Source organism: Urtica dioica, chromosome 7, assembly GCF_054948205.1.
Source record: "Urtica dioica subsp. dioica isolate 48M chromosome 7, U.dioica_male_clone48M_v1_H2, whole genome shotgun sequence".
In the NCBI taxonomy this organism is placed as follows: Eukaryota; Viridiplantae; Streptophyta; class Magnoliopsida; order Rosales; family Urticaceae; genus Urtica; species Urtica dioica.
In genome coordinates, this window is record NC_142762.1 from 33,036,093 (window position 1) to 33,108,181 (window position 72,089).

Below are 72,089 nucleotides of genomic sequence, written 5' to 3' on the forward strand. Positions count from 1 at the left end.
TGTCTAAAAGTGAAGGTTGCGTGAGATAAATGTAAAAGAGAGTCTTCTTCATACATGCATCAGTGACGAAAGAATTATTGGAAAGAGAAATTCGAATTCCATTCTTAATAAACTTTAAACAATAATCTTGCTCACAAAGACGAGCAACATATATTAAGTTTTTCCCGAAGGAAGGAAAAAAATAAACATTATTTAAATTTAAAGTTCGATCTTCAAAAGATATCGTCACTGATCCCACGGCCTTTGCTGACACCGAGCTCCCATCTGTTAGGAATATTGCCCACTATAAGATGATGATTACTAAATAAGATAAGAAGTTACTTTATTAGCATCATATGATTAGTGAGTTGATGTCCGATAACATTCAGAATCAATAACAACTATCATTAATCATAGTCTCCGTATAAAACTGAATCGCATGCTGGGTATCCGATATCGGACGGTGAACTAAAACTTGGTCGATGACTGATATGCGCCTGGAAAGCCTTATCTAAAGTCATATATGTGGAACATGAGTAAGGGTTGATCACTCAGTGGGAGCATTATACACTTGCAGAAGGTGTACGACCTGGACATGCTTTGGTTTGGATAGATACGTCGTTTAAGGACCGTTACGACACACTAGCCAGGGTCACAAATGATGGTCACAGTGACGCTTGATCTTAATCCTGAAGTGATCATGGACTTCTAGGTCGTGTTACCGGGTTCTTTGATTCATCACGTTAAAGGCCAATGAAGGTTGAATAAATGGATGTTTTGGGAACTCGGGACATGATCGTAGAAGGGAAGTGTTTTACGGATACAGAATCCAGCCTTCCTTAAAGAAGGTTAATGTTCTCTCACCTAAGGGTTGATTCCAGAACCGATTGATTGTGCACACTTCCGAAGTTGGCTTACGTTCGGTTGAATCTTTCGCTGGGGAAGCAACGATGCTTAGGGCTTATATGTAACGAGAAATGTATAACGGAACAAATTGACCTATCTCGATAGGGGCAGAACCTGAAGGGTCATGATCACGTACTGACTAAATCAGTGGACACTCGTTACGATGAGTAAATATAATTCTAGTTTTAAAGGAGAGTGCAGTCTTTGTTGGTGATTATTGCACCTTAAATAACCAATTAAATACGGAAAAGAATAATTATGCTAACAAGAGCTAATTATTAACATAGTTATTAAACAAGATCTAGATTACTTAATTAATTAATCATAAGAAACTTCATCAAGCAACGATATCAGATAAAAGACGAGTTTAAGAAAACTTACAGTTTTTGGCTCACGAACCGAAAGCTTTCACAATCCGTATTCGTCTTGAACGTACAAGCCTCCACACGATCAGATCTGGAACTCCTCCTTCAAGGACTCCATGTGATGACACTAAAGTCTTCCGAAACGTAATGTCCGAGGAAGATAAAACAAAAGAGTGGGCTTCGTTATATCTCACTAGATCTGGAAACAGGGTGTTTCCGATCTTTCTTTCTTATTTCTAAGAATGGAATTGAAGCAATTCCGAGAGGAGGAAGAAGCAAGAAGCTCACGGCCACAAGGAGAGTGTGTGGCAATTTTTAGTTGTTTGGGTAGGTTGTTTTGCTTTACATCAGCCCTATATTTATAACAGTTTAAAATGTATCTTTATAGAATATTCCAGAATATTCTAAAAGATATAATTTCCTTTTATTGTGTTCACACTGGTTGATTAAATCTCAGCCCTTTGATCTCAACAAGTGAATCCTATTTTTCCTCTCATCCATCAGATCAATATCTAGGATTTTATTTTATACAATAGTATAAAATATTTTCTGTTGAGAAAATCTAGGAAATTATGTCCTCTTAATATTTAGCCTAAATATGCTCATAATATTTAGTCTAAATATTAGGAGAGAATATAGGAAAATATATCTCCTATTTATTCTCCTATATTTTAGGAACAGAAAAACAGAAAAAATACTGGTTACCACACCAGTGCAAAAAAACGTCCAACACCGTAGAGGTAGGCAATTTTTTGCTTTTTCAAGGCCCACAAGATTTAAGCCCATTAAACACTTATTTACTTGTCCCACAATAAATAATAAGTTTATTTACTTGATCTAGCAATAAATAAACAGCATTACTATAAATATTTATTTAATTCCCAAAATACCCTTTTTTGGAATTTAATGTTGTCAATCCTTATTACAGCAAGTGAGATTATAATAATAATACATACTATTATATTAACGTTTTTATCCGCCTTTATCGAAGCCGAATTGGGGACTATGGACCTAGTAGTTGAAGCTTAACAAATCCGATTAAAAGATGAAATAGTCGTTTCTCTTTTTCGATCGATTTGTCTAATCTTAGTCAATACTCCACCGTGTAAGCTAAGAGTGCACCCTAACTTCCAAATTCTCAATATTGAAATAAAAATAGCCTTAAATTGAAATTAAATAATAAAATTCATATCTTCCGAGAGATGACTTCATTCCGTGTTCTAATTACAACTCTGAATCCTGGATTCTCTGTTCGAACTGTGATTTTAATGACTATCAACTGTCGATTTTTACCCCTTTGGCTCGTTCTGTGTTCTTAACGATTAAGAGACTGTTATTTATTTTTTAGTTTTTAGATAAATTACATATATGACGCGAACGAATAAAGATAATTGATGTTTAGATATAAATATTATAGTCAACGTCAATGAAAAGTCAATAAAAATTCAATAAAAATAAGATTCGTGGCACTGTTGTCTATTTCAGAGTATAATTTCGTTATTTTAGGTAAACAGATGGTATGAACTCGACATTTTTGAAAACCAAAGGTTAAGCTCGATATTTCACTAAAACAAATGTATAGATGTGTCATTTTCCCTTTTTAAGGACATAAAATCACCGAAGAAATAAAGTACCCATCAAAAGTAGAGTAAGAACAAGGAATAGAATATCAACTCTTTGGCACGTCAGAATGCCAAATATAGAAGAATCTATCTTTCCAATCTTTGTTGCTAGTCGGAAGATCTAAAACTAAGTTAAATTTGCTCGTCGCCGTTAAACAATACCATCCATTACACCCATAATTTAACCTAAGCTTATAAAAATGAGTGAGCGCAGATGGAGATGAATCTCGACCATACACTTGTCTCAACATGATGAACATGCATATCAGAATCCAATAGACATTTGGATTCAACTGAGTCGGAGCAAAACCTAAACCCTCAATACCTTTTCAATAAAAGGGTGAAAAAGGAAGCCCACCGAGGACTTGAATGATGAGCAAGTTCACAATGACCAAACTAGGAGGAGGACAATGGGCATTGGGTCGAGGAAGGAGCGATCAATCCTATATTTCGGTTTACCTCAACTGTCTTCCGAAAGCTTTTTAGATATTTACTAGTGACAGATGCAGAAACTTGCTTCGCCGAACAATCTGTAAGTTTATGCTCCACTACTACAAATGTTGGATTATACAACCCACTTTCTACAACGCTTACCATAAGCGTTGTAGAAACTAGGGATTCTACAACGCTTAACATAAGCGTTGTAGAAACATAGTGTTTCTACAACGCTTATGGCTAAGCGTTGTAGAATCTCGGTGTTTCTACAACGCTTATGGATAAGCGTTGTAGAATCTGGGTGATTCTACAACGCTTTACAAAAGCGTTGTAGAAGAATTTAAATTTCAGATTTCCCACAACGTTAAAACAACCCGTTGTAGAACCTTCGCCGCGGCACCATGTGATTTTCGCCGCGGCGAAACCTTTCTACAACGCAATTTCAAAGCGTTGTAGAAGGATGGACCTCGCCGCAGCACGATTTAAACCTCGCCGCGGCGAAGCATTCTACAACGCTTTTTTTAAAGGGTTGTAGAATAGAGTCGCCGCGGCGATGGTCCTCCCTCGCCGCGGCGAGATTATGTCGCCGCGGCTGGAAATATACTCCGCCGCGGCGAGAAGGATACCGTGGCCTAGTAGTTTTCTATGAAATTGCCTCGCCGCGGCGATGTAGGACTCCCGCCGCGGCGAGATGATCCTACAACGGTTAGAATATCAGTTGTAGGATCTTCTCGCCGCGGCGAAGACATATTCTCGCCGCGGCGAGGTTTTTAGGTTTTTACTATATAAACCAGTTTTCAGTTTTTTTTCTCATTTTCCTCAAAATACAAACGCGAGACAAACTATTTCGGCCGACTCTGTCTTCATTTTCTCTTCCAAATTCCCTCGCCACGTCCTCGCCGCCCCGATTTCTCGCCGTCGCCTTGTCCTCGCCGCCATTCTCGCTCGCCACATCCTCGCCGCCATTCTCGCTCGCCACGTCCTCGCCGCCCAACTCTCTCGCGCCTCTCTCTCTCTCACCGCCTCTCACTCTCTTTTTAAAGGTATGATTTTCTAAGTTTTTAAGGTGGTTATTGATTTAATTTCGTGTTGTTGATATGGATTTCGTGTTTTTGAATATGGATTTCATGTTATTTCCCCGAGTTGCATGTTGTGGTTATTGATTTAACAAAATTAGGGTTATTGATTTAAGGTGGTTATTGGTTTAACAAAATTAGGGTTTGTTATTTTATTATGAATGAATTTGAGTTAGAATTTGTGTTAGAATGAATTTGAGTTAGAATTTTTGTTAGAATGAATTTGTGTTAGAATGAATTTGTGTTAGAATTTGTGTTAGAATGAATTAGAGTTAGAATTTGTGTTAGAATGAATTTGAGTTAGAATTTGTGTTAGAATGGAATTGTTTATGAATTTGATATTGTTATGTTTAAATGAAGTTGGAATTGATATAGAATTTGTGATTGTTGTGACATTGTTAGTATTTAAAATGGTTATGTTGATTGTAGATGTCGAGATTGAATTTTTTATGATTATGCTTTGTGAAGGTGAAAAATGGTTCGAACAAAAAATCCGGCGGGCGCCACGGCTCCGAGCACTTCCAAAGGTCCTAGTAAAAGTAAAAGTAAGCGAGCTCGTCAATCGTCCCCTGAAGCAGATTATAACACGAATATCTTCACCAGCAAGGCCGCGGAGGATCGTTACGACAAAATCTCGTCGCGCAGTGTGATCTCTGAGAGGGGATTCAATGTGAGCTCTAACACCGAGATAGGAGTGTCAATCCGCAACAGTATTCTTGGTCATGAATGGGTGAAGTATTGTGCCGTTCCCGAGTTCGAGACGAACTTAAACTTCGTGTACGAATTCTACGCAAACTTACCGGATCACAATGGAGATGTTGTGACGGTCCGAGGTAAAAAGGTCGATGTGAGCATCGAAGCGATCAACGATTTGCTTGGGACCCCAGATGTGCCTTTCGAGAATGAAGGCTATCGGGAATGGTTGAGAACTTGCAGCCACGAGGAGATGGCGAGGTTGCTGTGCATTCCAGGAGAGGATTGGGTCCTTGAAAAAGGGAAAAGGGTACTCAAGCGTGACCAACTCACCAGGATTGCTAAAGCTTGGATTTACTTTGTTTGCGCTCGCCTCTATCCGATCAAGCACTTCACCACTCTTGACGAGGGCCGTATCCAGGTGTTGTTCTGCATCATAAAAGGTCATTTTATCAACGTCGGTCGATTCATCTACAATTGGATGAAGAGTCTAGACTATACTAATGAACGACACGGTTTGCCATATCCGTCGATCATTACCGGCCTTTGTACAAATGCGGGGGTAGGACGCTCGAAAAGGGATACGATCAAGGGTCCTATGGGGCCTATTACGAATAACATCATCGATCGCTACAAGATTAGGGAGGAACCACAAGAGGAGGAAGCGGAGGATGAGGAGGAGGAAGGGGAAGAGGGACCACCAGTCAACGAGCCTCGATTGTTCTTACCAGCACCTCCGGTAGTCGACCCCGCCACCATCGACTACATAGCTCAATGCTCCAACTATCTCGTCGGCGGGTTCCAACACACGCAACAGTACATGCACCAACAAGCGGAGTATGGCGCCTCTCACATCAACCAACTGAACGATCTCTACTCTCGGTGGGACATCAACCAAGAGAACCAGGTGTTATTTCCTCCATATCCTCAATACTCCGATTATCCGTACCCACCACCACAGTGGCCACCGCATATGGCACCTCCTCAATATCCGGCGCACTCACCACCACCACCACCACCGAATGACGACTAAACCAACAACACCAACTTTAAATTTTAAATTCAAGACTCGTTTGGTTTGTTTAAGCTTCATTTTAAATTTAAATTAAGACTCGCATGGTTTGTTTATGTTTAAGACTCGTGTTTTAGTTAATGTGTGTTTGAGACTTGATTAATATTTAAAAATTGTGAAATCTGAATGTGTGATGGTTTTTTATTTGAATGATAATTTTTCTGTTGAAAACCAAGTTTAAAATGGGAAAGAAAGTAAAAATGTGTAGGGTGAGGTGATTCTATTCTAATCTCGCCGCGGCGACTTAGAAATTTCGCCGCGGCATATAACTCTCGCCGCGGCGTGTTTTCTACCTCGCCACGGCGAGATATTCTACAACGCTTTCCAAAGCGTTGTAGAAAGTCTTCGCCGCGGCGAAACTTACACCTCGCCGCGGCGTGAAACTTACCGAGAGCATGCATTTTTGAAAACATAATCTCGCCGCGGCGGCGTAGTCTTCTCGCTGCGGCGAAAACGTGTCGCCGCGGCGCAAATACAACATAGCCGCGGCGAGAAACTTACCGAGAGCCTTCATATTTGAGAACATATCCTCGCCGCGGCGAGTTGATATTCCCGCCGCGGCGTAATGACCTCGCCGCGGCATGGACTCTACGTCGCCGCGGCGAGGTTTCTACAACGCTTGACGAAGCGTTGTAGAAGGGTCTTCGCCGCGGCAGGATTTGTATTTCGCCGCGGCGAGAGTTTGATTTTTTTATACCGAGAGTCTGTGTATTTTAAGAACTTGTCTCGCCGCGGCTAGGTGATATTCCAGCCGCGGCGTAATGACCTCGCCGCGGCATGGAATATACGTTGCCGCGGCGAGGTTTCTACAACGCTTTTTAAAGCGTTGTAGAAGGGTCCTCGCCGCGGCAGGATTTGTATCTCGCCGCGGCGAGAGTTTGATATTTTTATACCGAGAGTCTGTGTTTTTTAAGAACTTGTCTCGCCGCGGCGTGGTGATATTCCAGCCGCGGCGTAATGACCTCGCCGCGGCATGGAATATACGTTGCCGCGGCGAGGTTTCTACAACGCTTGTTAAAGCGTTGTAGAAGGTCCCTCGCCGCGGCAGGATTTGTATTTCGCCGCGGCGAGATTATCCTGCCACCGCGAGAGATGTACTCAGCCGCGGCGATGTTGGAGAAATGTAAATGACATTGTATAGAGAAATTTTGAATGAAAAATAACGTTGTCTACAGGAGAATAACATAAAATCCAAAATGAAAATACATTATCTAAATGTTCAATATCAAACAAAAATAGGATCTATATCCTTACGAAGTAGATGTGAAACATCGTCATCATTAAAATCATCCACCTCTTGATCAATTGGCGGTAATCCTGATGTGAACGGAGGAATGCTAGACATGTCTTCGTCTTCTTCTCCGTTACCGTTTCTCGCTTTCATATGAACCACTAACGATAACTCAGGATTTGCTGGATCTGAAACATAAAACACTTGACTTGCTTGCGAAGCCAAAATAAATGAATCATTCTCGTAGCCAATCCGTCTAAAGTCGACAATTGTAACTCCTTCATTATCAACTTTAACGTGATTATTGTCTGCCCATTTGCACTTGAATAATGCGACTCGCAACCCGCAATAATCAAGTTCCCAAATATCTTCAATGTATCCGTAATACTTCATAAAAGCATGTTTTGGATTCTTATCTTTTGCCGACGAAACATGTAAAGCTTCAGCAAACAATGTAACACCGCTATTTTGTACGGGATGCTTGTTGTCTCGTTCCCTTGTGTAAAATGTAAAACCATTAACAGACCAAGCAGTGTACCTTGTAACCATTGAGGACGGCCCGCCAGATAGTTTACTCAACGTAGATGAATGTCCTGCCTCTATAAATATGCGTTTTCCAAGCCAGTTTTGAAACAAACGGTTGTGCTCTTCTTGCAACCATTTTTCATTTCTACCCTTCTTTGGATTATTCACTCTCAACTCATTCAAATGAATATCCACAAATGGCTTGACCTCGGAAACGTTGTGTAGCACATGGAGACTTGCTTGCTCCCATTCTTTTCGGTTGACGATCGAATAAGTACCTATATATAATGAAACAAATACTTAAAAATAATGTTCATATATAATTTAAATAAACAAATAAAGTGTTAAAAAAATACCTTTAGATAGAGCTTTTGAATCAAAATTGGTATTCTTGGGTAACCCAATTTCGTCTGTTTTAGCTAAATACTCAGAACAAAACTCAACCGACTCTTCTGCTATGTAATTTTCAACTATGCTCCCTTCCGGCCTATTGTAGTTCTTCACGTAGCTTTTCAATACTTTCATATAACGTTCGATTGGATACATCCACCGTAAAAACACGGGCCCTCCTAATTTCACTTCACGTACCAAGTGGACGGTTAAGTGGATCATTATGTCGAAAAACGAAGGTGGAAAGATCTTCTCGAGCAAGCACAGAGTTTTCACCAATTCTGACTGCATTAAATCCAATCGAGTTGGATCGATGACCTTCGAGCAAATCGAGTTAAAGAATACACATATCTTTGATATTGCAAACCTCACATCTTTTGGCACAATTCCTCGCAAAGCAAGAGGCAACATTTGTTGTAGCAGCACATGACAGTCGTGCGTCTTCATTCCAGTAAGTCTCAAATCTTTCAAACACACGAACCTCTTATAGTTTGACGAATGACCTTCGGGGACTTTAATAGAAGCAAACCAGTTACACAATTTCTTTTTCTCCTTTCGATCTAGAGTGTACTTTGCCGGTGGTAATTTTGTTTTTTTCCCACCCCCCTCCTCGGGATGCAAAATGCTTCTTATATTCATCTCTTTGAGATCCAATCGAGATTGTATTCCGTCTTTCGATTTATTTGGATCATCAAGAAGTGTACCAATAAGCGATTCGCAAACATTTTTCTCGATGTGCATAACATCCAGACAATGCCGGACGTAGTGTGTCTTCCAATAAGGAAGGTCGTAGAAAATCGATTTCTTCTTCCAAGGATTCTCTTTGAACGATTCTTTAGTACTAGCACTCCGCTTTCTTTTCCCAAGCACTTCATTGACGTTTTTAACCATCTCATAGACATCTTCACCAGACAAAATTCTAGGAGGGGGTCGTTCTTCTGAATTTCTATCAAACGCTTGTTTCAATCTTCTATACGAGTGATCTCTTGGTAAGAATCTTCTATGACCCAGAAAAACAGTTTTCTTACCATGCTTCAAACGGATGGAAGATGTGTCTTTCATGCAAATCGGACAACCAATCGAGCATTTCACAGATTATCCTGACAAGTTTCCATAGGCCGGAAAATCGTTAATAGTCCACATTAACATTGCCCTTAAGTTGAACGAATCTCCACGGTAAGCGTCTTTGACTTCCATCCCTTTCTCCCATAACATCTTCAAATCATCGACCAACGGTGCCAAATAGACATCAATATCATTTCCTGGTTGATTCGGTCCTGAAATCAAAAGCGTTAACATCAAGAACTTTCTCTTCATACATAGCTTTGGAGGGAGATTGTAATTCACAAGTATAACCGGCCAAACACTGTATTTACTGCTCATCATGCTGAACGGGTTCATTCCATCAGAAGCTAGACCAAGGCGCAAATTTCGAGTATCAACACTGAAATCCTTATACTCTAAATCGAATGATTTCCACTGTGCAGCATCAGCAGGATGTCTCAACATACCATCATTGATACGCTTTTCGGAGTGCCAAACCATGTTCTTCGCGTGTTTGACACTATTAAACATTCGACGAAAGCGCGGCATTGGAGGAATGTACCATAACGACTGAAATATATTTAACGAAAATCAGTAATAAATAATGAATATGAGCTACATGTATTTCCTAATCAAGTGATGAAAATGTACGTACCTTAACTGGAACTCCTTTAACCCCGTTACATGGAATTTTACCCTTCTTCCACCGTGACTCTTTGCACGTCGGACATTCATCTAGATCTTCATACTCGTGTCTATATAAAACACAATCATTTGGGCACGCATGGAATTTCTCGTACTTCATGCCTAATGTACCCAAAGTCTTCCTTGCTTCATACATACTTAAAGGTACTTTATTGTCTTTCGGAAATGCTTCTTTCAGTGTTTCCAACAATAGAGTAAAACTAGTGTTAGTCCAACCCCCCGACGCCTTCAAATGAAATAATGTAACTAAAAATGACAACTTCGAATAGCTTGTACACCCTTCATATAATGGTGTCTCCGCATCATTCATCATGGACTCAAACAATTCCGGTCGCTCAACAAAATCGTCCTCCAAATCATTCATCATTCCGCACATATCATCAATATCATCTTCAACATCATCCTCATTTGCCGTAGAACGAAAAACCTCACCATGGTAGAACCATCTTTGATACGAGGTCATTATTCCATATGCAAACAAATGGGTCCGAACGACATCAATCGAAAAATGTCTATGATTTCCACATTTAATACAAGGACAACGAATAGATTTCAAATCTACCATGTTCTCTCTAGCAAAATCACAAAACTCATCTACACCTTTTCGATATATCTCATTCAATCTATTCTCCCACATCCACTTTCTCATATTCATAGAAAAACCCTAATTATACAAAAAATTCCCAATTCTAATTAGTAAACTATCAAGAGAAAAACAATTAGAACAAGTTAAAGAAGAACTTACAAGATTTGAATGTGTAGATGAGACTAGTAAACGAGGACGCTCTAGAATGAGGTTACCCTAATTTTTTCGAGTGAGGTTATGAGAGAGTTCAAAGTGAAAAAGACCAGAAATGAGAATTTATATCACCAGTCTCGTGTCACTCGCCGCGGCGAACTTTCTACTTCGCCGCGGCGAGACATTCTACAACGCTTACCATAAGCGTTGTAGAATGTCCTCGCCGCGGCAAAAATATGCGTTCGCCGCGGCGACATATCACGCCGCGGCGAGGTACAAATCCCGCCGCGGCAGGAGTCCTGCGCCGCGGCGGGAACAAGTCGTCGCCGCGGCGAAAAACTTACCGAGAGCACCATGTTCCAGACATATACTCTCGCCGCGGCATCATACAATTCCCGCCGCGGCGAATGTATTCCTCGCCGCGGCGGGAATTAGCCTTCGCCGCGGCGAGGCTTCTACAACGCTTACTTAAGCGTTGTAGAAAGGTCTCGCCGCGGCGGAAATTGTATACTGCCGCGGCGAGGACATCTAGGGTTACCTCGCCGCGGCGATGGCACATTTTCTCCGCGACGAGACGTTTCTGGGTAACGCTCGCCGCAGCGAGAATTTGGTTTCGCCGCGGCGAGGCTCCTACAACGCTTATTCTAAGCGTTGTAGAATCATCTCGCCGCGGCGAGAAATACACTTCGCCGCGGCGAGCTCCTACAACGCTTAGAATAAGCGTTGTAGGAGCGTCTTAAAATCTGAAATTTTCAAATTTTTTTAACTACCCGCGCCCATTCATATCTATACTTAGCGTTTTTTTCCCTCTCATTTCTCATTCTCATTTCTTCTCATCTCCACTACTCACATCTCTCTCGTCCCTCTCTCTCTCCGCCACTCTCTTGCCGCCCCGCCCCTCTCTCCGGCCACCATTCTCTCTCTCTCGGCCCCTCTCTCTCTCTCCGTCCCTCACCTCACTGAGCCACCGCGCCCTCGCCCCGCGCGTTCTCTCCCTCTCTCCGACCCTCACCTCCCTCTCCTCGCCGTGCGCCGCGCCCACGCCGCCCTCTCGCTGAGCCCCCTCCCTCACCTCGCCGTGCGCCCACGCCGCCCTCCCTCGCCGCGCGCCCTCACCTCGCCTCACCACCTTCTCTTCGCCGCCCTTGTGCTCGTCCAACTCCGGGTAATGTTTTTGAACATTTTTACATGGACTTATTTAGTGTGAATTCGATATTGATTTGAAATTAGGAGATATTGTATTGGATTTGAGTTTATTGAATTGAAGTTTGATATTGATTTGATTTGAAAAATATATTTGATAGTAGATTGAATTGGGATTGAAATTGTGTTTTTGTTTAGAATCGGATTGGATTTGAGTTTATATTGTGATTAGAGTTGAGTTTATATATGATTTTTGTTACATTTGAGTTGAAATTGTGATAACATTTGAGTTGAAAATTGAAATTATGATTTGAATTTTGTTTATTAGATTCAATGTCGTCCACTACTACTACTTCTAGCGGTAGTGGTAAAAGAAAAATTAGAAGACAACTAGCGCTTAACTCCGATGAACAAGGAAAACGAAGAAACACTCTTATGGGTCGGGTTAATAAGGCTAAAACACTTGGTAAAAAAATCCCGGTACAATTTGATGATAAAGGGCAACCAATCGGTAAAGAGGGTGATGAGTTGTCGAGTTACTTTGGCGTGTTAGCAAGAGAACACGTTCCACTTTCGATGCGTGATTGGAGATGTAAAGACAACGCCCAAATTAAAGAACGGATTTGGAACGAAATGCAAGAAGGATTTACGATTCCTATCGAACAAAAACACGATTGCCTTATGAGAGTCGGAGAAGCCGCAAGGTTATTTCGTCATGAGATATACAACGATCTACTCAAAGACATAATCAACGAACCAATCGCCTTAAAGAGACCGGCTTGTATTTTGAAATACTATACAAGTATCACCGAAGAAGATTGGATAGCATTATTTGTTGAGTATAGACGAACCGAAATGTTCAAACAAACATCGGAACATGGGAAATCAAATATCGGAAAAAGTGTGTACAAATCTCGAACGGGCCGAAATGGATATCGAAAGCTTGATCAAGAAAATGTTAGATTCATTTTTTTCTTTTAGTTATTTCAAATGTTGCAATTATTTTTTAATTTATTATATAATTACTTCTTACTAGCATGACGAAACGGGGGAATGGCCTACGAAAGAGGAACTTTGGATTGACTCGCGAATGAAAGACGTAGATAACTACAAGGATGAGAAAGACAAATTGATGGGAGAAAAAATCGTAAGTTCTTTACCTTTGTTATAACAATTAACCTTGTAATTTTATTTTCAAATAATTTTATGTGTAGAAAACGTTATCACAACAAGCATCGCAAGGGACATGGTTGCCGGAATCGGGAAAGAGTGTTTTGCAAGAAGCTTTGGGAACGTCGCGAGTTTGCGGTCAATCCAAACACACGTCGCGTTTTAAGTACTTTGTTCCTCCAACGCCCAACGAAGAAGTAATGAAGATGCGTCGGGAAATGAGCGAGTTAAAGTCTTTGGTGATGAAGGCATTCGGTGGAAATGGTAGCATTAATGTCGAGTCGCCTAGTGTCGAGCAAGTGAAAGAGAATCTCAACGCGAAGGTTGTTGATGATAAAGAGATGGCAAATGTTGAAGAACACGTCAATGAAGCGGTCTCTTTAGGTATGTTCAATTTTTTTTTTATCTATTTATTAAAGATAAATGTTTTGGTATTAAGTTATTGATAAAATTCTTGATTCGCTTAGAACACGACGATGTTGATGATCGTCCGAAGATCGATCCTATCATTGTTGATGATCGTCCGAAGATCGATCCTATTGTTGTGGAAAAACCAAATAGTGTTCGTGCTAGTTGCTCTTTGAATCCAACCACGCCGGTGACACCGAGTTCGGATGAAAGCGTCGAGTGTCTTCTTTTCATTGATGACACCGAGTTCGGAGGCAAAATTCATGTTGCAAATGGGCGAGCGTACATGAATGGAGGCGTAGTTCATTTCTCACCTTTGGAGGAAGGAAATTTACGCGTGGCCGTTTTGGGGGTTTTGATTAAAAAAGCAAAATTGCCAATTCCCACCGAAGAAGCTCAAACCGTTGAAGATGCTATAGGCGGGTTTGTCTCGTGGCCGAAGAGACTCATGGAAATGGACTCGGGAATAGAGAGTCGCGGTCCGGTTGTCAAACAACTCTCAAAGCTCGGTTTTGAGAGTGAAGCTAGCATCGATGATGCTAAGAAGATTCCGTACAAGGTGATTAATCCCAAGTATCGATTGCTCGCTCAACATGCCAACAAAGTAATGTTACCGGAAGGGGATGTGATTATGGTCAATGTTAGTCCAAGTCTCGCGGCTATCCCGATTCCGGTGTCATTTGAAGACATTTCCGATTTTTTGCAATACTTGGAAATTGGCGCGGGGAGCATAACGGTTTATATGGAGTAAGAGTTTTCTTTATATGCGTTTTTTAATATCAATATTCAATATTTAGTGTTTTGATCAACTAAATATTTGTTTGTCATAGCTATCTACGATCGAGGCTAGAAAAGGCGAAGAAGACTCGAAATTTTTGTTTTATAAATCCGAGCTTAAGTTCGTATATCGAAAATGACGACGAGGAGGCTTATTTGTCAAAACGAGTCAAGGACGTTGGAAACGTGGTACGACATTGCAAATTTGGTGAACTAGTTTTGATGCCGTATAACAAAGGTGCGCATTGGATGCTCGTTGTCCTCGACCTTTGGAGAAATAACGCTATGTTCTTTGACCCGTTGAGAAATAAAATCCCAACGGATTTAAATCGATTGATAAAAAGGTAATAATTTGATTTCTTAAATAATTTTTATTATAAATCGTTCTAGTGGTTTTATCTCTTATAATCTCCGTGTTATATAGGGTTCTTGTTGATTTCAAGCTCGAGCATCAAAACGCCCATAGTAACGGGCAATCAACGTACATCAAGGCTTGGGACGCTCCGAGACAAACGGGAAACACGGAATGCGGGTATTTTGTCATTTCTTATATGCGTGATATAGTCGTAGGAGGTGTAGGAAAATTAGAAAATAAGAAATCCTATACAAAAGAGGATTTAGAGAGAGTTAGGGAAGAATGGGTAACTTATGTACAAACATTTATTAACTGTGATGATTAGCTAGTTTTTTTTAAGATGTATATATTAGATTTTGAATGTTTTAAAGATGAGGATATTTGAGATGAATGTATATATTAGATATTTTTTGTATTGAAGATTATTTTCAGGTGCTAGTATCGTGTAAAAAACAAATTGTGGATTGAAAATAAATGATTCTCGCCGCGGCGAACTATACTTCTCGCCGCGGCGAGACAAGATACCGAGAGCAAGCAAATTAGAAATCTTAGTCTCGCCGCGGCGAGATTTTTTCTTCGCCGCGGCGATTTTTTTAAAAAAAATTCATCGCCTTCCTACAACGCATTATATCCGTTGTAGAATCATCTCGCCGCGGCTAAGATTTGACGTCGCCGCGGCGAATTTCTCGCCGCGGCGAAGTATATTTTTCGCCGCGGCGACGTGCTTCTACAACGGATTGAAAATCCGTTGTAGAATGTTCTCGCCGCGGCTCGGAACGTACCTCGCCGCGGCGACGTATATTTCTCGCCGCGGCGATGTCCTTCTACAACGGATAATCAATCCGTTGTAGAAGCACGTCGCCGCGGCGAAAAATATACTTCGCCGCGGCGACATGTGTGAAAATATTTAAAAATTACACAATGGATTTAGACCGTTGTAGAAGCTTCTACAACGCTTAAGAATCCGTTGTAGAAGCTTAGTTTCTACAACGGATAATTAAGCGTTGTAGAAAGCTGTTGGATTCTACAACGGATTTTTAAGCGTTGTAGAAGCTTCTACAACGCAGGATTCTACAACGCTTAAGAAGCGTTGTAGAATCATTCTACAACGTTTTTTAAGCGTTGTAGAATCCTATTTTTGTAGTAGTGCTCCTTGGTACTTTTATGATGAAATGATCCCTCCAAACATGCCTTGTTGATCTCTTCCCGATCTGAATTATTTTTCCCTTCTCTGGATTCCGATCAGGATTCGTCAGCACTCGTAACCGTGAGATTCGGCATCTTTACCGGTCTCACTCGAGCTATAACTCATTTTCTCTACAAAACTCGATAAGCGATGTTGGGACTTGGGACGAGCAGACACTTCATGTAGGTCACCTCCCATGTCCTCGGATGCTGATCCCAAAACGAATCTCTTTCGAAAGAAATTTCCCTACAGGTAAGCCGAGGAGCAACGTTATTACCTAAGTCTTCACTAGTATCCACTGGTTCATCATCAGAAACCGACCGACAAATCAAAAGGAACCATTCTCGAAGGACTTGCTATAACATAAGGTTCCCATCCTAACTTGGGAGTACGCACAATGTATTTTGAACGAATAAAATCTACTCTCTTCCCCATGATCGGGCAAAAATCAAAGAGAAGTTTCGGCTCATCACGTATATGAAATCCACTGCCTAGGAAATCTAAGTCAGATTCGGTTTTCTATCGGAACCTAATATCTCACCACCTACATGACCGACTACTCGAAACCAAGTAGTTGAACATTTAAGACAATATACACGAAACGACATACTACCTAAGAAACCCTTTGAGAAGAAGTATTTTAGTCGAACAAAAAAAATATGTAATACTGGAAAAGGAAAAGTAAAATACTTTCGATTACGAAACCTCAGAGAGCGAATGAGGATAGAAAGAACACTCCAAGGAAATCCAAAGCAGAGGCAAGTGAAAGAAAATGAAAGGGAAAACCCAAATGAGCGAAAACACCCATATTTATAGGGGGATAATCAGAATCCAGCGGATAGAAGCCGAATCATCGCCTATTAAAGAAATTTTGAATGAATCATCGCTCATTAATGATGACTTTTGGATAAATCAGCACCAACACGTGTCAAATTAATCGGCAACAAAAAAAACTAATAAATGAAAATTTTACATATGACAAGTTTCTTAGGGAAATGTTGGGATCAAAAGCTGTACCTTCCGAAGACATAACAAGTTTCTCATCATATAAAAGATACTAAGAAACTTGAGGACGTTGTTACGAGAAGAAATTATCATCCAATCAGAACACCGAACATTCACAAAATACCAAACAAGATCATTCGATGCGTAAATAAGAGAGGAACGACTAGGATCATAAGTTAATGTTCGAATACCAACTAACATAACCGAAAGTATTAGAGGAGTACTTGATATAAGATAAGACTACTCAAAATACGCTTACAATGTCACGTAAGCACTGATAACCGCTCTACAGATCAACGAAAAGATCAAAACGGTTACCCCATATACACGATGAAAACAATACACCATTTAGGAAGTGGGAACTGATCAACCCACGCACTGTCATGACCCCTGCCTATACAACGCATATGACCCCAACAAAAAAGGCAACACAATCATTTGCACAAAAATACTTACGTTGCACAACTACTTCATCTTTACTTCAGATTTACTTTGTATTTTTCCTGCATTTTATACTTCTTGTATTGTGTTTTGTTTAGTATAAGAACAATCCGGCCTTTACGATCGCTATATTGACCGAGTCTATTCGACATATACTCGTGATCACCGAGACAATTGTTGTATCTATGTATTGACACTCACTGAACAAATATATTGTGTAAGAAAATATCACTGATCACAAAGTAAAGAAAAATGGACTCGAGAAGAAGAAGAAGAAGAAGAAGAAGAAGAAGAAGAAGAAGAAGAGTACAAGTCTTGCTCTTCTTAGTGTTTTTTAATGGGTTAGGCCCGCATGAACGGTTTTGACACAATTCGTAACTCATTGCGATCATTACACTAAGTCATTATGTGAAATGTTCAATTATTGAACCATCTGTTAGACCGAATATTTCCTAAAGCCCATTAGTGGGCTTTGTATGTGGGAAATAATGTGGCCAAAGTGTATTACCTATTAGGTTTTAATAATAAATAAGACAAATCCTATTGGTTAATAAATAAAGGTAATTTTCCTTTATACCCTGATGGTGAGTCTATATAAAGCTAACCCTAGGGATTGGTCATCTCTCAACCCATTACGCAGTTTTCCTGAGCCATCAAAAGAAAGCTATCAAGATTTAAGGGGTCAAGAGAGAGAAATCAATTCCGGTGATTCCGCCACCGCTGTCGCTCTCGTCATAGATCGAGGTAGGTTTTCTTGATCTCTAATGTTTTGTGAAAATTATCTAGTTCTAAGATCTTGGCTATTTAAGATCATTTAAATTATGCTTACATGTGATATCAGAGCCTTGATTTGATGAATTAGGGGTTTTCCAATTAAGTTTTATTGTTTAATCCGCTGCTGCGTTATGTTTTGCTTTTATTTTATTCAATTGAATCTGGGTTTTATGGAATTATGATTTCTGCACGATTTGATGGTTTATTTCTTTTATGGATCTGAGTTTATTATTATTATTATTATTATTATTATTATTATTATTATTATTATTATTATTATTATTTATGTATCCATTTTTGCGATTTACTGTGATTGAGAGTCATTATGTCCCTGTGCCCACTGATAGATGTAATCGCATCACCACAAAGAAAGTTCCGTTCATGAAAGTAGTTTCTCCTAATGCCATATATATTATATTATATTTTATCCATCATATGTTCTTTGGATATTTCTTTTTCTTTTACCGTATATGTCCCGTCATATGCTATGTCTACTTTCCGGCTTCCAAAAACCTTTTGGCAAGCCATTGAGAAAGACTCTCGGAAATTTTGGTGGACCGGTGACGTGGCTAAGGAAAAAATACATGGCTCTAGTGGCTTGGGATACGTTGTGCAGCCCAAAGAAGAGTGGTGGGCTTGGGTTTAGAAACTTGAATGATTTTAACAAAGCCTATTTGGCTAAATTGGCTTAGTGTATAGCTTACAAACCGGAATTGTTATGGGTAAATATTCTTACAGCCAAATATTGCAATGAAACACACTTTCTCCAAAGTATGCTGAAGACGATGGCCTCTGGTGGGTGGCGTGACATTCATTTAGAGAGAGATCAGATTCTAGAAAACTCTACCAGGCTGATTGGGGATGGAAAAAATACGAGGGTGTTTACTGATTAGTGGCTTGGGAGTGAGAGGATTGAGCGGACGGAGAACAGTGGGATTGCGAAAGTTTCAAGAGTCAGTGATTTTTTCAAGTCTAACTCTCGAGTTTGGGACCGAGAGAAAATCGAGCAGGTCTGTGGCGTGGAATATGTGGGAAGAATCACTAAGATCAAGGTCCGGCCGGCTCCGTTGAGGGATAAGGGGATCTGGACGAGAACTCAGTCTGGAAATTTCAGTGTCAAATCGGCGTACAAGGAAATCAACAAAGCTTGCTTCGATCCTAATGACGGAGTGTGGGCCGAGGTCTAGCGAACCCGGATCCATGAACGCCATAGATTGTTCCTATGGAGATTGGGAAGAAATTGTCTCCCTACGGCGGAGCGCCTGGCGGTGTGTATGCCGGGGTTGGATGTGAGTTGTAGGGTGTGCGGTGAAGAGATAGAGTCGATATGGCATCTTTTCAAAAGTTGCGACACGGCGGCGCGTCTCTGGTTCACGGTGGCGTTTGGTAAGAAATGGGAGAGTGATCCGGCTAGATCAGGTTTGGAAACTCTGAAGCTTTTGATCCAGTGCAACACGATGATGAAGGACAAACTGGGAGATGACGTTTTCATTAACTATGCTGTTGGAATTATGGAGCAACTTTGGAAGAATAGGAACCAGAAATTCTTTCGGGGATCGCAACCGTCTTTCATGGTGTTGGTTAATAGTACTCAGCAGCTTGTTCTTGATATTGGCAAGTTTAAGACGGCGAACAGCTTCTCGGAGGGCCTACATCGGGAGCGGATCGAGAAGCGGTGGCCAAGGCCACCGGATAACGTCACACAAATCAATGTCGACGCTGCATTTTTAGAAGCAGGGGCGGCGGTCGGAATCGTTGCCAGAGATGAACGGGGAAGTGTTCTGTGGATGTGGAGGAGCAAGATGCAAGCGGGTAGTGCCGTGGAAGCTGAAATGATTGGAGTTCTTATTATTGTGTAAGTCCATTAATGTCTTGATTCTATAATGAATCAAATACAATCTCCAAACTATGGACTCTCTCGTTCGGCGAAGAAATTGTCCGGTTGGGCATTGTATCCCTCTGTATGAGCAAATATTATCTCTTAGTGATGGTCTTAGTAGTTGTAACTTTGTGTGGAATCATAGAGATTGTAATCAAGTGGCTCATGGTTTGGCCAAATGGGCTCTATATTCTACTGGTTTTGGTTTTTGTAATTTGGGAAACATCTTGTCCTCTGTGAAATATGTGATTGTAAGGGATACTGTTATGGAATGAATTTGGGGTGCTCTGGTTTGGAGGCCCCTCAGTTTCTTCAAAAAAAAAAAAAAAACTCTTATTGCTTTTGTTCTGATGGTGGTGGATACAAACAAAACCCACCGATTGAAAGCATCCTATGCACATCATTGTATTTTATCTTTAAAAGTTTTATATAAGTAATACATAAAGATACTGATTTGCCTTATGTAATCGGTTATGAATTGGTTTTTACGTATTCATAGTTTGGAGATTGTATTTGATTCATTATAGAATCAAGACATTAATGGACTTACACAATAATAAAATGTGTCTAGCCAATTTCCAATTTTGATGGTCGATATTTATTGAAACAATTTAATTGTAAGATTTTCTTTATTATGCTCCTTATTGTGAACTGAAATGCATGCCTTTTAATTTGGTACGTTTAAAACTTTATGTTTCCAACTCTGTGATGAAAGTATCATATCAATTTATCAAACTATTATTTAATTATTGATATCTATATTATGAAATATTTGCTAGTCACCAAAGTGACCAAATTATAAAGTTCTATAGATATCATATTAAATATAAAATTATTTTATTTCAATATCCATATCATTGATTAATTTGTTAGTCACCAAAGACCCCAAATTATAAAATTTCTTTTGGATATCAAATAAAATAAATTCAATTACTCATGTTTATGTGATGGTTTTAAGTTAAATGACATTAAGATATTTTAAATTTTGGCATGAGTATTGAAGTTCGTGGTTATAAACCGTTCGGGTCGCCCAAAGGTTGATTATTCGTTTTATAATTCATGAACATTATCATGGTAAATTGATATGCTTGGTTAGGTATGTTTAATATATCCAAAGATTGCAAATATATCTAATTGAAGCATGTCAAATGCCTATTATGTGAAAATTTATTTTAGCATCAATTATGTTTACCTTATCGTATGTATTGTTGATCTGCCCAAAGGTGACTTCAATGTATATACCTTATGTTTATATCACGTAATCTGAATCTGTATTATGGATTAGGTTTATTACTCAAAGCATTAATGTGTGAGCATATATTATTTATTTTTGTAGCCTCTTTTCCTGTTTCTCTTCATTCGCAAGCCACGTCTGTTATTAAGTTCAATGGTCTTAATTTCTCTGAATGGTCTGAACAAGTTCAGTTTCACCTCGGTGTTCGGGATCTTAATTTGGGACTCTTAAGTGAGGAATCCGCAGCTCTTACTAATACTAGCAGCGCTGACCAAAGATCTTTCCATAAAAGCTTGGCAAAGATCTAACAGACTGAGCCTAATGTTTATGCAAACGACTGTAGAAGACAACATCAAGTCCACATTTAAGAAAACTGAAAAATGTTAAGGAATTTATGAAGTTTGTGGAAGAAAACTCTCAGTCCGACTCGGCTAATAAGTCACGGGCTGTGGCACTAATGGGTAAGTTAACCACCATGAAGTTTGATGGTTCTCGTATCATGCATGAGCATGTTGTCGCAATGAAGAACATTGCAGCAAGACTGAAGACGATGGGAATATAAGTGAATGAAAATTTCCTAGTAACGTTCATCCTCAATTCCTTACTTCATGAGTATGGCACATTTCACGTGCATTATAACACTCTGAAGGATAAATGAAATGTGCATGAATCACAAAGTATGCTAATTCAAGAGGAAGCGAGGCTTAAGAAATCGAAAAATCATTCTGTCAATCTCGTTGCTCATAAATGAGCTAGAAAGAAGCCATGGAAGACAGAAAAGGGCAAGCAAGGACTATCAAAGCTGAATGAGTCATTTGTCCAAATTCACAAGAAGAAACTAAGCAATGATGCGTGCCGGTTCTGTAAAAAGACTGGACATTGGCAGAAAGATTGCCTGAAACGTAAGGCATGCTTCGAAAGAAAGGTGTAGTAATGGAAGGCACACAAGACACACGCTTAAGAAAGCAGCCACAAGAAGCTCACAGCTCCTTGAAATTATACATATCGACATTTGTTGGCCTTTTGACGTTCCATCATTTGGTGGAGAAAGGTATTTTATCACTTTTATTGACGACTTTTCAAGTTATGGATTTGTCTATTTGTTGCATGAAAAATCTCAATCGGTAGATACCCTAGAGGTGTTTGCCAATGAAGTTGAAAGACAATTAGATAGAAAAGTGAAAATTGTTAGATTCGACAGAAGTGGTGAATACTATGGAAGATATGATATCCATTTGCTAGGTTCCTAGAAAGTCGTGGCATCTGTACTCAATACACCATGCCGGGAACAACACATCAAAATTGTGTAGCAGAAAGACGTAATCGTATTTTAATGGATATGGTTAGGAGTATGTTAAGCAATTCTTCTTTACCCAAATCTTTGTGGATGCATGCTTCAAAGACCGATGTATATTTATTGAACAGGGTTCCCAGTAATGCAGTTCCTAAGACGTCTTTTGAACTATGGACGGGAAGAAAACCTAGTTTAAGGCACCTGCATGTTTTTGGTTGCCCAGCGAAAGTAAGAATTTATAATCCACATAAAAGGAAACTGGACTCAAGAAGAATCAGTGGTTTCTTAATTGGTTATCCAGAAAAATCTAAAGGGTATCGATTCTATTGTCCTAACCATAGTACAAGAATTGTTGAAACTAATAATGCTAGGTTCATCGAAAATGGTGAAGTCAGTGGGAGTTTGGAACCACGTAATGTGGATATCCAAGAAGTTAGAGTGCAAGTACATTTGCCTCTACCTTCTTCTCAAGTTGTTGTTCCTGTTCATATTGACCATGATAATGATTTGCAAGAACAACAAATTAACGACCAAGCACCACTGAATGATGTCGTACCAAATGAACCTATCATAGATGAGCCACAAGAAGTCGCATCAATAAGATCTGTAAGAGAACGAAGATCCGCTATTTCTGATGATTATGTTGTTTATCTACAAGAGTCGGAATACAACTTAGGAATTGCTAATGATCCAGTTTCGTTTTCACAAGCCATAGAAAGTGAGAATTCTATTAAGTGGTTAGACACCATGAAATATGAGCTAAAATCAATTGATCAAAATGAAGTTTGGGACCTTGTTGAATTGTCTGAAGATTGTAATAGAGTCGGGTGCAAGTGGGTCTTCAAGACCAAGCTCGACTCAAACGGCAATATCGAAAGACACAAGGCTTGACTCGTTGCCAAAGATTTTACTCAGAAATATGATGTTGATTACAAAGAGACCTTTTCACCTCTCTCTAAAAAGGACTCACTGAGGATTGTTATGGCTATGGTAGCTCATTATGATTTAGAGCTCCATCAAATGGATGTGAAAACTGCATTTCTGAATGAGAATTTAGATGAAGAAGTGTTCATGGATCAGCCTGAAGGTTTGTAGTTGACGGAAAGGAACATATGATATGTAAATTGAAGAAGTCAATATACGGACTTAAACAAGCTTCTCGACAATGGTATCTCAAGTTCAATGATACCGTCATATCTTTTGGATTTAAAGAAAACATCGTTAACCGGTGTATATATCTGAAGATCAGTGAAAGTAAGTTTATAATTCTAGTTTTGTATGTTGACGACATCTTGCTTGCTACTAATGATCTTGATTTATTACGTCAAACAAAGGAGTTTCTCTCGGAGTATCTTGCTTTTCACGTTTCCCGAGACTCTACACGTCCTGAAGCGTTAACACGTCTTGAAGCGTCGAGCAACTAAAACCCGAAGTTGAAATCTCATTAGTCAATGATTCAGGAGGTGATGACAAGCTTAAGGTTCGTTATCGGGATTCACTGCGAGTCGGTTCAGGGGTTCGAGAATTTACTTCACTTATTTCCCGGCTTTTCGGAATTAAACTTATTCAAGACTCGTGCGAGTTCGTACTAAAGAACGAGTACGTAATAAAATTCAAATCATTAATTAACGAGTCTTAAATAAATTAAATGAATAATCCGAAAAATCATACAAACCGAGAATTCTTAATTTAATTAACCAGAAATTAAATTCTCGAACATCCTTAAATAGATTAATTAATAATCCTTGAATACAAACTCGAATTACTAAAAAAAATAACTCGAGTCTAACGCTATAAATCGATAAACGACTCACGAGTGAGATCGAGCTTTACAATTCTTTTTTCTGAATTTTCTATTTTTCCGGCTTCGACGTGTTAAGTTCCGCCGACTCTCGCTCGATTCTCTCTGATATGTGACTGAGCTGTAAAATTCAGAAAACGAGCATGGCGATCAATTTACAAAATCCAACTCCCGACTCGAACTTATAACCCGAAAACGAACAACTAGCACGATTCTCAACTTGTCACAAAATTCATAACCTTGTCATTAAATCACACAACTTGTCCTAAAATCCAAATTTCAACTTTGAAATCACTAAACCAAATCCAAAACATCCAATCACAAGTTACAAATCACCAACTTCAAACCCAAAAACCCAAACCCGGACGAAATATCAAATCTCAAATCATTAATCATCAATCCCATATCTAAATTCTCAAATCAAACCACCAAATCATATTCCTTCCCGAAATAATTCCAAATCCAAATCATAAAACCAATTCAAACCTAGCACATAACTCACACAAACACGAGCCCAAAACATCCTCATGGCCAAAGTGATTTCCACGACCAAAATGAAGAAACCAAAACCCAAAACAATGCATCACAAACCGAGAATCAACTCAGCTACAGAAAATTCACAATTCAACAGCTTAGTGGCTCAGAGTTGCATCACAAGGCAATCAAAATAAATCAACCAAACAAAATTAGGCTCACGGCCAAAATCACACCACCAATCCAAGCTCACGGCCAAGTAACACACGGCTAAATGGTACGCGGCAAAACCATTTTCAAACCAATTCTCCTCAACTCTCAACGTTCTTCATAGCCTCAGAATGTCATGCACACTCAACCAGAATTTTCTAACCAGAACACACTAAACCACACGGCCATATTCACATAAATTCAAGAAATCCGTCTAACAAAATCAACCATAATCAATTCATGACTTTAACTCCTTACCCAAACATTTAACAATCACAGAAATGTCTTATAATCATCAAACAACTCCAGAAATTCAAGAGCCCCAAAAATTCAAATCTCCAAACCCTGATCCATGAAATTCGGCCAAAAATCCAAACCAAATCCAAGATATTCGAGTTCAATACTCCAATTCAAATTATCAACATCACTAACCAAGCTCAAACGACCACTATACACGATCAATTTCACAAATTCCATCCCGAAATTGAAAAACCCCCAAAATCACATACGAGCCCTAACTCAAACTTTCAGGATTCAATTCAAGTCAAATCTCACCTTGCTCGTGAATTCCGGCCTCCTCAACGAGCTCTCTCTCTCTCTCTCCCGGCGCTCCTTTCCCGGTCGGTGTCCACGGCGGCTAGCGGCGGTCGCTCTTCTCCTCGGTGGGACGCGCGCGCGGTGCTCAATTGGTGGTGCTGCTGGCCGAGTGCAAGCGAGGGAGAAGAAGAAGAGAAGGTGATGGAGAGGTGATGAAGTGTCAATGGTGGTCGGACCGGTTGGAATCCTTAGTTGCAGAATTTTTTTTTTCTTTGTTATCCTTTGCAGGTGGCTCGCGCGGGTGAAGAAGGAGAAGAGAAAAAAAAGTAACGTGAAGAAGATTGAAGAAGAATGAGGAAGATAGAGAAAAAGGAAATTTATTCATTAACTCCTTTATTTCCTCATAACTCTAAGCCGGCCCCCATTCCAAAACTTCTTACAAATGGGTCCTGAAATCATAACAATTATACCCGTTGTGACTTAGTTATTTAATTAAATCCGTGACCGATCGGATTTTAATTAAATAATTAAACCAAGAATTTTCTCGTTCTTTCTCGATTAATTTAAATATATATTCAAGGTTTCTCGGAAATAATTCTCGTCCTTGAGGATTTATTTTCATAAATTAAATTCCGGAATATTTTCTCGGAAAATAATTTATTATTCGAGACGAACTCGATAAATCCTTTATTTATTCCAATATTTTCCATTACCTTAAAATAATTTAAATTAACTCGATAAACTTCAACGTCCATAATTCATTCAAGAACTTACTTGCGACACACGAAAGCTCATTTATTAACCGTAAATTTACAAACGGCGAGATTCAAAAGTTATCATTTACAATCCCTACCCCCTGAAAAGAGTTTCGTCCTCGAAACTTAAAACAGAGCAGGATATTTCTTTTGCATCTCATTCTCGAGCTCCCATGTAGCTTCCTCTGCAGCATGCCTCTTCCACAAAACCTTGACTAAAGGAATGGTCTTGTTTCTCAAAACTTTGTCTTTGCGATAAAAAATCTCAACAGCTGGTTCTTCATATCTGACCTCATGAGAGATCTCAACCTCTTGCTCTTGCAGGACATGCGAAGGGTCTGACACGTACTTCCGTAGCAAGGACACGTGGAATACATCGTGGAGGTTGGACATAGACGGCGGAAACGCCAAGCGATAAGCTGTTTTGCCTACCCGCTCAAAGATCTCAAAAGGTCCAACATACATTGGACTGAGCTTCCCTTTTTTCCCAAACCTCATCACTCCTCGCATAGGTGAGATCTTCAGAAAACCTATCTCTCCCGCTTCGAATTCCAGAGGCCTCCTAAGCCTGTCAGCGTAGTTTTTCTGACGACTTTGTGACGTCTTCATTCGAGCTTAGGTCTTCTTAACCGCTTCTATGGTTTGCTCAAGCATCTCCGATCCAATGAACTTGCTCTCAGCAGCTTCATCCCAATGAATTGGAGAGCGACACTTCCGTCCATACAAGGCTTCATACGACGCCATACTAATCATCGCCTGGTAGGTGTTGTTGTACGAGAATTCGGCTAAGGGAAGGTAACGACTCCACGAGCCTTGGAAGTCCAAAATACAAGCTCGAAGCATGTCCTCCAACACTTGGATCGTTCGTTCGCTTTGACCATCGGTTTGGGGGTGAAAAACAGTACTAAACTTCAAGCGAGTTCCCAGGTTCTCTTGTAATCTCTTCCAGAACCTGAATGTGAAGCGAGCGTCACGGTCATAAACAATCTAGCTAGGAACCCCATGGAGACGTACAATCTCTTTTATGTAGAGTTCAGCGAGCTTATCCACGGTGTGACTGGTCTTGATGGGCATAAAATGAGCTGACTTGGTCAATCTATCAACAATGACCCAGACTGAGTCGTGTCCAGCTGTGGTTTTTGGCAACAGTTGAGGTAGATGCTTCCTCACCCAACTTTTCTTCAAGCACAATTTTGCTTCTAGATTTTACATCTTTCATAAAGTCCTCCTCAGGGAAACGAGCGTTCGTGCTAGCGAAAGTCTTGTCGTCCTCGGGATTATAGAATGTGAAACCTTTGGTTTCCTTTCGATATCCCACAAAAAGGCACAATTCTGACCTAGTAGCCAACTTGTTAGTCTTTTTCCTTAGCACATGTGCAGGGCAACCCCGAATTCGGATGTGGCCCAGATTTACTTTACGGCCAGTCCGTCGTTCATAAGAAGTACCAGGAACCAGTTTAGACGGAACTTGGTTCAGAATGTAAGCTGCTTTTTCGAGGGCATATCCCCAAAAGGAAAGAGAGAGTGATGAGTAACTAATCACTGATCTAACCATCTCCATTAGAGTTCGGTTCCTTCTCTCTGACACTCCGTTTTGTTGAGGTGTGCCAGGAGCTGTAAGCTGAGAAGCGATACCTTCTTCTTTAATAAAGTCATCAAACTTTTCAAACATATACTCACCACTTCGATCCGATCGAAGGGTTTTGATCTGTTTGCCAGTTTGTTTTTCCACTAATGCCCGAAAGACCTTAAATACATTAAAGGTCTCGGATTTGTGTTTGAGCAAATAGACAAAATAACCATCGCTGAAGGTAACGAAGTATTCGTATCCTCCCCGTCGTGCCTGTGTACTGAGCGGATCACATACATCAGAATGTACAAGTTCCAGAAACTCAGTGGCTCTTCGACGCTCAGCTGAGAAAGGTCGCTTAGTCATTTTTCCTTCTATACAAGATTCACAAGTAGGTAGTGAACCTATTACAGAGGCTTGGAGTGGACCGTCCCTAACAAGTCTCTTAATCCTGTCTATATTGATATGACCAAGTCTTAAGTGCCAGAGATACGTTGATTTTATTAGATCGGAGGAATCAAAAAGTTTGATCCTCTTTGGCTCCCTAACTAGATCTTTATCTATTTCAGTGTCTAAAAGAGAAGGTTGTGTGAGATAAATGTAAAAGAGAGCATTCTTCATTCATGCATCAGTGACAAAAGAATTTGAAAAAGAAATACGAATTCCATTCATTATAAACTTTAAACAATAATCTTGGTCAAAAAGGCGAGCAAGAGATATTAAGTTTTTCCCAAAGGAAGGAACATAATAAACAACATTCAAATTTAAAGTGTGGTCTTCAAAAGACAGCGTCACGGATCCCATAGCCTTCGCAGACACTAAGCTCCTATCACCCCACTTGAAGCAGAATTCACCTTCCTCTAAGCTTTTGCTTTTCCTAAAACCAATCAAGGAACAACAAATATGGCTAGTAGCAGCGGAATCATGAATCCATGTTGATACATTATCAGCCACTAAGCATGCTTCGGTAATAAGTACAATACCTTTTTCCTTAGTCTTGAGGTAGGCAGGACTCCTACCCCAGTGACCAGGTTCATTGCAATGGTGACAGTTGTCTTTTGACTTGTCCACCTTAGGAAACCTTGGCATCTTCTTCTTCTTTTGAACCTTAGGTTGGTTCTTCTTGTCGGCCTTGCGAGGTCTCTTCTTAGATCCAGAGGTGGAGGCAGTAGCATGTACCTCTCCTTGAGTCCTCTTTTTCTTAGTGAGACCCTCAGCGATGTGAAGCTCCTTCATAAGCTCGGTAATAGTGTACTCTAGCTTGTTCATGGAGTAGTTCAGCTTGAAGGTATCAAAAGACTCGGGGAGAGTTTCCAAGATCATATCTATTTTGGTCCCCCCATCAATCTCAGATCCTAGGATTTCCATCTCATTCAGGTAACTAATGATCAACATCATATGGTCCCTGACAGGAGTCCCAGCCTTCATGCGACAGTTCATAAACTGTCTGATTGCTTGTTGTCTGGCCTGACGCCCTCGCCCGCCAAACATCTCATGGAGATTGTAGAGCATGTCGGCGGCTGTCTCAATGTCACGATGTTGCTGCTGGAGCACACTGTTCATAGATGCTACGATATAGCACCTCTCAATCTCATCGGAACGATACCAGGCCGCCAAGGCGTCTTTGTCCTCTTGACTCGAATCATCATTCGTTTGAGGAGGACACGGGGTGGTGAGTACCCATTTGTGCTTGTTAATGGTAAGGATGATGTCGAGGTTACGTTTCCAAACAACGTAGTTTTCGGTTTCTGGTTTGTTTGAGGAAAAGATGACTGAGAGAGGGTTGAGAGGCATTTTGCTGAAGTTGAAACAATTTTATGATTAGTCTTTTGGTTTAGGATTTAAGTTTGTTTAAGTATTTAGGATGAACAAGAAAGAAAAAATTCAAAGGTGTTATGAACGAAATGACACTTTACTCCTTCGAGGGAAGGCCGCAACGAGTCTCCTTTCATAAGTAAATGACTCATCATTAATGCATAGCCAAGATGTCAATACATCATATATGACTATCCACCTTATAAAAAAATTCGATCACTCACATCATTTCGCAGGGCCTCGAGGGAGGATTACTAGGGATGGAGTCTAAGTGTGTAACCAACCACTTAGTCCAAAAGATCGACTTTGAAAAAAGAATCCACCGATGGGAGGCCTTGTCTCATTGTCTCTCTTTCGGACGTAGCTCATTGAGCAATGATTAGAGCAAAGCGCCGTTGAGTACTCTCATTTAAGAGAGGGCCACGAAGGTGAGTCTTAGTCTGGCGACAATTGCACTTTTCATTAGTGTTGGGGATCGTGAGTTGAAAACAACAAGTATAACCCTCCCACTTAATTTTTAGAGTTGGCACATCGTCTCTTATAAGTTCGAAAACGCATTTCCTAGTTATAGAGCAATAGAGTGGAATTCTAGAAAAGAATCTTAGATCTTCATGTTTAAGGAAGAGCAGTGTTACTGCATAAAGGCACAAGGTACATACTCGGACATTTTCCTATTTTCTATTCGGGAAAGTGCATGAGGGAAGTGTGAACTTCCACTCACTTGAACACTTGAAAGTTTGAGATTACACATCCTTATTTTTTCGGCTCGTCTTCGAGGAGACCTCTCACTCAAATTTTCAAGAGCATATAGAATTTGAACATATGTGATATAGATATATTTTTTAAAACATTTTGAAAAACATATATGATTTGGATGACAAAACATTTTCAAGTTTTGAAAGTCAAAACGATTTTCAACAGTCAAAATAGTTTTTAAAGAAATTCAATTCAAGTAAATTTTTCAAAAATCAAAACATTTTCATCTTTCACATTATGTTTTTTATCTTATGAAAAATAATTTTTCTCAAGAAAATTTTCTCATTAGAGTTCTATAACTCATGGTGTGGGGTCCGAAATCCGGAATTAAAAAATTCTAAAAAACTGGACTTTCGGAGCAGCTGCGCACCTCTGAGTAAAATCGCCATAACAGGCGGCTCCGACATCTTTTTGATCTAAAACCAACGGCATTGGAAAGAGGACAAACAAACCTTTAATTTGATTCAAGAATAGTTAAATTTCGGATTCTGAGACGCTTGACGAGCTCGCTTACTTTTACCTTTACTAGGACCTTTGGAAGAGCTCGGAGCCGTGGCGCGCGCCGGAGTTTTTGTTCGAACCATTTTTCACCTTCACAAAGCATAATCATAGAAAATTCAATCTCAACATCTATAATCAACATAACCATTTTAAATACTAATTATGTCACAACAATCACAAATTGTATATCAATTCCAACTTAATTTAAACATAACAATCTCAAATTCACAAACAATTCCAACAATCACAAATTCATAAACAATTCCAACAATCACAAATTCATAAATAATTACAACAATCACAAATTCATAAACAATTCAATATCAACATTAATCAACATAACCATTTTAAACACTAACGTATGTCACAATATGTCAAAACACAATCCGGATATTTCAATTTAACTCAAATTCATTCAAATTCATTCTAACTCAAATTTATTCATAATATGTCAAACAAAATCCTAATTTCGTGTTCTAAACAAAGAAAATCAAACAAAATCTTAAATTTGTGAATTAAGAAAATCAAACAACATGCAACTCGGGAAAACAACACGAAATCCATATCAACAACACGAAATTAAATCAATAACCACCTTAAAAAACTTAGAAAATCATTCCTTAATATTTTTAAAAGAGAGAGAGAGAGAGAGGCGGCGAGAGAGAGAGAGAGGCGCGAAGGAGAGGGGCGGCGAGGACGTGGCAAGGGATTTTGGAAGAAAAAATCTGGACAAAATCGGCCGAAAATGGTTGTCTCGCGTTTGTGTTTTAAAAAAAAATGAGAAAAAAAAAAACTAAAAACGGCCTTTTATAGTGAAAACCTAAAACGCCTCGCCGCGGTGAGAATATGTCATCGCCGCGGCGAGATGCTCCTACAACGGTTATAATATCTGTTGCAGGAGCATCTCGCCGCGGTGAGATTCCTTCATCGCCGCGGCGAGGCAGTTTCTTAAAAAACTGCTTGGCCACGGTATCCTCCTTGCCGCGATGGAGAATATTTCTAGCCGCGGCGAGATTTTATCGCCGCGGCGAAAAGTGAACGTCGCCCCGGTGGATGGCTTCTACATCGCTTATATTAAGCGTTGTAGAAGGTCTCGCCTCGGCGAGGTAGAAATTGCGCCGCGGCGAGGTCCATCCTTATACCACGCTTGGGCTATGCGTTGTAGAAATTTCTCGCCGCTGCGTAAAACACGTGGTGCCGCGGCAAGGATTCTACAACGGATAGTCTAAGCGTTGTGGGAAATCTGAAATATATTTAATTCTACAACGCTTAACCATAAGCGTTGTAGAAACACCCAGATTCTACAACGCTTAGCCATAAGCGTTGTAGAAACACCAAGTTTCTACAACGCTTATGTTAAGTGTTGTAGGATCCCTAGTTTCTACAACACTTATTTTAAGCATTGTAGAAAGTGGGTTGTATAATCCAACATTTGTAGTAGTGAATTATATTCACTCTCTAAAAGTGTCAAAGAACTTGAGAAACCGATTATCATGTTCTTCACTTTATAAGAGGAATATTCCATCACACGCTTCATATTTTCTCTTTTCTTAGGAAACCACGGCGACGAACTCACTCCCAACGTGTAGTTGAGACTCACTTTCGGCGTGAAGTTGAGTGAAGAGCTATTTCTACCACACTCATAATCCCACTGAGGCTAAACACGTGACCAAGTTCGCTTACGCAACGTGTCTACAAATGTTAAATCCAAAAAACGACTTAAGAATGATTATCTTAATAAAATTTCTAAAAATGTGATTACATTTTATTACACTACTATAAAACCGAGATCCTACAACGCTTAAAAACAGTTGTAGAATGATTCTACATCGCTTATTAAGCGTTGTAGAATCCAGCGTTGTAGAAGCTTCTACAACGCTTAGATAACCGTTGTAGAAGCTCGGATTCTACAACACTTACATATCCGTTGTAGAAGCTTCTACAACGGTATGGTTCCATTGTACAATTTTCACATATTCCAAACTTTCTCGCCGCGGCATTGTATATTTTGAGTCGTGGCGAGATATTCTACAACGGATATTTTATCAGTTGTAGAAGTTTCTCGCTGCGGCGAAAACTATACATCGCCGCGGCAAATTTTTTCTTTTTTATGAATAAATCCTCGCCGCGGACGTGGCGAGAGAGGATGACGGCGATATTCAGCAGCGGCGAGCACTTGGCGACGAGTTTTGGGCGGCGAGATCTTCGCAGACTCGGTCGAAAAGGACTCTCTCGGCTTTGGGTCGAAGAAAAAACTGAAAAACTGAATTTAGCATTTGATAGTGGAACCCTAAATATTCACGAAACCTTGTCGCGGCGAAAATCCTTCTTCACCGCGGCAAGATCTTCCTACAACGGTTACTTTAACTGTTATAGGAGCTTCTCACCGCGGCGAGAATCTCTCCTGCAAAAGGGGTTGGTTTCGGTATCCTTCTCGCCGCGGCGGGTTGAACATGCCGCGGCGAGAACACGTCAACCCGCCGCGGCGAGAAAACAACTTCGCCGCTGGAGAGATTATCCTACGACGGATGTAATAAGCGTTGTAGAAAGGCTCGCCGCGGCGAAGAAGGAATTTCGCCGGCGAAGTTCATTAACTGTCATAATTCCACAACGCTTACTCTATCCGTTGTAGAAGGATTTTGCCGCGGCGGAAAACACACATCGCCGTGGCGAGGATTCTACAACGGATAGTCTAAGCGCTGTGGGAAATCTAAAATATGTGAAATTTTACAACACTTATAGTAAGCGTTGTAAAAACATCAAGTTTCTACAACACTTAAAATAAGCATTGTAGAAACACTCAGTTTCTACGACGCTTAACCATAAGCTTTGTAAAAACACTCAATTTCTACAATGTTTAGCCATAAGCGTTGTAAAAACATTCAGTTTGTACAACACTTATTTTAAGTGTTGTATAATCTCCAATTTCTACAATACTTATTTTAAGTGTTGTAAAATCTCCAATTTCTACAATACTTAGCCATAAACATTGTAAAAAATAGATTGTAGAATCCAACCTTTGTAATAGTGTAACCTCAAACTAAACACACACCGCGCGAAGCTCATCATCTAATTGATTAGCACGACTTTAAAGCTATATTATATTAAACCCTGGTTTTGATCGGATCAGTTACACTGTTATTTATTTTTCCCTATTAATTCATTATGTTAGTTTCTCGATTTCAGTTATTTTATTATATTCTATGCTATATGTAAATTATTTACGTTACTTGGCAGCATGGATCTTTTTTATTATCTTGTCCACCATTGATTTATAATTTTTGACATCGGGATATACAATGTTGTGTATGGTTATTCTACCTATCACTCGCTGTCTAGCTGGTTACCATATTATATTATGTTTCGTTTGACACATTGTTTTGTTGCACATGTAAACGATGACTAGCTCACGTGATATATAGGCCGTGGTTTCGTCAAGATTGTTCTCTCTCTCTCGCTCTCTCTCTCTCTCTTACACACGCAACTCACTTACCTTCAGAAATTGGTGAGAGTTCGGATTACCATTAATATACTTTCTCAGTCAAGTGAGATCATGTGATTTACGATTCTTATTCTTATATTTATTCTTTTAGGATTTAAAGGGCTGTGTTATTTTTCTTACATTCATGAGTCTCGAAACACTTAGATATGCCGAGCATAGATTTCATTTTGTTTTTTTTTGTTTTTTTTTTGTTTAAAAGCCATAACTCGGTGAATTATTACTTTTCAGCCGTAGCCATCTAATCAAGCGTTCACAAGTTGGTAAAGAGAAAAGAAGACAAGATGAGTAATATGTCAGAAACAACCGTGCGACCAATGAATAGTGGCAGCAACCTTCACAGTTACGCGAAAAACTCTACGGTTCAGGTAATTTTTAGTACAAACCTCTCAGATTATTCATAAATGAAACCTAAATTTCAAATAAATTAAAACCTTTTTTAGGTGTGGTTCCTGAAAATTTTAGATTGTGACACATTAGTTTTTTTTTTCTTCACTAAGATCTTCTTTACTTCGTACACCTGTCTTGTTTTATATATATTGGATACTTTTGAGTTCTTTAATTAAATTTCAAACTACAATACAAAATAAGACAAGTGAGAAAATTAAAATAGAATATATTAATACGATCAAATGAGTGAGAAAGGAGAGAGAGAGAGAGAGAGAGAGAGAGAGAGAGAGAGAGAGAGAGAGAGAGAGAGAGAGAGAGATTGAGAGAGATTGTTCTCTGATCAACGAAACTAACATAATGAATCATGAATGAATATAGCTGAGAAAAGAAAGTGGGAGTGAGCTATGTGGTAACTAATTTCCAGATGCACATTATTTACTACATGTAAAAGACACAAATTTAAACCGATTAAGTGTATATAAAGGTTATGATTGCTTATTTCATTGCTAATTGATTTTTAGATGAAACTCCAATGAAATTACTAAACGTATTTTAAGATAGTTGTTCAATTAGTGGGTGGTACAACTTGTTGAACAACTTATTGTTTTTAGTACGATTAATTAAATCAACAATCAAACAAGCAAACAATTAAAAAACAACAAATGACAAAGATATGGTAACTCTGTTCGATGATAAAACACTTGCAGACTCCGTCCCGAACACCTACTTCTTTGATCTCTCCAATGGATGAAAATTCAATCTCCTCTTAGATAAGAGACTCCCTCTCTTTTTCACGCAATCTTCTCCCATAGATTGACACATCACGTCAATGTAAAACACTCACTCGCAAACTCTGTATAAATAAAGTACATCAGTAGCAAGTATCTAAAACCAATTGTTGATGAAGATCTCAAAAGCAGAGAGACTTTTTCAAAGCTAAGGTCGGCGTGAATTTACAAAACAGAAAAATGTAAATAACCTAATTAGACTCACAAGGAGGAGCTTTACTAGGTTAACACTAAATCTCTCGCGAATTTGTTATTCTCGAAAATCAAATATTGGAGAATATCTCACCATAAAATACTCTTTTTTTTTGCAACAAAAAAGACAAGCAAAGGGAACACTAATGTCACGACCCGCGAGCCTTAGCTCGCCCGTGAGCCGCGGCATAGATCTTCATATCTTACTTACTATAAATAAAATTCATAAAAACCTTGGTGGAAGCGCTTCCAGAAAACATTATCTAGAAAAACTTTTAAAATATTTACATAAGCGTCTCAATAATATGGGCGAATTTTTCGTTTTTCTTAAAACATACTATTTAAAACTTTACAAACAAAAAGACTCGTCTTTTAAAAACAAAACAGACTAATTCACCCTTGACTTAGCCACAGGTCGGCAGCCGTACATACACACGCCTACTTACTTACCAGTTTTTTGTTGATGCTCTACTCAGTCTTCTTTAGCCTTGCCTTTATCTACAATATCAAGATAATAGCTGTGAGTCAAAAGACTCAGTAAGCGGATATCTACATAACTAATGCACCATGCACATAACACATAAGCAATGCATAACATAAAGTTCATATCTCATCATAACTTGCGGAAGTATCGGCTTAGGTCCCGATAAGTCCACCTTTCATAAGAATCAATCGGCTTAGGTCCCGACAGATTCATCTTACTTAGGAATCACTCGGCTTAGGTGCCGATAGATTCCTCTTACTTAAGAATTCACCAGCTTAGGTCCCGGTGATTCACATCATAACATACTTGCTATTATGATAACTATGGAATTACCAGCTTAGGTCCCGGTAACTCCTACTTACTTGAGAATATGCCAGCTTAGGTCCCGGCAACTCCCATCATACAATACATTTCCTGCTCGGGATCCCTTAATGATATCCGCACGACACATGTCTTATTGGCACCAGTCAGGAGGGTGCACAATCTCCTGCCTAATCCCCGTCTACGGGGTATATGTCGGAGGCGGTACCATTCTATGTCTTCTCTTTAATTAACTTAACATGAGAGACTGCTTAGTTCGGGTTCAATCCCGATCTTAACGTATATTCTTTTCGCTTATTAACTCGTGACTTATAAGATCTCAGGATGTGACTCCCAAAGATCCTATCATACTATCCTCGCTTTTGAATACGAGTCTTAACTTCAGTCTCTCATAATCCAGTTTACTAGGACTGGATCTCTGGAGGGTGGCTAACTAAACACGTAACAAAGGCTTGGGTCCCTAATATCTCTAACCAATTTCGTTAGCCGGACTAATTCCGTTTTCCAGTTCGTTAGTGGCTTAAAGCCCTTGATCTTGGTTGATTTATCTTCTGGCTTGTCTTACTCTTGCTTACTAAAAACACATAAAGAATGCACGTACAACATATGTATATATAAATATATATAGATATATATAATATTTCTTGATATTGTAGGTACCTATAATCCACTTACCCGGATATGATTCTTTCGAATCCTGAGATCTTCTCTTCCAGATAAAAGGGTTCTTCTTAACTTCACGTATAACCCAATCCTCGTAAGCTCCTCCTGCTAATCCTTATAGCAATATGGATTTATCTATGGAAGAGAAAGATCGAACATCGAGCATACTCAGTATCTCGTCCATCGATACACTAACGTACATGATTCTACTAAAAGAGAGCTCATATGAAACGTATTCAAAACGTTCTCCTAGACACGTTACTCAGAGCGTCTAAAAAAACGAGTATCAGAGAATACATGACAGAATAGAGATACGGAAAGAATCGACGCCTAAAAATAAGGCCTTAACATCGCTTTTTCTAATCTAAGCTAAGAAACGTCCCAAACTATTTGACCATCTATTCTTTTGACTGGGCCAATCCCATTGCTCAGAATAGATCCTCGAAGGTCGAAACTAAAAAGAAAGAACGTATAAAGAAGTTATTACTAACAATCTATAGCATACAGAAGGTATATGAAATTAAATAACTCAACCGACACTTCTCGATTATGTTCTAGAATATATTTTTGACTTGTCTCTTTTTATTGACAAGTTATAAGTATTTGAGAACGTAAATAAATAACGTAAAAAAAAAACTTTTCATTTAAAATAAACTAGGTCGTTTATTTTAAACGTTCAATCGTATATAAATAACTATTTGATTCGATCTAGAAAATATTCACGAAGTAATAGAATCTTCGGTTCGTATTCGAACCTTTCTTTTATTTTTATTTCCGTACGTAAATAGAACGTTTCTCGTGGATATTCTTTTTGATTTAAAAGAGTCGAGCTTATAGTCGAACTTGATTTTTAATACATAATTAAGATAAGTATACTAAATAATTAATTGAATAATCAATGAGTTTAGTAACGATACATATTAATTTATTTTTCTTAACGACTTATATCAAACGAGCTTGATTAGAAAACATACTAATAATAACGTATTAATTTTTAGCAAGTCATAACGGAACTACTCGCAAATACGATACTTAATCACTTATTAACTCAATCCGGAAAATGAAATAAACCATAATAACACAATAATTAAAAGTTTGTAACTAGCACGAGTCGAGACTTGGGACAAACCCCCAACTCGTCCTATTCACTTGGAGACATCTTAAGTCGCCGAGCCGAGGCCCGAACCTTCTAAGTTCGCGCCGCCTCGTTGCCCAGCTCCGCCTCGTCTTCGCTCGAGAAGCAGCCCCGCCATTCCTCGGACAGCACCCTCGCCGTCCCAAGCCGCTGCCCCGAGCCCCATGACCCCCACCTAAACCGAGCCTAAGAACTCAACAAAAACTCACGCACAAAACAAGACTTAAACGCCATACCAACAAATCCATAAAAAATATCAAAACAGCCTTACACACACACTGCCAAAACAGACCTACACGCAACCAAATCAAACCAAAATCTCTCAGATTCACATTCAAACCGAGCATAGCCAAACTCAATTTCATCATCACTTCAAACAACTAGAGAAGCACGAAAGCACAATTCATCAGGACAGATTCTAGACCGTCAATACAAATTCATCAAACACACGGCCAGCACCATTATTACACGGCTAGACTCAAACCAAAACCAACCTTGTCAAAATCAAGCACAACCATTCCAATCACCTAAAATCATCATCGAGAACGTCTCTTGAACCATAAAATCTAACAATCCCAATATCAAAATCACATAATCAAAACTAGTTCATATCAAATTCAAACACACGGTCGGGACAGAAATTAAAAAACCCAGAACATATCACAAAACTCGAAATTAAGCGATAACTCCTCAATCAACCCTCAATGAGCAACCCTCGGACATAAAATGAGAGATTCAAGCCAATATCCACAAAATCCCCAAATTCTAAACACTAGAAATCGGATTTCAATTTCAGGGAAAAACCATATCTCACCTCAATTTCGTGGAATCTCTTCTCTCTGGTACTCTCTGCCTCGTTTCCCGGCGTCGCCTCTCGGTCCGGCATCCTCGGCGTGCTCGCGGTGGCGCTCGCTCCTTCTCAGCCCGCGCGCGCGTCCAATGGCTTCGGGTCTCGGTCTCGGTGGCTGTCGGCCGAGCTCTTCCTCCGCGAGCTCACTCCCTCGCTCTCTTTCTCCATCTCGCTCTCTCGGCCCATCTCTCTCTCGTCTCTCTCTCTCTCTCTCTCTCTCTCTCTCTCTCTCTCTCCCGCTCAGCCCTCTTCTTCTTCTTTTCTCTTTTTCTTTCTTCCTCTTTCTCTTTCTTTCGTTCTGTCTTTCCTTCTTTTGTTTTTTTTCTTCTTTCCTTTCTTTCTTTCCTTTCCTTTCTTTCTTTCTTCCTTTCTTTCTTTCTTTCTTTCTTTTCTTTTCTTTTCCTTTTTTTCCCGTGTCCTTTGTTTCTCTCCCGGAAAAGTGATACCAATCACTTGAAGATGTTTCTAGCCACTAATGACGTGGAGAAGATAGGAACAAGCGTGAGAAATTTCCAAAATTCTCACTTGGCCTTCTTTTCCCACTTTTTATTTCAAATTGGTCCGAAAACATTACAATTTAGTCCTTATCATATAATTATTTAATTAAATCCATAACTGAGCGGATTATAATTATATGATTCGAACCGAGAATTTTCTCGTTCGTTCTCGATTAATTAAAATATATTTAAGGTTTCTCAGAATTAATTCTCATTCTTGACAGTTTATTTCTTAAATTAATTTCCGGAATATTTTCTCGGAATTAATTTATTAATCGAGATAAACTCGATAATTCCTTTATTTATTCCGAGATTTCCCATAACCTTATCATATTTAAAATTAATTCGATAAATCCATTGGAGCATAATTCACTCAAGAATTTAGTTGTAACAATTGAAACTCGTTATTATTTCCAAATCTCCAAAAACGAGTGACGCAGGAACTTGTCCTTACAACTAATGTCTAGGTTGAGAGTAAAAAAAGCTTAACATACTAAATATAAATAAAAGAAGAAAGAAAAAAATTACATCATTCTTCACGCAGCGGGGTCTTTTGCTTCATCTTTAGCTTGGACTTCTTTGACCAAGTACTTGATGTTACGTAGGAGCATGGATAGATGCATTATAGAGGTGGTGATCTTCTTGATCTTAGCAGTCGTCTCTTTGATCTCAGCTTCTAGTTGTCAAGATGATCCTCTCTTTCATGGCAGCAAAGAAGGAATGAGAAGTACTAGCATTTGAAGAAGATGGTAGAACATCTTCTTGAACACCCGAAGCACTCTACTCCCCCTCAATATCGTTAGCATGTTTCCCAGTGAAAACTTGGATCAGCGTTGGAACGAAGAGGCTCTCCAGACAATACATTAGAATCAACCTTCAGACTGGGACATTGCTTAATCACTAGTTCATAGATCTGAGAAGGGAAATCAATTGGATGGTTGACCTTCCTTGAAGCTCTATAAGCAGCAATTTGATCAAAGATGACTTTATCAATGTCCATATTTCCCTTGTTGACAATAACATACATAATCTAACCCATAAATTTTCTCATAGAATTCCTATGAAGATTGAGGAACCAGTTCTTAATGGCAATGCCATATAATAGTGATGACTTGGTAGACATTTCTGTAGAAGGCAAATTCTTATCACCCCAACATGGTCTTTCCTTCTTGGTGAGAGAACGAGCAGTCTTGTCAAAGTCAAGCTCCCCCTGAAAATCATCCAGAGAGTTTGTGCCATAGAAGATGTTGATGGCACTTGGAGTTATAGACAGCTCCTTGCCTTTGATCCTGAATGAGCTAAAGTCTGGGCTTGTAGCATCCCCAAACTTCTCAAGAAGGTTTGCAATAACCTCTCTCACAAGATGAACATAACACTTATTGGAGGAAGTAACAGTTGAGAATATATTTACCTCCTTTAACAATGACACAATCTATGGAACTGTGTAATTCTCATCTGCTAGAAGTTTCTCATAAATGACAGACCTCTTTAGCACAACATCCCACCTGATCTCAGCATACGTCTGTGATGCAAACCGGACTTCTCTCTTATGAAAATAACGTGCTGATGATGATGTACCCTTCTTATTCTTCAAAGGACTTCTCATCTTCTGAGCATGAGCATCAACTTGTTCAGACATAGGAGCATGAACTTGTTCAGCTTTCTTCTTATTCTTCTTTGAAGCAACTGCCTTCTACATCCTACTAGGATAATATTTCTTCCTTCTGTTGGGCTCATCATCACTCTATGTAGCTTCTTCATCTTATAAGATTATAACAGTCTCGTCATTTTTTGAATCTCCATCTTTAGTAGATTTCCTCTTTGCAAGAGTCTTCTTCTTTGTAGGCTTAATAATTTTCAGAATCTCTGTACACGTGTAACCTCTGTTGGGATCAACAGCATACCAGGGTCTAGAGGGGGCCTCCTCTGGTATATGCTCTCACTGAGCACCATCACCAACATTAGGCTGAGCCACAAGGACTGGCTCAGACGCACGCTCAAGAGCATCATCTCCAACAGAGGGCTGAGCCACATTGATTGGCTCAAACTCAAGAACAACATCTTCTTCAAGGGGCCTCTTCTTCTACAAAAGAAACTTGAACTGCTTCAGCTTCTTGTTCAACCACATTCTTGGTATATGACTTCTTCTTGGTGGTCTTCTTCTTCTTCTTCTTCTTCTTCTTCTTCTTATTCTTCTTCTTCTTCTTCTTCTTCTTCTTCTTCTTCGTCTTCTTCTTCTTCTTCTTCTTCTTCGTTTGATAAGTCTTCAAAGGGGGTTCAAATGCTTCAACAGGGTTACGATTCTTCTTCTTCGTTTGATAAGTCTTCAAAGGGGGTTCAAATGCTTCAACAGGGTTACGATTCTGAGAAAGATCCTATCCTTGAGTTGCATGTGCCTGATCTGGCATATCCTCAACAATCTTTGAACCCATTATAGGTTCAGAGATAACATCACTAGTATCGTCCGGAGAAACACCAAGATTAGTGCTAACCTGGTCCATATTCGCCGTAACATCCTCTTTGATGGAAAAAGGATTATGTAGAGTCTTCTTTATATTCTCCATGGTGACGACATCAACAATGATGCTTAGAGGAGTAACAAGGGTCACTGAGGAGGGAAGAGGCTCGATCTGAACACGACCACGAACATTAACAAGCTTTGATGCACGTATAGCCACCATTTTTACAGGAATCGGAGATAAGGACAGAGAAATCGCTGCGAATTGCAAAGAAAAAACAAAGGTTTCCGATCGACCTTTCTTGAACAAGAGAGAGAAATTGTCGAACAAGGAAAAGAGAAAAGGGTAATATTATCAAGTAGCGGGAGCGGTTCAATGCCATTTTCCCACTATAGCTACGAGAAAGCTGAGCCTCAATCAAATCATATTAAAACCCACTTTCTCAGCCAAAATCATCAATTTTCTCTTCAATTATCTTTAAATTAAGCATTGTGTCACTCTCCCTTAATTCTATGTCAACCATAAGAAATAAATCTTGTATTATCACATGATTGAAGGACAAGCAATGAGAAAATCAATACTCAATAACACAAAGACCCAATGAGGATCCGAGCATCTCAAATTGCACGTTTTCAAGAGGTTTTGTGAAGATGTCAGCCAATTGCTTCTATGTGGACACATGTTTCAGCTCAATTATCTTTTTCTTCACAAATTTCTTGATGAAATGATGCCTGATGTCGATGTGTTTAGTCTTGGTGTGTTGCTCAGGATTCTTTGAATAATTTATTGCACTCATGTTATCGTAGTAGAGAGGGATATACCTCTTTGTCAATCTTTTGGAAGAATGAGCCTCCCGAAGCAGTGCTGACAAGGGTGCATGAGGAAGGAGTGAGACCACCGTAGAAGATTTGTACTATCATCCACCCTTGGAACGAGTAGAGCTAAGCTTTGTGCACAAGTCCACCCATGAGGTGATGGAACCTCGCGGGAACGAGTAGAGCTAAGCTTTGGCGTGGTCCCGTAGAGAGAACGGGAAAATGGGGAGACAGATGGCTTCGTCGGAGACGTTTTGAAGATTGAACGTGTTCTTTTTCTCCACGAAGTTTGCAAGATGGTCTTGGGGGTCTTCGGTGAGCAGCCCCGCGATTTGGGCTTGTTGAACCATATGGTTCACCCCCGTCTTGATCTAAAAGTTTTGGTTCCCCCTAATGACCAGGAGCACAATGGCCGTTTGCGTCGTGTCGGTCGGCGGCAAGCCATACTCGAAAAGAGTCTACGGCACTTATGGGTCTCCCATCACTTCTATTTTGGCTACTTTCCGGTTCTTCTTGCAAGTCTTTTCTATCTCGAGATCTAGTTGAATAAGCGTCGATGGGTTGTCCTTTCGCATGCACCTTCAAAAGAGAGAGAGTGACATGAACATTAGAAAACAAAAATAAAATAAATCAAATTGCAAGGACAAGCTATTTCCTTCGCTAAAATAAAACTAGTCCTCTGCAACGGTGTCAAAAATTGTTGGGAAAATTTCACACACACAAGCGCACATGTCTCCCAGGTAATATAAATTTGTAAGTAAGGATATCGAATCCACAAAGAGTAGCAAAAATTAACGATTTAATGTAACTTGAATGCAAATTGATTCCAAAGTATTGATGAGCGATTATTACAAATAAACTTAAAATTAAACAAACACAGACACAATAAATCAAACAAGTTTAATTAAGAACAAAAAGCAGAGCCACGATTTCACTACGAACCGACTATGTTGACTATCCCTATTTTGTGTATTGTTGCTTCATTCATATGTTATCAATCTCATTCTTTCTAACATATTCTCTATCCTCTCTCGAGTGCTCTGGATAACCTATGCAATTGATGGATTATTATCCTCTCGCTTTATAATCCTATTAAAACAATCACATGTATAAAGAACAAGAATTCAAACGATTGCACTATTGCCTAGAGTTTTCTACTAACCTAGATCGATAATGATGATTATAGCAAAAACACGATAATTTACTCTCTTTCTCTCCAAAAGCAAACAATCCTAGATAATAATTCAAATGTAGCTAATCAATGAAATAACATTATGCACAGATAATAATCAAACAAACATAAACTAGAACGAGCAATAGAAAAATATTAATGAATCATCAACGTGTTAGCATTGGCTCGGGCGCCTACGTCGCAGCCCCATGAAAATCTAGGCTCTAAAAAAATTCATAATCAAACCTAAGCATAAAATAATAATCTAAAGCAAAAGAACCAAAAATAAAACAAAAGAAGAATTCATATTAAATAAATAAAAAAACAAGGTTCAACAATAATCTAAAGCAACAAAGTAAATAAAAGAGAAAAGGAAGAAAAACGAGAGAAGTCGAGGTCGAGAGACTCGTCAGGTTGTCAATTCCGGCGAGGAACACTTTTTCTCTTCTCCAAATTAAAGCTCTCCAAGTAGCCAAACACAAAAATAAAGACTAAAAGAAAGGAAAATATGTGTTTTAGAGGTTACAAAAGTGTATTTATAGACTAAGCGTTATTTTTCGGAGTAATTTGGACCTTTAAATGAGATCAACGGCCCAGATCAGCTTAAAAATAGAACTTTCCACGTCAAGACCAGGGAGCACATCGGCGCGCTGGATGGTCATGCACCACGCCGCAGTGCTTTGGTGTTGATTAATGGGCTGAAGTTTTTGGAGACCGCGGCGCGGTCTAACATTGACCAGCACAAAATGTTGTTGACTTTGCTAAAAAATTGTTGTTTTACTTCATTTTGGCCTCCGGAGCCAACACAGCTCCAATGATGTCCTGGCACTTGATATTCACCCATTACCTACAATTTACCCTAAAAAAACTCATAATAATCATCAAATACACTTAAAACAAGCTATATTCAATCATGAAAAGTGACGATTCGTATGTATAAAACGCATTCATTACTTAGCCTGCTTCCCAATTTTGCATTCTCCACACACATTATTGAGGTCTCCCTTGATTCCAGGGATACCTCTAACAAGACCCCCATCAGTAACTTGTCGGTGATTATAGCACCTTGATAATCATATTAGTTGCGGAATTAATTAATTACACTAACAAGAGCTAATTAATATTATGGTTATCTAACAAGATCTAGATTTACTTATTAATTATTCATGAAAGCGATGTCAAGCAACCAATAAGAGTAAGGTTTAAAGATTTAGAGAGAGACTCACATGATTTGGATCAGCTACAGTATCTTCAAGCTTTCACTCCTCCGTCTTCAGTCTTATAAAGACTATCTTCAAGCTTTAGCTCCTCGACGATCTAGACTCGACAATGATGACACCGTAGTCTTCCGAGACATAATCTCCGAGGCGAATAAGAAAGATGAGTGGGCACAATCTTTATCTCACTAGGATCTAGAATGGGGTATTTAGATCGCACCGTGTTTATGAGATTGGAATCATGGAGTTCCAAGAGGGGGAGAGAGAGGTCGGCCAAGAGAGAGGGAGAGAGCTCTTGGTCGAATTTTTCTAATGCAAATCACTTGTTTTTTTGCCTTCTCATGAACCCCTATTTATAGTAGTGGAAGTGATATATTCTTGGTAGTTTCCAATTTATATTATTTCCTTTTATTGTGTTCACACTAGTGAATCAAAGCTTAGCCCTTGGATCTCATCTCATGAATCATACTTTCTCTCTTAGCAATCAGATCAATATCTATGAGATTTTATTTTCTGTTTAAACAGAGAATATTTAATTATGAGAGGATAAATGAAATATCTTATTTCCTTTTAAATATTATTCTCTCCTAATATTAATGAGAGAGAATAAATGACAATATCTTATTACCTTTTAAATATTATTCTCTCCTAATATTCATGAGAGAGAATAAAAGACAATATCTTATTTCCTTTTAAATATTTTTCTCTCTTCTTTATTTAAAGGGTTATATATATGTATATAGCCACGCGGCAATAGAGGTTTTGGTTTTAGCCAACATTTTGTTAATTTTCTGTTAATAGCCACATCAATCTATTTACAGCATGTTAAAAGACGTGATTGACCTCAAATAATCTCAGCCAAATTCCCGCCCATTATTTTCAGCCTATTAATTTAAATGGAAAACAAATATTCAGTCATAACTACTCGCACAAATTGAGGGAGGATTTAAAACTCAATAAATACACATAAATGGCCCTTTTTTATTTTTGGTTTATAACTACTCACACAAATATTCTGTATATATATGCTAATAGGAAATGACTCTTTTATATTTTTGGTCAATTTCATCCAGTATTGTAAATACGACATTGATTTACAGTTAATACCAATTGTTTCATCGTAAATGCATTGTAAATACAAAGCATATTTACATTATATTCGTGTAAATAAACTGAAAAAAATTCCGAAAATATTTTGGATGTTCTAAAATTATGAAAGCAAATAATATCAATAAATGAAGAATATATTTACAGATTTTAACCATAATGAATTGCCACGAAAATAAAAACTAATTAGCTATAGTCAACGCTGAAAATTTCTAAATACACGTTAACAATCTTTCCAAATCGGTTAGAATCAAAATTTAAAAAAAACTGCCTAATTCAATTAGCGGGCGTAATAAAATAAGGGCAGAGGTGTAAAACTAATTCAATTAATAAGATGCCACGTAAGCAAGATGACTATTTACGGGAAATTAACGAAAGGTTCGCTAAAACCAAATTGCTAGTGTTTAAGATGGCTACGTAACCAATTATTTGTTATTTAAACAACTAAAGAGACAATATTGGAAAGTACCAATATTATGATGGATGAATTTGATACACACGACCAAGAAGGATGAAGCAAATCCTTGTGCTCAAATCCCAAAAAAATTCATCCACCTCATTTCGTGCAAGGCCCAATTGCTTAAAACCCAATTAATTATTTATTTAATTGGTCCAACGAGAAACAAATAATTAATTGATTAATTATTTCCTTGATCAAACAATAAATAATTAATACTAACATAAATAATTATGTAATTATGCAAATACCCATATTTCAGAATTGATGCTGTCAATCACAATTACAGTTTGTGAGATTATAATAATGAAACATTATTATTCGAAAGTTCTTATCCGCCTTTATGAGAGCCGAATCGGGGACTATGGACCTAGTATTAGAAGCTTAACAAATCCGATGAAAAGACGAAAAAGTCCTTTATCTTTTCCACATCGATTTGTCTAATCTTGGTCAGACTTCACCTTGCAAGCCAAGACTAAATCCTCTTTGGTACTAGAATTATATTTACTTATCGTGACAAGTGTCCACTGATATAGTCAGTTCATGATCAAGATCCTATAAGCCCTAAGCATTGTTGCTTCCCCAGTGAAAGATTCTTCCGAACGTACAAATTTCGGAAGTGCGCGCAATCTATCGGTTCTTGAATCAACCCGTAGGTGAGAGAACATTTACTTTATTTCAGGAAGGCAGGATTCCATATCTGTATATCACTTCCCACTCGAACCATGTTCCGAAACTCCCAAGACATAAGCTGTGATTAGTATGATAGTGGCCTTTTAGCGAATGAGTCAAAGAGTGCGGTAACATGATCCAGTGTCCATGATCACTTCAGGATTTAGATCAAGTCTCACTATGACCATCATTACCGACCTCGGTTAGTGTGTCGTAACGGTCCTTAAACGACACATCTACAACCAAGACCTGTCCGGGTCGTACACATATCACAAGCGTAGAATGCTCCCACTAAGTGATCAACTTTCACTTGTGTTTCACATATATGATTTCAGACTCAGCTACGCAGGCTTGAATCAATCATCGACCAGTTTTAGTTCATCGCCCAAGCTCAGATGCCGTGCATGTGACTCAGTTCGATACGGAGACAATGAGTTGATTAATGTTTGATAAATCTTAATACATAAGAAATAACGCTTTCGATTTGAATAAATTATAAATGACAAACTTCATTTTTCTTAATAATTCAGCGAGAATTTACAAAAGCATCTTCTCGTGGGCAAGAATTCCTAACATAACTTTCTTCATGGTCTTGAAATTCAGATGCCCTATTCTCTTGTGCCAGAGATTCATCTCATCAGATTTGCTTATCAGACAAGTTGTTTGAGCAGTTGCTTGACCAACTCCTAGCAAGTAACAACTGTTAGACTATATGTTCCCTTGGATAAAACACTGATCGCTCTTGTCAAACACTCGACAAGCCCTTTGAGTAAACTTAACATGATGATCTCCATCTCACAGCTGACTACTACTGATCAAGTTTGCTTTTAGTCCATCAATGAAAAGAACACTTTCAAGTTGTAGTAATCCTTTCACTTGTAAAGATCATTTCCAATGACTTTGTCTTTTTCACCATCTCCAAAAGTCACAGTCTGATTCTACCAGGCTCTCAAATTAGTGAGACAACTATTATCACTTATCATGTGCCCTAAGCAAGCACTGTCAAAACACGAGCTTTCCTCATGCATGCTCTTTGCATAATTGTACGCCACAAAACAAATCTTCTGCTTGACTCTGCATTCTTTTATGATAAGGGCCAGTTTCTTCACCTTATTTAATCTAAGATCAGCCAAATACTTGAAACAGAAAGACTTGATGTGACCAGCTTTGTCACGGTAATGACAGATCCACATCTTCTTCTATTTCCTAGCAATGTGAATGAACTGAGAATGAGGTTGTCTCACCATCTTCTTAGGAGTAGAGTTCTTCATACTTTCTTCAGTCTTCACGAACTTAGTTTCAAGCTGAGATGATTTCCCATGAAAGCCAATACCTCTACCATTGCCACTTCTTCTCTGGGAGGCAAGAATAAAGTCAAGATTGCTAGAACCAGAGTTGAGCATCTTTACATTCTTATTCAATTGGCTCAACTCATAGTGAGCTTTCATCTTCGCTTTCACCTGTTCCTTCATATCAGACACGGATTCCATCAACTCATTCCTCTTAGTAATTAGATCAGATACCTTATCCTCAAGATTACTTTTCTCGAAGCTGGCAATATTCTGACTCAGCTTCTTGTTGTTGTCAATAACAGTAAGCCACTTCTCATGCAACAAAGAATAATTCTTGATGATACATTCCTCAGTAACATCAACTTCATCATTGCTCCACCGATCAGGAAGATGTCCAACCAACTTCTGGTTTGAACTAGAGGCAAATTTCTCTTTTGCTTTCGTATATGTGACAACATTAAAAGAAAGATAGTTAATTTTTTTCCTCATCAGGTTTGCTGGAGTCAGAATCATCATCACTCCAGTTAACAATATAAGACTTGTTGTTCTTCTTTAAGGTATTTGCACACTCTACCTGAATGTGCCAAAATTCTTCGAATTTATTGCATTGGATTCCCTAGACCTTTCTCCTCTTCATGGATCTTTGAAAGGTCTTGGCAAGAAGAGCAATTTGATCTGACATGTCATCTTCATCTTTAGCCTCTAAGAATACTTCAGCTTTGACCGACACCTTTGTTCGTCTTCTCTGGTTCCTTCAACTTCAAATTCAACTCAAAGGTCCTGAGAGACCCCCATCAGATCATCAAGTCTCGTATTCATCACATCATGAGTTCCATCCACAACAATCACCTTCATGTCAAACTTTTTTGGAAGAGATCTCAGCACTATGCTCACGAGCCTGGAATCTTTGATAGGTTCTCCCAATACAAAAGTCTCACTAGAAATATCCTAAATTCTATCAGTTAATTCAACAATAGTTTCATCCTCCTTCGTGTTAAGATTCTCAAACCTGGTAGTAAGCATACGGAGGCGAGATGATCTCACTTTATCTGTACCCTCATTAGCAACCTAAAGGATATCCCAAGCTTCTTTGGCAACTTCACAGTTACAGATCAGCTTGAATAAGTTCTCATCAACTACATAAAATAAAGCATTAATAGCTTTCAAGTTTCCCATATCTTCTCTTTGGTGATCTTCAGGCCACTTATCTTGAGTGAGTGTGACCGTCTTTCCCTTATCATCTGTAAATGTGGGAACAGTCCAAGCCTTCTAAACTGCATTCCAAGCCTTATCATCTATAGTTTGAGGAAAGCTTTCATCATAGCGTTCCAGTAGCCATAGTTGTGTCCTTCCAACAGTGGAGGTCGACCAATACTCTATCTTTCCTTCATATTCATCTTAAACAAACGTTAGTAGACAAAACAAATCACACTTTGTGAATTGAGTGACCCGCTCTGATTCCAATTGAAATTACTTAACATGATTAAGATGGTTGTTCAACTAGTGGGTAACATAACTGATTGTTGTTAGCCAGATTAAATTAAACAACAATCAAACAAGCTATCAAAGGAAAAGCAATAAAGGACACGAGAGATTCGGTAACCCTATTCGGTGATAAAGCACCTACTCAGGGAGACTAATACGTCCGGTGGTGAAAAGCAATCCATTATCTCAATAGTCAGAGGTACATGAATATTAAGTTTGACTACTCCCTCTGCAAATACCTCGCGTCTTTGACTTATCCAATGGATCTTCAATCTAAGTTCCCCTTAGATCTGAGACTCCCTCCCATTTTCACCCAATCCTTTGCCGAAGACTTATAAACACATCAATGCAAAAATATGCGCTTGCAAACTCTACACAAATAAAGCTACAACAGTTACAAGCACTAAGATAAAGTTGTCGACGAAGATCGACAAGGCAGAGAGAGTGGTTCAAAGTTTAAGGCGGCGTGAATTTACCTAACATAAAAATGAATAATCTAGTTCGACTCTGAAAGTATTTTATTAGGTTACCAAAAAAATCTCTCGTGAATCTGTCACCAAATAATATCAAAACAAGAAACATGATATTTCCTGTTTTATTCGCTCGGGAAGAAAGTGATGTAAGTAATCCGAGTCTTGAACAACTTCTTGCAGCTTATCTTGAACAACTTAAACAAAATTGTTTTGCCAAACTGAATTGATGGACCATCATGGAACAGATCTTGTTGTTGTGGCACAAAAGTCTCCGGGAGGACTAATAATGAAATGACTAATAAAATAAGTACTACTTTAATTTTAATAATTATTCTAAGAAAACTATTAAAATATATGAAATAGACCAAGTGCTCTACACATTTCTATACGGTACAATTAAAAATATCCATTGTCCAGTTTTTCGTTGATTAATAAAAGATATATATATATATATATATATATATATATATATATATATATATATCACTCTTATATTTCTCAACTCTTTTCGTGCAGAGACAAATCATTGAAGCCACAAACGAATTCATCGCCAAGGCAGTCGAGAATCTTGACATCAAGACTCTCTTGCCGTCCAAAACGGTTAGGATTGCAGATTTTGGGTGCTCTACGGGACCTAATACATTCTTAGCCGTTGAAACTATAATAGAATCCTTGGAGAACAAGTTTTGCAAACAAAAAGATATAACCCTTGACTTCCAAGTGTTTTTCAACGATCTGGCCTCAAACGATTTCAACCAGCTTTTCTTATCTCTCCCCGCAAACAAGAGATACTTTGCAGCCGGTGTTCCTGGTTCGTTCCACGGCCCGTTGTTCCCAAAAGATTCTCTACATTTTGTATATTCCTCGTACGGAGTGCATTGGCTGTCTAGGATTCCCGAGGAGGTGTCTGACAAGAGCTCTCCGGCTTGGAATAAAGGAAAAATCTACTATTCGAACTCCACCGATGAAGTAGCAAGGGCTTATGAAGCACAGTTTGGGAAGGACATGGACTCGTTTCTGAAATTTCGAGCACAAGAGATTGTTGATGGAGGATTGATGGCCTTTGTCATAGGTGGGCGATCTAACGGAACACCTCACTCCGGAGCCAAAATTAACAAGGGCTATGAACTCGTGGGATATGCACTTGCTGAGATGGCCAAAGAGGTAAGAATTCGAATATTACATTTTTATGTAGTTTTTGAAAAAAAAGAAGAAAAACAGGATAGAGGAATAAAATTAACAATTGATATGTCTTAAACTGCTTTATAATTATAAATTCTAGTATAAATAACATAAAATTATGTTAGTCTTCTAATTGATATCTTATAACTGATTTAGTTTTACCTTATAATATTAGTTTTGACATTTGGATTGGTCCAATATATTTTATCTCTTGCTCCACCTCAAGGGGATCGATAAAATATATGTATATGATTCCCTTTGAGATCACGATTTCCTCTCAAATTAAGCTTTTGAAAGAAATGTTGCGCTAGTGGATTATGCTAGGGAACAGAATGAAATTGTTTTAAATTTTAGTAACACCTTAGAAAATATTAGAATTTTGATTCAAGTGCACCTGTGGCTAAAGACGTTCGTTTAAAGTGGCCTGAGTAGTGAGATTGTGTGTGTGTGTGTTTTTTTTTTTTTTTTTTTTTTTTTTTTTTTTTTTTTTTTAATAATGGAAAAGTATTAAGTGGAACAATCTTGTAGGTTGAACTGTTTACAGTCTCTATCAGTCTATTTTTAAAATGTACAAAATTCTCATATTTTAAGAAATTTTTACTACATATGCGTTTCTGAGTAAAAGTATCGCTACACTCAATTTCATTTCGACTTAAACTTCCCTAAATACATTAATTCCATGTATTTTAGACAAACTTCAAACAATGATATAGAAAACTAAACCTAGATAAAAGAAAAAAAATATTCCCATTTGCGAAGCCTTAATTCTTGATAATGTGATGTGAGTAATACCTGTTTATATTTTTGAGTTTTACAGGGAAAGATCAGTGATGAAAAATTAGATTCATTTAATGTACCATTGTATCATGCCTCGCCCGAAGAAATAGAATCAGCTGTGAAGCGCGGTGGATTCTTCAACATAGAAACAATGGACAGCATTAATGTAAGCATTGCAGTGCCAAACCCAAATTTTGCAGTAGCCGCTCTTAGGGCTATCTTGGAAGGAATTATTGAAGACCATTTCGGAAAGAAAATTTCAGACGAACTCTTTGGGACGTTCCTAGGCAAGAAGATCCTGGAATTCTCTCCCTCCACTGAATCATCCGAATTGATCAACATTTTAGTTGTGCTCAAACGCGTGAATAATAATGAGTAGTATAGTACCTGGATTATGTTAGACGGATACGTGCATCATGTTCTTTTGTCAGTTCAAGCATGAATTTCAATTATTGTCACTTCTTTTGCGGCTTCAGAAGCAAATATTTCCATTTTGATTGTTTGTGCCATATCAAATCGCTGTTTAATGTAACTTTCTAAATTATTTCTCGGAAAAAATGCAAAATAAAGAGAATTTATTTTCTAGTTATTGGCTGATTTATGGCAATTATTGAGTGGAGTCTACTCATCAAAATGGACGATTTTCATTGCATTATTATTGCTCGTTGTGATAATAAAATCGGTTATTGATTTGCTAAAATCGGCGTTAAATTAAATGAGAACATTGTATATTCTTAGAATGACATCGACTACTTTCCTCTGAACAATCTAATAAATAGTCTTTATATACAATGTTTATATCCCCAAACCCTCTTCAAATGAGGTTTGAGATTCCTTGGACCAAAAGTTAAAATCGAGGATGCGGGCTCATAAAAGTACATTGTGGGTCGCTTCCTCTAGTTTTAAATGGTGAACTCAAAGACCATGGTAAGTCAAGTGCAAGAATTTCAACTTATCATCCATGAGATTCATACGAAAGGGATGACTATAAATGATCGTGCCAAGTTGTTTCGGTCATTGAGAATGCCTTTGAGGTGGAATGGCTTTTAAAAACTACTTTAATCACAAGTGAAAGGTGATGAAGTTTGAAGACTAGTTGTCCATCTCCAAACCAAGGAGGACAATTATGGCTCGAACAAGAGGTTCAAGAGCACTTTGGAGCGAGCACCTGCCACATTTGCTTTGAAGTTCGGGAGAAGTACATATTAGCAACAATGCACCTCTTAAGTCAAAGGGATGGGCTCTATCAAATGACATGGAAAACGATATGAAGCTCATAAATGTTCTTTATGTGCCTAAATTATGGATAATCTCATTTATGAGACTTTGCTTTGTAACCATGAGTATAGAATGATTTATGAATCACAAAAAGTTATACTCTCATAAATGGGATGTGTTGTCGCTGAAATTTGATCAACGATTGAACTCTTCGGGCGGTTTGACCCAAGGCTGGACCAAGTGGTCGCACCCGAGCCGAATATGCGAAACTCGAAAGCCCAAGTGTCTCCTCTAGCTCAAGAACGTTCTTCGTTCGTCGCGAATATATGAGAATAAGAAGAAGAAGAAAATAAGTTAGAAGGGCACAGAGGCGGCGTAACAGGCGCGTTATTCGACGCTCAACAGTAGTCTGGTTGGTATGTTTGAAGTGAGGACACTAATATTCGAAGAAAATATTTTAAGGGATTTGTGGCTCGATCAGAGAAAACCGTGTGCGGGGAGTCCTTGGCATTGTTCTCAAACTTTTGAATCGAGTAATTTGTTTTTAGAAAAGTTCACCTTGATCTCTCCATTGGAGATGTTTTTTTTAGAAGAATGAGGGCTAGAGAAGCCCTCAAAATTTATGGCCTGGGAAAAGCTTGATGCGGGCGAAAGGTAGGACGCGATCACACACACACGGCCATCAGCGGGCTGGTGCAGCGCGCTGAAGTGGGGCGCGACGCGCATGTCGAGCAACACGTGGCCGCGCACGAAGAGCATGTCGCGCCTCTGGGGCATGGCGCGCGGAAGTGTGGCGCAGTGCGCACGAGCATGGGCTTAGGCCTTGCTCATTTCGCACGGGCCTTTAAACTTATGGGCCCGAGTTGGGATTTTCTTTGGGCTTGGCCCATTAAGCTTTTGACATGGAGTTCCTCACAAGTTGCGAAGAATTTAATATTTCTGGTTTTATGAAAAGACCAACAACATTAACCTCCAAAGTTTGTTGCTTAGAAGACTCTGAGCAGTGAACTTCATAATATTCCCGGTTGTTCGTGAGAAATCGGTTCTTTCCAAGTCTTTGTTTTTTTCTTTTTAGCGAGCATGTCACAGTGCGTTATGTAGTGATGGACGATTTTGATGCACCTCTTGGGTAGCTTAGAGCATCAGACTGTTATCTTAGGTGCTTTGTGTTGGTGTCTGAAGTACATCTTGTAGACCGGCTTGATGCGCTGCGTAGACGTCTTTTGTTGCATTGGATAGAGTAACGCAAAAGCATATAAGCTAGCGAATAGGATCGCTTAGGCCCGGAGGACCAAGAAGCACAATCACTTAATCACTCAAGGTCAACGCGGGGTAGAGTAACGTTAAAGCATACAAGCTAACAGATGGGATCACTTAGACCTGGATGACCGATAGTGCAATCGCTTAGGCACTATGGGCCAAGAAGCATCATCGCGGGGTAGAGTGGCGTCAAAGTGTACAAGCTATCGAGCTTGATGGCCTAGGCTTAGAGGACCAAGAAGCAAAATCGCTTAGGCACTGTGTGCCAAGAAGCGTCATCGCGGGGCAGAGTAGTGTCAAAGCGTATAAGCTGCCAAATGGGATCGCTTAGACCTGAAGGACCAAGAAGCGCAATTGCTTAGGCACTATGGTCCAAAAAGCATCATCGCGGGATAGAGTAGCGTCATAGCGTACAAGTTACCGAACGGGATTGCTTAAGCCCGGAGGACCAATAAGTGCAATCGCTTAGGTATTGTGGGCTAAGAGCATCATCACGGGGCAGAGCAGCGTCAAAGCGTAAAATATCGAACGAGATCGCTTAGGCCCGGAAGACAAAGAAGCGCAACCGCTTAGACATTGTGGGCCAAGAAGCGTCATCATGGGGTAGTGTAGCATCAAAGCGTACAAGCTACCGAACGAGATTGCTTAGGTTCGAAGGACCAAAAAGCTCAATCGCTTAGGCACTGTGGGCCAAGAAGCGCAATCGATTATGCACTATGGGCCAAGAATTGTCCCCGCGAGGCGGAGTAGCGTCAAAGCATACAAGCTACCGAACGGGCTCTCATTGACCTTTATTTGAAAAAAAAAAGAGAATTTGATCTTTATTTATCTGTGTAGATCTCAGCCTAGCTTCCATGGAGGAATAACAATGAACTTGTCCCAGGCCATGGATGTATTGAAAGCAAAAAAAAAAATAAATAAAAAATAAAGCCCTAGATCTTTAGGTGACAATGTTGAGGGGCGGCGCGTGGTCGCCGTTATTTTCTTGGCGAACCGCGGTGGCCTGTCAGCCTATATGGGGGACGGCGTTGTCGATCATTTTGAGGACAAACTTTTTCTGATCTTCTGCTCGAATGAGGTCCTAAATTTTTCCTGCTTAGGTGTTTGCAGTCAGATGTCAAGTTACCGTGGTCCTTATGGATTGCACAACACTTTGTCAGATCGCGATGCGTGTAATTTCTCAAAGGCATAGGGTCGCGAAATTTTTTGTGCCTTAGAGTAAGGATCATTTCAGGCTGTGTGTTTAGTGGTGTGAAGTTCGCATAGCTTCGAAACTTATCCTGTATCTGAGGCTTTTATCCCACGGGTGGGCGCGAGCTGTCTTCAGGCCATGCTCTCTTTCTTTGCAAGTCATGGTTGTCAGGTTTGTTATCTTCCCTACGACAATTGTTGTGGGACATTCTGCTTTGGATGAAGTCATCCAGGGACATGTACTTCTTTTCCAGAGTTGAGAGCTTGGCCATCGTTCGCGGCTCTCGCTTGACAAGGGAGCTGAGGAAGTCCCATATTTGGAGCCCTTCGAGGATAGCTTCAATGACATCTCTGTCTTCAAACTAGTATACTTTGTTAGTCTCTTTTGTAAATCTAACCTAGCATCTACATAGAGATTGTCCTTTCCTTTGCTTGAGCGATCCCAATTGAGCTTTCTCCAGGATTCTCTCACGGGAGCCACTTAAGCGAGTGAGGAAGGATCGATGCGATACTATTGGATGTGATGAATATGTCTGATTTTCTTTCATAGCGCAGAAGATCTGGCAGACAGAAGTTGGTTGGAAATTCCCCTGCAAGAATGTTAGCCGTACTTTGGGAAGCTATATGTTATATCATTCCTCGGACATCTTGGGTCATGGTTGAATGGTCACGAGATTGCCAACCCTGTTTCTGAAGTCGTGGAGCATGCTAGCCACATCTGCATGCATTGCAAGGGTACAAGCCGAGGAGAGTGGGGAACATTACCTTCTTTTGTTGGAGGCCTGATCAATAGGGGCCGTCTGAGGTGGAGTGATGTAGTTTGGGTCGAGTCCGGCTGTAGTCCACACGACTCCATTCTCAAGGGGATGCTGGTTTTTCGAGCTTCTTCGTCGGGCATTGAGGTTCTGCCTCAAGTCCCTTGTGTAGCGATAGGATAGTTCTCGATTGCCGTTTCGCTGTTGTGAATTACCCATTCGCGTTACGCCATTGCTAGTTATGGCGCCGGTGTGCCCCGTGCGACCACGGGTCGCCGTCTAGGCCCAGTTCATCTATGTCTCCGAACGGGAGAGATGTTTGTGATGAAGCCACAGCGCTTCAGGATTCACGCCAAATAGGGTGCATGTCGGCGCCTTCGCCAACGTTGGGGATATCGTGGTCGAGACCCCGCATGTTGGGGTCGGGTGTGCCATCGCTCTCGTCTGTGCGAGAGTTGGTGTCATCACCGTCGTCATCGTTCATGCGAACGTAGGTACGTTCATCCTCGGAGCCCAATTAGTGGGTGAAACTACAAGTCTGTCTTGCTGGGCCGAGATGGCTCTCGATGGTGACCATATCGTTTACGTGTCTCGGGAGGTGGCTTGTCAGTCGATGGATGCTTTCCTTGAGTTCAATGATGCCGAAGTCTTGAGAGTCTTGCTATGGAATCGTGCCTACGATTTTGTTCAGAGGTAAATCTTGATTCCTCTGCGCCAGTCGGTGCATGTTATATTTGACGCTTTTCGCGTGGGAGTTTGCGCCTCTCTTAGACGTGTTGGGAATCTGAGTTCCAGACATTACGACCAAATGGTTACGCTGATTTTGTTTATCTTTCAAGTCGAAAAAATTTTCCGTGTGAGCTCGCGAATGTTTCTCGAGCGCCCTCCTTCTAATACGGACATTTCCCATCCAGGTGACACTCGAGTGTGTAAACTACACAAATCTCTTTACGATCTCGTTAGTGGTTCTCCAAACTATCATCCACCCTTATCTCTTGAGGCTTCCATCAGTCTACCTTTAACCATAGTCTCTTTACATATATCTGTTGTGTAATCTATGTCTTTAACCTTGTATACGTTGACGACATAATCGTCACAAGGACCAGCGACATCTTCATCAACAAAACAAAATTCATTCTCGTTCGTTTTGTTTCAATCAAATACCTCGGTCATCTCTATTACTTCCTCGATATTGAAGTCTCTCTTTCCAAGAAGGGAATATTTATGTCTCAACGAAAATATACCCTTGATATTCTCATTGACTCTGGCTTGCTTGGATCTTGTCCTTCTCCATTTCCAATGGAACAAAATCTCAAATTCTATCCTAGTGATGGGACTTTCCTCTCGAACCCATCTATTTTTCCTTGTCACATCGGTCGTCTTCTATACCTAATTGTCACTCGTCTGGACATTTAGTTCGTTGTTAATATGCTAAGCCAGTTTATGCAAAACATGCCCTCTGTACACCTCGACGATGCACACCGTGTACTTTGGTTTCTGAAAGGTACAATTGGCAAATGCATCTTCCTTCCTACCTCCGGCTCACTCTCACTTGTCGGGTTTCCCGACTCTGATTGCGCATGCTGCCCCACTACTCACCGCTCTACCATCGGTTATCTAACAATGCTCGGTTCCAGTCCAATCTCCTGAAAGACAAAGAAACAACCAGCAGTTTCACGAACTCAAGTGGCTCCACTCTCTCCTCATTGAACTTGGTTTTCTACAAAACCACCTAATCACAGACCACTGCGACAACAAAGCTGCACTTCACATTGCCGAGAACCCCATTTTTCATGAACAAACAAAACACATCGAGATTTTCATTTTGTTAGTGAGAAAATTTTATCCGGACTCATCTCTCTGTCGTACCTATGTTCTTCCGACCAACTCGCCGATATATATTTACCAAGTCTCTTGGTGCCGACACCCTTCATAACTTTTCACATAAGTTGGGTGTCTTCGATATTTCTCCTTCGGCTCCAACTTGAGGTGTTGAATGATATACACGCCGACTTTCAGCAACTATATATTTCCATATATTATGCAACTATATATTTCCATATATTATATATTATGCTAATAATTAATTCTTGATATTATGCTAACAATCAATTCCCTTTATTCCATTTGTTATTATGTTACATTGCTTATTATAGAGTGATATTTGTTGTATTCTTTGCTTATATATACAAGGCTCAATCAGGTAAATCAAATCATCAGTTTCCCACTTGATAGCTCCGCTGCAGCAAATCGGATTCTTGCCGCAACAAGATACACAGATTTTGTAGGACAATCATGAATCTATTGTACAAGTCAAAACTACAAATTTTTACGACATATTGTAAAAAAGTTGCACAACATGCGTCTTACTGCGACAGGAGTAATACCCACCATGCGTGAACGCTTGGACGACAGCTTGGACAACAACTTTGAGCAATTGTTGTCCAAGCTTTGTGGTTTAAGCAATTGACAACAGTTTTAGTAGTTATTGTAATTAAGATAAACAAAATTTGGGTGAGTGTTTGAGTGGGAGCCGGAGTTTGAAATCAAAAGTAGTCATAGAAAATTAAGTAGCTCTAAATATGTGATCATTCATATAGGATATACCGTTAATTGGTTATGGCTTAGTGAATTTACTTTTGATTGGGCTATAGGTTTACAAATGTATGTAGATGATATTACCCCCCGAACCAGGTAAACAATTCCTTGAGATTTTACTTTTCCTTGTTTGATTCTTCATCTACCACATCAGTCCATCTTCCCAGACTCATTGTTACATCATTGTGTGTGATCTTTTCTCTGAGTAGACATAATTTTAAAAAATGAGAGAGAGAGAGAGAGAGAGGGAGAGAGAGATTTTCTTTGACTGAGATTGATGCTCAAACTATTCTAAGGTTATCAAAAATCCCCTTTTACAATTTAGGCTCGGGCTAAAACTTCAAGTGGGGCAAAGCTCTAATCACCCAAACTTTCCAACACCACACATTTGAAGTTTGGTAGACTTCAATCGGATTGAAGCTAGATATGTTTCGTTTCGGTTCGGTTTTGGCCATTTTTTATGTTCGAATCCGAATTTTCGGTTTTAAAAAATTTGGTCAAATAACCGGTCCAATTTAGGCCAAAAATCAAAATTTGGTTCTTTGAATATTTGGTTATCCAACTTTATTACTTGATTTTCCAAATTCGTTTATCCGGTTCTTTAAAATCTGGATCCAATTTAAAGTGATTATGGATTTTAAGAGTTGGAAAATAAACCGGTTTAAAATCTGGATCCAATTTTAAACCGGTTTATTTTCCAACTCTTAAAATCCATAATCACTTTAAAACTACTTTTTAAATCCATCCATACCCGGTTCTAAAACTATTACAATGATCAAAATTCGAGTAAAAAAGAGTCATACAATCCTAGCATGATTAATTTATTATTATTATTATTATTTTTTAATAAAAGTAATCGATAAATATCCGATAATATATTTTTCCAAATTAAGAACCGATATCTGATCTAATTTTTGAAGTTGAATCGATTATCCGAATTCGAATTACGATTATTATCAATTTTATCTATTTTTTTTATTTTTATTTTGAATCAGTTCGATTATCAATTTGGGCCTGCCAGTTGGGTTTCAAAAAAACCCAATAATCTGATCTACGACATTAGCGTGTCTTCCTCCTCCACACCGTCTAGAAGGACCTATTTTGACTATTACCTTTGTAACGTCGAGGCTGATTATTTTAAATACCAGGGTTTTTTTATATTTTATTTTTAATTTTATTTTTAAGCAAACTACCGCTTTGTTCTCAGATAAAAATATCTCAGAAGTCAACAGATCATTTATAAAGCTAATCACATTATGCAAATAAAAAAAAAACGTTCAATCAGGTCACATATTATTTGTTAGTCGGTTGATTCCTCACTAATTAATTTTATACGGTGTATATTTCAATATAAACAGGATGTGCGGTGCAATATTATATTATGAACAACTACTCATGAATTCTTTACTACTAAAAAACTGATTTAGTTCAAGTTCAAGGGCGTTTTGACAGCCAAATTATAGTTGGATAGTCCTATATTTATTTATTGAATTGCTGTAATTATCTGTTAGACTAGTGCGTTTCCTACGTGTCATTACTGTGGGCTCCTCTTTCGTTTCCCTTTTACTGTGTTCTGCTTATGTGTAATAGAGTATAAATACTCTCTCTGTATTCATTCTTCATCAGTTCAATCATATATCAAAGCTCTTCTCTATTCTAGTTCATACGCTCTCGTTGAGCTTCTCATGGTATCAGAGCTAGGGCTTTGATTTTTTTTTCGGCAACGCGGAAATCATGACGACTTCACCGTCGCTGACGATTCCTGGAACTAGTGATGCTTCGATGTTTCAATCGGCGCCTAATTTCACTCCGCATCTGAATCCGTTGTCGATTCGCCTGGATCGCCATAATTTCGTTCTTTGGCGATCTCAAGTGTTGCCGACTGTCAGAGCTCATGGATTCGAAGGAATCCTCACCGGATCCACACCGACTCCACCGGCGTTCATAGAAACTCCGAGTTCCGATGCTACACAGTTGTTGACGCGCCGACCTAATCCTGAGTTCCAAAATTGGTTGCGATACGATCAGTTCCTGATGAGCTGGTTGTTTGCTTCAATGTCGGAATCAATGCTAGGTCATGTCACTCGCTGTATCAGCTCCTCTGATGTGTGGTTCACTGTTGCGAGATTGAACTCCACTGCTTCAAAAGCAAGATCTCTGCAACTTCGTTTTCTTCTCCAGACCACTAAAAAGTGCTCACTCTCAATTGAGGAGTACATTCTGAAAATGAAGAGTCTCGCAGATAATTACAATACCTCTGGCCAAACGATCAGTGATGATGAGCTGATTCTATACATCCTTGGAGGACTTGGATCTGAGTATGAGTCTGTCGTCATCAATTTGACTTCACGCCAAGGAGATCTGGATCTGCAGGAGGTGCAGTTCATGCTTCAATCTCAGGAAATGAGACTTGAAGCAGCTCTCTCAACTGATACACATGGCTTAATGTCTGCAAACACTGCCTATTCGTCTCCAAACACGCGTGGTGGTTACAGAGGTCGCAACAACAACGCTCGTGGAGGAAGAGGAAACTCAGGCTACAGAGGACGTGGTCGTGGAGGCCAGGGTCGAGGAGGAAGGCCACAATGTCAATTGTGTGGCCGCTCTGGTCATGTTGCAAGCAAGTGCTTTCATCGATTTGACGTTCACTATCCAGGAGTTGATTCGAACCAGCAACAGTCTCAAGAACAGCAGGCAAATCAAGTGCAACTGAAACAAGAGTTTCAGGAGCAAGCTCAGTTTGAAGAACAGTTTTGTGCTCAAGGAGATCAAGCTGCTCAGACGACTGATGAAACTGCTTTTGCTCAAGTGAACGCTGCACAGCATATAGCCTCAACGCCTTACTACTATCCAAGAGCTCCGGCAGCGCATTGGTACCTTGACAGTGGTGCAACCAATCATGTCACAGCTCAGTTGGAGAATCTCTCGGTGCAGAGTCAATACAAAGGCAAAGGCAAGCTTGCTGTAGGTAATGGTACACTCCTTTCCATTTCTCATATTGGTGAATCATCTGTGCATATTGCTGATGCTAAAACTGCGCTCAAACTTGCCAATATTCTTCATGTTCCTCATATAACCAAAAATCTTCTCAGTGTTTCTCAAATTACTGGTGACAATAGTGTATTCATTGAGTTTCACTCTGATTTTTGTGTTATTAAGGATGAGCGTACTGGCAAAGTGCTCATGCGTGGTTTCATCAAAGACGGTCTCTACACTATCTCCCTGTCCAATCCTCCTCAAGTTTCAAGTCCATCAAAATCTTCTCCAAGTGTGTCTCTTGTGTCAAATGTTCCTGTATGTCCTCATGTTGATTGCACTCTTTGTAAACCAATTCAGTCTGTCTCTTCTAATCCTGAGAGTTGTAAAGTCAGTAAAAATGATATTTCGGTTTGGCATAATAGACTTGGTCATCCGTGTTCTAGTGTTCTCAGTCGTGTAATTCCAGTATCAATTCATGAAATAAAGCAGTCACTCCTATGTGCTTCTTGTATACTGGGAAAAATGCATCAAAAACCGTTTCCATTGTCTCTATCCAAGTCATCTGCTGTTTTTGACCTTGTTCATTCTGACCTGTGGGGACCTGCATCTGTGACATCTAGAGAGGGGTATAGATACTATATAATCTTTGTGGATGATTTTAGTCGCTTTACATGGATTTTTCCACTTAAACTAAAATCAGATACTCTTTCCACATTTCTCAAATTCAATGCCTTTGTAGAGAGACATTTCTCAGCCAAGATTAAAACTCTTCACACTGATTGGGGGGGTGAGTATAGGTCGTTAGTACCTCATCTTGACAATCTTGGTATTCGTCATATTCATTCATGTCCTCATATTAATCAACAAAACGGGATTGCTGAGCGTAAACATCAACATGTTATTGAAACTGCTCTCACTATGCTTGCTGAGGCAAATTTGCCACAACAGTTTTGGTGGGATGCTTGTTTCACTTTAGTTTCACTCATAAACGTCTTACCAACTCCTGTTTTGAAAAATCAGTCACCATCTCTTACTCTCTTCAACAAACAGCCAAACCTCACCAGTGTCAAAGTTTTTGGTTGTGCTTGTTTTCCATTCTTAAGACCTTACAATTCAAACAAACTGCAATACAGGTCTTCCAAATGTGTCTATTTAGGCCCCACTGGTCACCACAAAGGATACAAGTGTCTTCATTCCTCTGGTCGTGTGTATATTACTCGTGATGTTGTCTTTTTCGAGTCTGAATTTCCTTACAAATCACTTTTCTCAGAGTCTAAACCTACATCTCACACACCTTTACAGTGTCATGCTCCTTTTGTTGTACCTAATCCTGGTGTCTCCTCTACAGACTCTGCTCTTTCACTAGGTCAACATCAGGTTTCTGAGTCATCACCTGCATCCTCATCTTCTCAGGCAACTCTCTCTAGGACTCCAGTTGCTATCTATGATAATCCTCTTCCAGCTATTCCTACATCAGATAGCACTGTTCAGCAAAACAGCAGCTCCTCTTTCTCTCATCCCATTCAACAGCCAGAGCCTTTTTATGATCCTTTTCCAGACACCATTCCAGTCACAAACATCCACAACATGCAAACTCGTGCCAAGAGTGGCATATTCAAACCAAAAGCCTTCACTGTAGCTCACTTTCTAGATGCTATCCCTGTAGAACCAACCTCTGTTCAGGATGCCCTTTCTAGTCCAGATTGGCAAGCCGCTATGCACAGGGAATATGATGCACTTATGAGTAATGGAACTTGGATTCTTGTACCATTAACCAATGACATGCATGTTATCAGCAATAAATGGGTGTTCAGGACTAAGCTAAAGTCTGATGGGTCACTGGACAAGCTCAAGGCTAGGCTGGTTGCTCGTGGTTTTCAACAGACGGCTGGGATTGACTATTTTGACACATTTAGTCCAGTTGCAAAGCACTCCACTATCAGAATCCTGTTCACCGTTGCTACTACATATGGCTGGCCAATTAAGCAGGTTGATGTTAATAATGCATTTTTAAATGGCATTTTGCATGAGACTGTGTTTATGTCTCAGCCTGTTGGCTTTGAGGATGTGTCTAAGCCAGGTCATGTTTGTCTTTTGAAAAAGGCTATCTATGGATTGAAACAAGCTCCAAGGGCTTGGTTTGATCAATTGAAACAAGCCCTTGTTGGTCTTGGTTTCAAGTGCAGTTCTGCAGATAATAGCCTGTTTTTCAAGGGAAGTGGTGATCAGTTGGTGCTGCTACTGGTCTATGTTGATGATATCTTAATTACAGGAGCTGATCATCATGTGTTACAGTCTGTGGTGACTAGTCTGAATAGTCATTTTGCCTTGAAAGACTTGGAGGCTGTGAATTTTTTTCTTGGATTTGAGGCGCTCAAGACCAATTCAGGCTATCATCTAACTCGACGCAAGTACACCATGGACCTGCTTCTGAAGACAGGCTTAACTACTGCAAATCCTGCTCCATCACCTATGGTTCAGGGTAAAAAGTTTGATGATGCAGTTGATGATCTGTTTGAAGATCCCACGCTCTATAGGAGCATCATTGGCGCTCTGCAGTATCTGACTCTCACTCGTCCGGACATAGCCTTTGCTGTCAATAAACTAAGTCAGTTTCTCAAGGCCCCATCTAATGACCACTGGTGTGCGTGTAAGCGCATCCTTCGCTACCTGAATGGTACCTTGGACAGAGGCTTACTGTTTGTTCAGCAACCTTCAGATGCACGCTTCTCTATCACGTGTTTTTCTGATGCTGACTGGGGTGGTGAGTCTGGGGACAGGCGTTCTACCACTGGCTATTGTGTTCTTCTTGGTTCCAGTCTAGTCAACTGGTGCTCTCGCAAGCAGAAGGTAGTCTCCCGGTCAAGCTGTGAGTCTGAGTATCGTGCTGCTGCTGATGCCACTGCTGAGGTCTTGTGGATTCAGAATCTTCTCAATGAACTTGGTCTCAACTCTGATCCTCCAGCTGTGCTATGGTGTGACAACATTGGAGCTATTTCTTTAGCTTCAAATCCAGTGTTTCATGCTCGCACGAAGCACATTGAACTGGACGTGCACTTTGTGCGAGACAAGGTGCTTGACAAGTCCATTGATGTTCGCTACGTCCCTACTGAAGAGAATCTCGCTGATATGTTCACCAAAGCACTCTCGACTCCTCGTTTTCGTGATCTCAGTGACAAGCTAACCTCCCTGGTTCGTGCGCCCATGGATGCTTAGCTTGAGGGGGGATGTTAGACTAGTGCGTTTCCTACGTGTCATTACTGTGGGCTCCTCTTTCGTTTCCCTTTTACTGTGTTCTGCTTATGTGTAATAGAGTATAAATACTCTCTCTGTATTCATTCTTCATCAGTTCAATCATATATCAAAGCTCTTCTCTATTCTAGTTCATACGCTCTCGCTGAGCTTCTCATTATCAATGAAGGTTATATATTCGGAGAGATATTTATCCTTATGTTAAAAAAAAAAAAAAACCAGTACTGTTGCTAAAATACAAATTCAAATGAAAGAATGAAAAAAAAAAAAAAAATCAAAGGTGTTGAGAGGCACGCATAAATTAGAGTCCCCCAATGCATATATGTAAACCTTATAAAATTACACAGCAATAGTGCCCATACTACATTAAGAATCATTATTACAATACATTAGTATCTGTAAATATAGATTAGAACTTGCACACATGGGTTTATGAGATAGTCCTACAACAAAAATAACAATCACTACCAGAAATTTGGCCTCTAACTACTGCCGAACGCTGTAGTCATTTTAAATCCACTACAGTTTACTGACTGTCATCTATTGCACTGGAGTCTTTATCTCTTTGATTATGACTCCAGTGTTTGGCTGTAGTGTATCTGTTTTATAAGACTGTAGTTAAAATATATAACTACATTGTTTAGATGTAGTCTTACTAGTGGCATCTATAAATACTACATCGTTATGCTGTAGTTATATAAAACTCAATTACATAAGATAAAAAAACTACAGTTTTAACAAGTAGTCTTAATTGAGTCAATTAGACAGACTACGGCGTTTTTGTGGCATCTATTGCACTGGAGTCTTATCTCTTTGCCTATGACTCCAGTCTTTTTTGTTGAAGACTACATTGTTTAGCTGTAGTATATATTTATGAAATTATATTTTTACAATATAGACTACATCTTATTTCTGTAGAGAATTTTTTTTAATAAAAATATATATTTAAATACATTTATAATATATAAATATCCAAAAAACACATAATAATAATATCCAAAAATCTCATATTTCATTCAATCAATAATAAATATCATTTACATAAATATGGCATTACATAAATATCAATAATCAATAATAATATCCAAGACCTTTGTATGTTCTCTGCGAGACATAATCAAACTCAGATCAAAATCCCTGAATCAATCCCAGGAAAAAAAAAACGGTATCAAAAGACTTGTAACAATTTCAGAATTCAGCAAAATACTCACTCAACTTTGCCCATTGTTGATAGTGTTTAGCTAGTGAGTCTCGGTTGTTGTCGTGGATGAAGTCCTTTGAGGAGTAGACCTCCAGATCGCCGGACCTCATGATTGAACAAGTCGATTATATGTGTTCTGCCATTGTCATTGTTGAAAATATGAAGCCAACAAATACCACTCAAATAAAACAAAAAATTCACAACCGTTAGTTGCTTCAATCAACTTCAAGTGCTAATGTATCTGCCTTGAACCTTGGCTTGTCTTGAACCTTCACACTGTTATTAAAGGGCTAATGTATCTGCAAAATTTAATATACTCAGTCACATGAAAAAATAATTAAACAAAACGCAATAAAGTTTCAGCCTCAAGACATCTCGCCGAGCCGTTGACTTGTCGTTGGCACTGAACAGCCCCTATTTGCCTCGTCGCTGAACCCGAACAGCCCTCGCTGCTCGCCCGCGACTCGTCGGAACCGTCCTCGCTGCATCCTCGTACCTGCGGTACGAGCTCGGAGAGGCATGCAGCACCAACAAGAGAGCATGGTTAGATTAAAAATTGAACCGAGAATACCCAAATTTCTCTATTCGAAATCAATTCCAGAACAAAGCATTCGGAAATCGAACACTCATCCGATCCTAACCCGTCCCACACTCAGCAGCAACAACAACCAGAGCCAAGTTCAAAACAAGTAAATTTTCTAAAAAAAAACCTACGTTATTCACATCTTAACGAGTCTCCGACTCATCTAAAAACACCACAAAGTCAAATCCGATCATACACATATCAATGCCACACCACAAACAGAGCAAAAATCCATACAACACACTTCAAAGCCAAGCAATTCCCTACAAATCCGGAACCCCCAAAATCAGCCCAAATTCGTCCATAATTCCAATCAAGCAATAAAGCATGTAATCATCCAATTAATTACTTAAAATCTGAGTCCTAAACATCAATGGACTTATTCAAGCATCACAACATGAAAACCCCCAATTCTTCTCTTCCAAATTTCGGCCAAACTATCCATAAAAATCTGAAAACCCTAACTTAAATAATTTCAGCTCACTACAAGCACAAACCGAGTCCAAACACAAGCAACCCACGACATCAACCAAATGAACTCAAAAACCCCTAATTGGAAAACCTAGAAATCGGACTAGAAGCAAAGAAAATGAGCGAAATTCCTACCTTGCTGCTGAACAAACACACGTGATTCTAAGCTTCCTCTACCTCAGATCCGTGCTCAAATCCTTGCAAAGAAAACACGGTCGTAGCCACGCGACTTTCAGAACGCTGGCCGTATAAAAGTCGGGAAAAGAACACATACTATGTTGTCATTTCATTTGGCTTACAAGTTTTGATGAAAGCATGCCGAGAGTAAAAAAAGAATATAATTAAGTTGCAGATTAAGCTGATGCTGACCTGCAATATATGAAAGTATTCTACTTATCGCCTAATATGCTCATTAATAAAAAAAATTCATGGAGACAGTTACCTTTTGGGAGGGAAGGATAGACTCTGCGGAGACTAGAGATCTAGGCAAGAGAATGGATTAGATCGTTGACAAGTAAGGCGTTTTGCGACGAAGGAACTTGAGATCTATTTGTAGAATCTAGATAATGTCAGCAACGCGGAATAAGCAGAGAATGAGAGAAATAAAATTTATGGAATAAACCACTACTTGTTTACTTGAAATGAAGAGGAGCACAATCCTTCACTTTAAAAAATACAATCCTGGTACATTATCTTGGTCAGAATTTAACACCAATAAAACAACTCAACATACTAAGAAAAAGACCATAATTGCCTACTTAATATATATGAAAGTAAGACGAAATCAAACTAAGAAAACACAATAGCATTACTTAATATCAGAATTCAATCTCAATCTCAGACCTAAAAGCACAGCCAAAAATATGATATTCCAAGTTACAAAAATCAGACAAACAGAGGTCAGAAGCGAGAGAAAAACCACAGTGAATCCAATATCCAAACAATCAGCCAAAGTACGAGAATCATCATCGCACATAGATCAACACTCTAGAATCCTAATACCTCAAAAAGCCCCAAATCAATTTGAAATTCAAATCCATAGACCTTGAATGATGTCCTTTACCTTGAATGATGTCCAGCGACCTTGAATCTTCTCCGGCGAGAACCCTCTATTTTTCAGCCGACCTATTCCTTGCACACGTCAAATATAAGAGACTAAATCAAATCCCAATTCACATAAAATCTGAAATTGACCAAGCAAAAACACCAATTCAACTCTCAAAGCCAAGACCGAAAAATCAATTAACAGGTTCAAGCTAAACAACATAGAAAAAACCCAATTTCTTTACAAATTTTCGGCCAAAAAATCAATTAAAATTCAGGAATCCTAACTCAAAGAATTTCAGATCAAGAACAACAACAAACCGAGCCCAATCCAATCCATATACCACGGAAAATCACAGAACAAGCAAGAGAAATAAAAAACCCCTAATTTCTAAACCTAAATCGAACTAAAAGAAAGAAGAAATTTTCAAATAGAAACTCCTACCTCTTATTCATGAACGAACCACAGAAATTTCTAGCGACAAATTCGAGAAAAAGAATGAAGAGGAATACTCGAGGCCTAGAGATACAAATAGAGAAGGAGAGAGGCTAACCTAGAAAATCGAGGTTAAAGGTCTTGGTCGGCGGTGGTGGAGAGGTCGCGCACGGATAACGAAGATGAAAAAGAAGCATCGAGGTCGAAGGTGAAGAAGGTAGAAGCCGTGGTGAAAGTCGTCGTGGATCGGTGGTGGTCGAGGAAGAGCTAAGCGACGGCGATAGAGAGGCGTCGAACTGTTTTTTGAAGTCTGTCTCCGAGTAATATTTGAGGGAGATAGAAAGTATATGTGTGAATATTAGAGTACTTCTAATACTTAGTGGTTTTTACTTTATTTTCATATTGGTGGGAATATGAAAATTCCCAATACTTAATCTAATTTGTGAGTGGGAAATTTCCCTCCCACACTCAAATAGTAAAATTTTGTTAATTTTTTATATTTTAAGTATTACAACTCCTTTTTTACCTTTGACTGTAGTGTAAATGTGCCAAAATTTTGTGGAAAATTTCTCTCCATTTAAAAATGGTGAAATTTTGATTATTTTTCATTTTTTGAGTATTACCACTACTTTTTTATATTAGCTGTAGAGAAAAATAGACCATTATCTACAGCTTTGTATTCGACTGGAGTCTAATATAGACCTAAAAAAAGGTGACCGTAGTCTGTATTCAAAAACTCCATTAAAAGGCTAAACTGGAGTTAAAAAAAAAAAAACTGTAGTTGTATCCCATATTTCTGGTAGTGAATGTAAAACTACCTTTGCACCAAACTAGGACATACTAAAAATATGTTTTGGTTTAATGTAGTGGAATATAATTACATTTCTAAGAATCTCATTAATATAATGCATTTCCAAAAAATCTACTCAATGAAGGATTAAATGGATAAATGATTTCGTAGCAGATAGATACTTGTAATGATATAAACAATTCTTTTAGAAGAAATGATAGCCTAACTTCTATTTATCAAGTACTCTAATATGTTGTGGGCGGGATATCAAGTATCTACTAGAGTGTCAAAGAAGCGATCTCAATTAATTGTTAGCTATTAAAAAAATGATTCATTCCCAAAGCAAAACATGCGAGAACGTGACAATTGAAAATTGATATTAATTGAACTGTTCAGACTTCAGACCCAATCAGTCCAAGGCCACATACATAACCCTTTTATTTTCATGTGTGCAGTTAATTTCCGACTTCAAAATAGAGATTCAGTCTGTTTCGTCTTTCTTTTCCCCCTCACACACTAAACAAACCAAAAAAAAAAAAAGAATTCTCTCGGCTTAATTTATTTATTGAGATTGCTTTGTTGCTGTTTTTTTTTTTTTTTTTTTTTTTTTTTTTTTTTATAAATCTAGTCTTCAATTTTGTAAGAGAGTGAATGAGAAAGAATGATTATATCAAAGCCAATATCGTTGGATCATGAAGATAATTCACATGGTGATATAAAGGGTTCTACTTTTTTCAAAGCAATTCTAGCACGCCCGGGATCGGATCTCATGACAATACAGGTAAGCCTATTAACCTTACACATCTATTTTAATTATGATTTTTTATTTACATTTTAAGTTTTGAGGCAAAAAAAAAAAAAAAAATCTTTTCCCTTCTCTAATTTTTTTTTTTTTTTTTATTTTATTGAATACACAATACAGGTACCTCCTCAGTTAAATATGCCAAAGTCAGCGTTGCAGTTTTATGGAGAGCAAGTATACGCATTCAAAGAAAATATGCTGAGAAAATGCAATACTGGAGAGAGTCCTATGGAGAGGCTAATAGGCGTATTAGGATGGAGTATTTCTAATAGACGCCCATGGTTTTTCTCTCAGGGTACTCCTTATGTTCCCATTCTTGGTGAGACTCATCACGTCTCTCATGGATCCCTCAATGTTCTTCTGGAGGAGGTACTTTCATTATTATTGATGATTTGTAAATATATTAGAAAATAAAACGTCGGAAACACAAATATTCGAAAAATAAATAATTTTTTTTTTAAACGAAACCTAGCATATCGATTCCTAGACAGTTTTCTTAAACCGTTATTGCTCTCCCTCGTGATGCTAATATCAATGAACAATTGTTTCACATGTTACATCGACGTTGAGATAAACTACACACTACAGTATTTGTCTCTGGCAAACAAGAACAACTCCCAGAATATCACCATTGTACAAGAAGAAAAAAAAAGGACCAAGAGATGGGAGAGTTTCCAGCTCTAATTCCATGTAGAATTAGAACCTGCCGTCCAATT

At 39.1% G+C, this 72,089-nt stretch overlaps 5 protein-coding genes and 1 long non-coding RNA gene across 6 annotated transcripts in view; 4 read left to right on the forward strand and 2 right to left on the reverse strand.

Moving 5' to 3' along the window:
• The first annotated feature begins 19,315 nt into the window (after positions 1-19,315).
• On the forward strand, positions 19,316-19,900 carry LOC149390907 (uncharacterized). The gene has a single exon (XM_089619884.1). The coding sequence runs from the start codon at positions 19,316-19,318 to the stop codon at positions 19,898-19,900; it is 585 nt and encodes a 194-aa protein (XP_089476010.1).
• A 2,187-nt stretch (positions 19,901-22,087) lies between these two features.
• On the forward strand, positions 22,088-23,339 carry LOC149390908 (uncharacterized). The gene is made up of 2 exons (XM_089619885.1): positions 22,088-22,205; positions 22,762-23,339. The coding sequence occupies exons 1-2, from the start codon at positions 22,088-22,090 to the stop codon at positions 23,337-23,339; spliced, it is 696 nt and encodes a 231-aa protein (XP_089476011.1).
• An 818-nt stretch (positions 23,340-24,157) lies between these two features.
• On the reverse strand, positions 24,158-25,801 carry LOC149390909 (uncharacterized). Its single transcript, XR_016300313.1, has 2 exons — positions 25,489-25,801; positions 24,158-24,370 (listed from the first exon to the last, which is right to left on the reverse strand). It is a non-coding gene; the product is annotated as an uncharacterized LOC149390909 (long non-coding RNA).
• Positions 25,802-26,351: 550 nt separating this feature from the next.
• LOC149390910 (uncharacterized) lies at positions 26,352-26,834 on the reverse strand. Its single transcript, XM_089619886.1, has one exon. The coding sequence runs from the start codon at positions 26,832-26,834 to the stop codon at positions 26,352-26,354; it is 483 nt and encodes a 160-aa protein (XP_089476012.1).
• A 7,512-nt stretch (positions 26,835-34,346) lies between these two features.
• LOC149390911 (loganic acid O-methyltransferase-like) lies at positions 34,347-53,382 on the forward strand. The gene is made up of 4 exons (XM_089620528.1): positions 34,347-34,422; positions 34,598-34,734; positions 51,351-51,998; positions 52,834-53,382. The coding sequence occupies exons 2-4, from the start codon at positions 34,651-34,653 to the stop codon at positions 53,170-53,172; spliced, it is 1,071 nt and encodes a 356-aa protein (XP_089476654.1). The 5' UTR covers positions 34,347-34,422; positions 34,598-34,650; the 3' UTR covers positions 53,173-53,382.
• Positions 53,383-71,232: 17,850 nt separating this feature from the next.
• The window catches only part of LOC149390912 (oxysterol-binding protein-related protein 4B-like), a 13,704-nt gene continuing 12,847 nt past the window's right edge, over positions 71,233-72,089 (forward strand). Inside the window, exons 1-2 of the mRNA XM_089621096.1 lie at positions 71,233-71,352; positions 71,494-71,742. Of these exons, the coding sequence (XP_089477222.1) occupies positions 71,233-71,352; positions 71,494-71,742 (369 nt within the window). The remainder of the gene's footprint in view (positions 71,353-71,493; positions 71,743-72,089) is intronic.

Coding starts and splice junctions, on each gene's coding strand:
- LOC149390907 (XM_089619884.1), top strand. CDS start 19,316: ATGCCGGGGTTGGATGTGAGTTGTAGGGTGTGCGGTGAAGAGATAGAG.
- LOC149390908 (XM_089619885.1), top strand. CDS start 22,088: ATGGAAGGCACACAAGACACACGCTTAAGAAAGCAGCCACAAGAAGCT. Junction 22,206..22,761: donor CCATCATTTGGTGGAGAAAG/GTATTTTATCAC, acceptor AAAAATCTAAAG/GGTATCGATTCTATTGTCCT.
- LOC149390910 (XM_089619886.1), bottom strand. CDS start 26,834: ATGAAGACGTCACAAAGTCGTCAGAAAAACTACGCTGACAGGCTTAGG.
- LOC149390911 (XM_089620528.1), top strand. CDS start 34,651: ATGAGTAATATGTCAGAAACAACCGTGCGACCAATGAATAGTGGCAGC. Junction 34,735..51,350: donor CGAAAAACTCTACGGTTCAG/GTAATTTTTAGT, acceptor CTTTTCGTGCAG/AGACAAATCATTGAAGCCAC. Junction 51,999..52,833: donor TTGCTGAGATGGCCAAAGAG/GTAAGAATTCGA, acceptor TGAGTTTTACAG/GGAAAGATCAGTGATGAAAA.